Source organism: Lingula anatina, chromosome 5, assembly GCF_051362555.1.
Source record: "Lingula anatina isolate TDL-2025a chromosome 5, LinAna3.0, whole genome shotgun sequence".
NCBI classification, from domain to species: domain Eukaryota; kingdom Metazoa; phylum Brachiopoda; class Lingulata; order Lingulida; family Lingulidae; genus Lingula; species Lingula anatina.
This window is the reverse complement of record NC_141771.1, coordinates 13,221,080-13,285,320: the sequence shown is the minus strand read 5'-3', so window position 1 is coordinate 13,285,320 and position 64,241 is coordinate 13,221,080. Positions and strand designations below refer to the sequence as shown.

The following is a 64,241-nucleotide window of genomic DNA, read 5'->3' as shown; positions in this document are numbered from 1 at the left end:
GTGAAAAACGGAAAACATGTTTAGATTTGTTTAATATATTAAACACTGGGTCTGAGAATAGTGCATTTTTATAGCACATGCAAATGGAAAAGAATAAAAAGAAATGTAAAAGCTGATATTATTTGGTCTTCCCTTTTCCCGTCATTTCTTCCACGTGATTGTTATTGACGCTATTTTTATCCCGTGAGCTACCATATACATTTAAATATCTCGGTGTTTAATTTGAAATCAAGTATTGGGTATGTCTGTGATGCATTTACCCTTTATGTTTGCATGAGCTCACGTTTTTCGTCACCAACACTTCAATGCTGCTGTACCCCTCTATCTTAAAGGGATAATAACTCTTCGTATGAGATCTATATTTCACAATAAAAACCTTGTGAATAACTCATAGAAATATAATATATTCTGTTTTACCACAAAAACAGCAGTTATAGCTATTGTTCTGATATCTGAACTTGTCTCTAGACCACGTGACCTCCACTGATGTCTGTACTCTGTTAAAATCTCTTAAGAGATTTTAACAAAAAACCAAACTTTTTAGAAAAAAACCAGGGACTAACTTTGAATGTAAAAATGGATTCATTAACCATTGGTAAGTATGGGAAAATTTTTGTTTACTCCAGGAAAAATTCATTTTTTGGCCGAAACGAAGAGTTATTATTGCTTTAATGGTGGTAGAAAACGGATCTATTTTTTTAACTAAATAATACTGGGAACCCTAAACAACATCAACCATTGTTCAACTGAACCCTCTACAGATACTTAATCCATCAGCACGAACCCCTATTGAAGGAACTGATGACTCAAAAACGGTTTTTTAATTGAAGGTTTGTTTCCATTATAAGATTTGGTCATTGCTGGAGTCGACGTTGATATTTCATGATCTTTGTACTTTGCTGTGAATATATATATTTACACCATATTTAACTATAACCAAAGTACCTTGCAGTACGGTTCGGTAACAAAAACTAAACAATGACGTTTGTAGAGCTCTTTTATATGCGTTTTATCCTCCATTTATTGCGTAGTGATTAGAGATATCATTTTGAAAATCTCAAGGTAAATAGCCCAGTTAGTGTTCTATCTAAAAAAATCAGTCATCACAATGAGTACAACCAAAATCTTGATTCCCCAGCCAAAATAACGAGTTAACAATAATGATTTATCCACCTTTCCAATAATACTTTTCATCTTTGAAAAGCAAAATATGTTTTTTATAAACATAAGTTTGTAAAGGTCTGATGATTTTTTCTTTTCTCATGGACATTGAGACTCCTGCTCGAAAGCCTTTTCTATAATATTCTTCTTTCTTCCATTTCTGTCTAAGCAACAAAAATATCTGTCAAATTTAAACACTTCACTGTACAAATGTAATTGTTTCCCTCCCCCCTTAAAATTGTTGAATCAATCCAAAGTTATCACAATTCAGGTATCCTTGTTGCTACAGGTAGATTCACATAAAGTATGGTACTTACACCATTACTATAGGTGTTACAAAATGCTTTCTACCCATCCGATAAACATTCTTTCTAACGGTACCCTATATAGCCGTTCGGTCCAGAACATGTTGCCGTCTTCCAATGGATGGATGCCCTGGCTAGTCATCACATTATTAAAATAATAAATAAATACATAAGTAAGATTGACTAAAATGTCAAGTAGTTGTTCATCAGTGAGAATAAGTGTTACAAAAGATAAAGCATGACATAACGTTAATAAAATATTTAGAAGAATATGTGGTATGTATCACTGCCGTCTTCAACTTATTAGCATCTCATTCCTGTAAAGTTATAGACTTAAAACATATCATTTGAAAATAAACTGTGAATCAATGAAAATGAGTGAACTGTAAAGTGACTGTTCACTGAGAGGAAATAAAAACTACATGTGAAAAACAAATGAAAATTGATCAAACAACCATGGATAGGAACATTCCACCACGCACCCCCCCCCCCCCCCTCCAAAATAAAAAAAAGGTGTGGGGAACAAATCCTAAATCTAAAAATTGTTGGGTTAAGAAAAGTGCCGCGACACATTTCCCACAGCCTACTTCAAGCCAATAAGCTTACCCCACTAGCTAGATGGGAATTCCCCAGGTTTGTTAGCCCCGAGGAAATAAGCAGTCACACAAAGGTTTACGCAAAGCTCTTTCAAACATCTGACAAGGTCACATAATGCTTTCTTTTCTATACTTGTCAACAAGATACACAAAAAGAAGACGTTCCTAGACACAATAAAGAGTATTCTGGTAGTGTCATTATACCACGAATTTTACGATATTTTTATAATGGATAAGGAAGTGACTCAACGGAAATTTTGCGACTATAAAATTTGTAAATTAAAAGGTTCTCATGCGTCTAGGGTTCCGCATTCTTCATGTGCGTCTGAGATGTTTTATCTGTCGAAAATGTAGAGATGTATTTTTACAAATGTAAGAAATTATATATGTAGATCGAAGCAAAGGGAGGTTACGACTAAATTATCAATTAGAGTCGATTCCTTAAAGTGAAAGGGACACCACGACAATGCAGGCAGTGAAAAAAACAACTCTGTTCCTTGTGGGACTTTGGTGGAGCTTGAGCAACACTTTGGCTGCGACTGTGAACCAAACGCTGAATACGTGCCCATCACTTTGTCGGTGTCAATATATTCCGGAAAAGCAGTTAATTGTGAATTGCTCAGGTAGCTCGATCGCCGATTCATTTCTTGCTTTGCCACAAAATACAACGAATTTAGATCTACGGCATGCCGGATTGAACGAAATACGACCTTACGCCTTAAGTCAACTGAAAAGACTCAAAGTTCTTTATGTGGGAGGGAATAACATAAAAGCGTTCAGTGAGTATAGTTTCGCTGGTTTGGAGACCCTGGAATACTTAGATTTGTCCCCTATCCCCTATGATGTGAACCTCGATTATACTCTGTTACCACCTGGCCTCTTCCAGGACTTGATCAGCTTGAAAATTCTTAAACTTAATGATATGAACCGATTTCAGCTCATTCAGCAGGATTACATAGACCGTACAATGGCTCCATTACGGCAGCTGGAACAGCTTTTTCTTCCATATGTTCCACTAGGTGACCTGTCACTTGGTCCTGGTTACAGTAATCTTACTTCGCTGAAAACTTTGGTTTTTAACGAAACTTTTTACTTTGCCTTTGCTACCGACTTGCAGTTAAAAGGACGTGCGTTTATGTCACTGAAAGACTGTCCAATAGAAAGGCTTGCATTCATTAACTGTGCCTTTAGCTCTGTGGAGCGTGACGTCATGTCATCTTTTCCAAATCTCAAAATACTAGACGTTGAGGGAAGTATTTTTACTTCAACAGAAAAGTTGCAAGATTTTATATGTGATCTGAATAATACCATGATCGAGACGCTGCGTATGAATGATATGGTTGATATGCATACAAAATCTCCGTTCGAATTTAGTATTTCGGCATCTACATTTGAGTGTTTAAAACATAAAACAGTCAGAAGTTTGGAGCTAATCAATAATGATATCGTTGAAGTAAAAGAAAACATTTTTCAAAATCTCAAACACTTAGAATACCTCGACTTGAGCTACAACAACATATTGTATCATCCCAAAAATCATCATCCTTGGGTCGTTTCATTAATGGCAAAAATTAGCATAACAAATTTGAAATTCGTGAAGATCGACAACAATGTAATCCACAATAGATCTCCAAAACCAAAATGCGAAATAACTCATTCCTTCTGGGACGGACATCCTGAGATTTTGCTAACAACCACGAAAACCACGGATCAATCAGACACACCTATCGCTGAAGAACTGTCTGCAAACATAACCATACCCTTACCTGTAATCAAGATGACTTTACCTAAACAACTGGAATATTTATCACTAAATTGGTGGGCGACTATTAAATATGGCCCATTTAACTGCGATACTGTCAATGGGAGCTTGTACTTCTACTCAAACAATCTGCGTTCATTGAGTGCCGTCGGTCTAAGGCTTCCATATGCTTGTTACACTCCGTATGGACTACATCGTTTGGAATTCGTAGATCTGTCTCATAATGTCTTGTATTATGTACCAAAGACTTTATTTCATGATTTACCGGCATTGAGAGAACTTTATCTTAAAGACAATAAAATGGGATCTCTCATAGGTAAAGGTGGGCTTGACCCCTTGGACCTCCCTCGACTCCAATACCTTGATTTGTCACAGAACTCCATCAGACTGATACCAAAACATTTCTTTGTCAATCTCATTTCCTTGAAATGGCTTGACCTGAGCAACAATGACATAACGACTGTATCTTTCAGTTGGATGAACTTTGCATTTATTGAGTACATGAACCTCAGTAACAACAAGCTGCACGCACTCTCCCCAGCAGAATTGAAATTCACTGACAGGGTAAACAAAAGCTCCAATTTAGTATTCAATATGTCGAACAATCCCGTAGACTGCGCCAGTTGCGATGGTGAAGAATTCACTCGCTGGGTTATCGATTCAAATATAACAGTATCTTTCTCTAACAACTCGACATGTCATGCGAATGGCACCAATTCAACCCTTAATATGACATTGCAAAGACTCGAGAGGGAATGTGACGTCATTCCAAAATCGGTCACAACCCTGAATCACTGGCTTTCTCTTGGGATATCTCTGACCATTACGGCCAGCGTGACCTGTGGGGTTGTACTAGCGTATATATATCGCTGGACAATTCAGTGAGTATCATACTTGTTGACTCATTTTAAACTCTCACTATTTTCTGTTGCAAATACACTGTACTTGGCAATATCTATAAGCCTGTATGAATTTTGTGAAAGATGTTTATTAATTGTGTGCTCCTAACAAACCACACTAGCAAAATGAGTACGCTCTCACGTATTGTTCAAAATACATTTTTTTGTTTTTCAATACTCATTTATTTAAAATAGATTTTCACAGGTCACTGTTCTATTCTATTGTAAATATTTGGCAATATCTATACGTATATATGCATTTTTGAAAGATGTCTTATTAGATGCAGTATTCTCCTATTTAACTAACACTACCAAAATGAGTACGCTCTGGCGTATTGTAAGTTCAAAATACATTTGGGGCTTTTTTTTTCTCATATCCGATATTGTTCAATCGTGAATTTTCATGGTCAAATGTTTGGCTACGTTTTTGTTTGGATAGCTTTCTTTTAATCTTTTAGATATCGCTTTTACCTTCTGCGCCGCCGGTTACGAAGACACGGGTTCGTCAAACCGCCACCTGGCCACGTGTACCTCTCATACGATGACGGTAATTACCAGTGGGTAATGAATGAACTTTTACGTCATCTAGAAGAGAACGAGCTTGACGTCATCATAGATGAGAGGGATTTCATTGGTGGAGCATCTCTTGCTGAAGCTATCGTCGAAGCTGTAGATAACAGCAGGAAGACAGTTCTCGTTCTATCAGAAAACTTCGTGCTAAACTCGTGGTGTGAATTTGAGTTTGAAATGTCATTGGCTCGTGGTTACAACACAGTGATACCAGTCATGTTTGAAACGGTGCCATTTGGTGATATGACGAAATCGCTTCGGAAATTCATTAAGGCAAAAGGCTATATAAAGTGGACAGGCAGTCAAGAAGGACAGCGTTTGTTTTGGAAACGTCTCATGGATGCCATTTTTGATGTAAATAACCAATATGTGCATGATGCTGAAAATGACGACGTCGAAATGGAATAACAGCTAAAAATTCAGTAATTTGCGGGAAAAAAAGAAACCATATGTTGCTTTGTTTGACATATAGAAATATTTTATACCTAGGAATGCTTAGACTATACATTTACCGGTATATTATGTCTGATGGACGCCATTTTAGAATTGGGTTATTGGGTGTCGTAGATGTTGATTACTTCGACATTTGGGATTAGTATATCTTCTAAATATATATTAAACATAGGGAGTGTTCCCATAATCCGTACTAGCTGGTTCGATCTAACTTTGGGGGGACTCTCGATAAATTGCATACGCGGCTTAAATGTCTGGCACGGCTACCCAAGCTCCGAGAGGGTAATTAATGATAGTCTATTGCCCTCTTGGGGGTATGCCAGACAATTAAGTTGATTACACTGATAGCACTTTAGCGGGAAGCCCCGCAGAATTAAATCGATCTGATTTATAGACTATAAACTTTATACCTTTTCAATACCAATTCGTGGTAGAGGTGAAAATGAGCTGTAAGCTCATTGTTTAGAGAGTTTAAAATTACATTTGAAGAGGGCACGGATTTCCCCATATCTCATATGAAACACTTCATATGAACCACTTCTACTAGTTTCTTATACTACTCAAAGTGAACTTGTATTAATCACTCTCTCAACCATTAAAGAGCTGTAAAATTGCACCTTTTTCAAAATTTTGGTCTTAAATAGACCTACATGTACTTGCCTGTCCATCCAGTTCGAGAAAGTCCCCCAAAATGCATTAGTAGGGTGCATTACTGCTGCATGTGCAGTTAATTAAATGGGCTACCAAAACGACCAACGAGGTCAACCTGGCTGTCTTTGGCTTTTTTTTAGCCTGAAAATTGTACAAAATGTCAATTAAGCTGATAAATGAGTCAAACATTAGGATTTATTATGTCGTATGTTTTATGTTTATTATTATTGAAGATTACAATAAAAACCCAAAGGTCTTTTAATGTACGCTATGCTCTAATCATTATTGAAGAATTTCTATTTTACGAGATTGAAAATTGTATCGTAATTGTTTGATAGCCCTTGCCTCGCTTTCGAAAAATTAGAGCTGGTGGCTAAAATACGGAAGTAGAAGTTAAAATTTTTACATTGGCCAATTTCGCCCACTCATAAGAATTTCCTCACAGCATTACCAGCAATTAACCTTCATACAATTTTCAACGTATTCTTGCACTTTTATTTTCATTCTCCCACATCATTATTTTCTTTATCAAGAGTGGGGGAGGGGTGGGAAATTCCTTTGGGTCCACACATAACACTATAAATACAAAGGAATTCCCCGTGCAACAAAGGCAAAATAAATATTATGTTAACAAATCCCGATGGACTTACCTTTGAATAAATACAATCAACTTAATATTTCCAATATACCTTCTCAAAACGACATCAGAAAGCAAATTAAGTAAAATCAACCAAAACGGTGCAGCAGGCTTTGCAAATTTCACTATTTTGATTTATTTCAAATCGTGCCAGGGGCGAAGGGCCGTCTTCAGGATCTTTCTGTGCGAAGACGGTCAAAAATGGAGGAATAATCAACAAAAAAATAAAATAAATAAATAAATAAATAAATAAAAATAATAATAATAATAATAATAATAATAATAATAATAATTATTATTATTATTATTATTATTATTATTATTATTATTATTATCAAATTTGCATCCCGAGGGTTGGATAAATACATTCTTGAATAGGAAATATACGATTAAAAAACACTCATTTTTCTCTTTTTTTATGACTGTCACTTCTGACTGTCCAACATATTTTCAACGTCAACGTTATTCTTCCCATGTTACTACAGCAACCTGTAGTAAAATTCAACAATCTTCAAAACTGGCAAAATTGTAATTCCTAAATTAAGTTCCAGTTGAGGTAGGTTACTCAGTCTCCTGCCGCTTGTTGGTTTTGCAGTAGAGGGATCTGTGATACATCTTTTTTCCTCTTTCAGCCAAGCTTGCTGCAGTATGTAACTTATTTGTGGATTTTTTCGACATTTAATGAGCAGAGTGTCGATACAACCGCTATGATGGCACGAGTCAGTGCGTTCTGAAAACAATCTTTGGCAAGTCCGCATTTGTGATAAGCACTGGTCAGCTAGAAAAAATGAAATGAAGACAAAATCATCTGACTTATATTGTGATATACATGTACATGTAGCTGAGAGGAAAAGAGGCGAGAGTTTTACTGGAAAACACGTGTGACAGTGCACTAACTACAGTGACTACAGACGACAGATTTCACAGATATTCACAGATATGTCTCTAGATAAATAGAAAGTCATTTGCTCTGTTTGGATTTTTCCGTTTTCCCCTATATAATCTGCCACCCTAGTAGAGGGTAGTTATACTCACCACCGTAGGGATCGACAGTGTATGACCTTGACCTAGTCGACCCAAAACATTTCTTCTCCATGCGAGTCCACACTTGAGTAAGCTGGATCTTAATTTGCGAATAGTGAACGCAGTGGAACAATAAAATTTCAATACAATCTCTGTACTGGCACGAGTCTCGTGTGAACCGGTGTGTGGTGCGACAACGAACGCTTTGAGTGATGCAATTATCCTCTGAAAAAAATTTAAATGGCTACTTTTAATAATGAACATATGACTATGTAGAATCATGTTGCGCTCGCACATCACAACTTTTTCCTAGTTAGGCCTACTATCCTGGGGACATTTTAGGCGACTCTCTCTCGCCACAGTATTTCTTTTATTGGTCAAAGCGAAATTGTACATTTATAAAGTGCCTCTTTCTGTGAAAGACTTGAAAAAGAAAATAAGGCTAATAATGGGTTAGAATTAAAAATGACAAAAAGGCCTCCAAATCACCCCAATATAACACGTTTCCAAGCCCAAATTTTAGAACTCGGTGAAAATAAATTTTTGGGTCCGGTCAAAAGCTATTTCGGCGATTTTGTTTATAAGGCTAATAACAAATGTTATAGTTCTGGTGTTTAAACGGGAATTCAGCGATAAAATGAATAAACTGTCTTACCTATTTATGTTTCATTTCAAATCGCTTTATGTAAATTATTGTCTATCAATTTAAGTATTGGATATATCAGAGATGACACTTTAGGGGCAAGACACTTACCTGAGAAGAATTCGTTCGCGACGCTTTGTTGAAACGAAATGATAAACACAAGGGCAACCATAACCAGAATCATCTGAAAATGAGGGAAAGAAGAATAAATCCATAGAAAATATTCACAGTTTTGCTTTTACATCTAGCTCTCTTTCCCTCTCTCTCCCCCCTCTCTCTCTTTACACACACACACACACACACACACACACACACACAGTATATATATTTTCACCAATCATTCGTTCCAATAATAACAGCCCTGTTGTCATATTCATATGCCGACATAATTCACCTGACTAATATTGTGATGAAGCTGAGAGGGAAACAGCTAGGCGGGCGTTTTACTTAAGAACACACTTGAAGGTGTGACAGTGCGTTACCTTCTACAGAAATAGCCGAAAAATATGAAGAAATTAGCCTGGTAATGTTTGCCGTGCTTCTAAAATGAGAGGTAGAGTGCAACAGGCAATGTTTACCTCTGTCTTTTATTATCTACGTTAATATTCATTTTGTGAAGGCTAAAAGCATGGGACGTATACCGAATATCACGTAAACTGAAGAAAAAAAAAACTACTTTTCAACATGGGTAGCTATTGAATATCTCTGCACAATTTCTAATGTTTAAAGTACATCATAGAGTTTTAAGAACATCATTGAGTTTAAAGAACATACAATCATTGAGTTCTCATCAATTGACTAGTTTATATAACAGATGTCGTATTAAGTATAATCCAATATTACAGTTTTCACCATGACATAAACTTCGATTTTGGTTTCTTATGGTTGAAGTTTTAATTGATAACCCATTTCATTCACCATGTGTCAAAATAATGGTAATTAAAAAAGAAAACTTACAGATCCACTTCCGACATGTGTACAGAATAAAAAATGCCTTTGTAGTTATAAAATTTATCTCTACATGTATAATTCGCAACCTTGCCCGATAGGCTACGAGATTTTCTCACTAAGTCAATTTTTTACATGGAGCAGATCAACTTTTACCTTGCATGGCCTGGGCCTCGATTGGATATTCTCCATATCTGGTCGCTCTGTTTTTTTTTTTTTTTTTTTTTTTTTTTTTTGTTTTTTTTTTTTTTTTTTTTTTCATAAAATATAAACAACCCCAATGTTTTGTTTTGATAACTATCCTACGTCGTGAAATCCCAGTGTTGTGAAGCCACTGCTTGTCCATTCTAAATGGACTCACGGAAAGACACAAAGGTCTGCTTCCCAGGTTCCATTTGTTTCAGAAAAATTGGACGTCAATCTGTCATCATTTTCGCGTCTTTGTCCGTGTAGGTGACACATCTTTTTTGACATCCCATATGATTAAAGTTTTATCGCCGCCGCGCTCATCGCGAAACACAGACAAGAAAGTCTCCAAGCCACTTGCAATTAGGTCGCTTATTTTGAACATTGTAGTTGAGAAGTGTTATATATATATGATATACGATACTACATGTGTATGCCTTTGTTCGTTTAGAAACCATGTGTTATTTATTACGGTCAGTAGACCTACTCTCTAGAACAAACCCCCTTTAATTATTGTTTTTTAACCAAATTTTCCTTTGATCGTAAGATAAAAATTAACTATATTTTGTAGTTTTGATTGTTTCTTTACAGAATAAAACATGGCACTTTTTCTCCCCAAAATATGAAATTAAATAGGAAATACAATTCCAAACCCATAGGCCCTATATAGGGCCTAGTAGGCCTATAGGCCTATAGATAGGCCCTACTCCCTCCGTAACGTTCATTTAAAATATTTATTTGACACATAAATTCACTCCTAAATCTTAAATGGAGAAACAGAATGATAATGTCTTTTTTAAGACAGCATGAATTTCATAGCTGAATTTTTCCTTAGGGCCTATTAAAGTTTTCTCTCCTGCTCTCCGTGCGCTTTAATTCTTTACTTTTTTTCTGTCAAAAGTCTGGTTCATTTGAAAAAGAACGGAAAGCATCACATACTGCTTTAATTGTTGATTTATCTGTTCATCTAATTACCTTCAAATATTAATTCCTATTAACCTACAAACAATCCCTTTTTGCAGTTTTATTTGGTGGAGGGGGGGGGGGGGGGGGGGGAGGGGTGATATTCAATCATTTATGTCTTCAAGACGCATGCGCGACATCATTTTCTAAAAGTGGGTCAAGCGGAACTTGAACGCATTTACAACACAAATAGGTGCGAGGCAAGTGTCAGCTGAGAGGGATGAGTAAACCGGCCATTACTCCTATATTGTGGCGTATCCTGTTCTTGTAAACATATTTAGGAGTAAAGAAGGTTTAAAATACACCGCGAATATGGCTGGGAAGGAGAAATATACTGCTGTTCAGGTAACGTAGCTCAAACATTAAATGGGGCTTTCAAATTTATCGTAAAGCCTATTGATTCACGCGAAGGTCACAAAGGCGTATTTTTCAACGTTATATAGACCCATATAGTATTTAAGTGGATCCTTAGTATTTTATTCTGTATCGGTATCGGCATACCGTAGGCCTGTATTCATGTATCATTCCCATTCTCCGAGACAAGATGTAGGCCTACGTGTTTTTGACGTCCTTTCCCTCCCTCACCCCCCCCCCCCCAACCCGGTCCCCCAACCGGTTGGTCTCTTACACGCGCTGTATCGATATGGGGTTTTGATATCTACCAAAATACTATTGCATTTTTATGTACAGACACAGATGTGTCTGTACATATTGCCATCACCTGCGTCTGTCGTCGCCGATGCCGATGGCGATGGCGATGCCGATGCCGATGCCGTGCACTTTCCTTGTAAACAGGATAAGTGGAGGGCAGTTTTACTTTTTGGCTTTATATTTACAGAGCTGGTGAATATTCATAAAACGCAGGTCAAGTTCGAAAATCAGCATGATCGGGCCATTATTGTAGAAGTTATGCTGTTTTTTCACTTTTCAGCATGTTTTTCACATTTCCTCAGATTCAATTCTTAGGCATGTTAACAGTCTCATTATTAAACTAATAAGATACGTAAAAGTTTTTGTTTGACATTTCCTGCATCTTTACAACATTGTTAGTTGATTTTGGAAAAATGATGGTAAACTTGTTATCGTGTATTGTGTAATAAAGTTTCAAAAATGGAAATAAACTCATATCATTGCATTTTGTCAGATTCAATCATTCACTATGTTCAGAATCTCAGAATGGAAGAAATTGGACATTTAACACTGCTTTATTGATATTTTTCCCATCTCATCAATTTTCTTAGTTGATCATATAAAAATGGCAGTAAACTGTTAATTTTGTTTTATGTTAAAAATTGTTAAAAATGGGAAAAAAAACATTTCAGAACAGTGCTGTCTTATTTACATTTTGGCATTTTCAAGTTGTGACTTTGAAGTTCCATGGGCCTGAAGACCTTTGCTAGTCACATTTTCTGAATATCCATGATACTAATATTTTATTATTAAAAATTGATGGTCATTATGCTGTTAAACATTATGTAATATTGCATCCAAATTTGAAAAAAACCTATTTTGGGCACTGCTCCCATGATGACCATTTAAGAAAAACCATGTCACTTACTGTTCTCAAACAGTACAGTAAATATATATATAGATGTGTCTGTACATATTGCCATCACTTGCGTCTGTCGTCGCCGTCATCGCCAGCCCCGACGCCGTGCACTTTCATTGTAAACACGATAAGTGGAAGGCAGTTTTACTTTTTGGCTTTATATTTACAGAGCTGATGAATATTCATAAAACACAGGTCAAGTTCGAAAATCAGCATGATCGGGCCATTATTGTAGAAGTTATGCTTTTTTTTCACTTTTCAGCATATATGCAACCCTGTAAACACATATTAAGGAAAACCGATAGGCCTGTTGTCATGAAACTCACAGGAGTAATCAATCTTACTACAACGCAGGTCAAGTTCGAAAATCGGCATGATCGGGCCACTATTTTAGTAGTTATGCTGTTTTTTCACTTTTTAGCATATATGCAACACTGTAAACACAATATAAGAAAAACAGATATTGACATTAAACTCACAGGAGTGGTCAATCTTACTAAAATGCAGGTTGAGTTTGAAAATGAGTATAATCGGGCCATTGTTTTAGAAGTCATGCTGTTTTTTCACATTTCCTCAAATTCAATTCTTAGGCATGTTAACAGTCTTATTATTTAATTAATAAGACACATAAAAGTATTTGTTTGACATTTCCTGCATCTTTACAACATTTTTAGTTGATTATGTAGAAATGATGGTAAACTTGTTATCGTGTATTGTGTAATAAAGTGTCAAAAATGGAAAAAAACTCATTTTGTCAGATTCAATCATTCACTATGTTCAGAATGTCAGAATGGAGGAAATTGGACATTTGCCACAGTTCTATTGATATTTGTCCCATGTCATCAATTTTCTTAGTTGATCATATAAAAATGGCAGTAAACTGTTTATTTCATTTTATATTAAAAAGTGTTAAAAATGGAAATAAACCCATTTCAGAACAGTGCTGTCTAGTTTTTATTTTGGCATATTCAAGGTGTCACTTTGAAGTTCCATGGGCATGAAGACCTTTGCTAGTCACATTTTCTGAAAATCCATGATACCTTTATTTTATTATTAAAAATTGATTGTCATTATGCTGTTAACCATTATGTAATATTGCATCAGAATAGAAGAACACACAATTTTGGGTGCTGCTGCCATGAAAACCATTATGGGAAAACCATGTTACTTATGATTGCCAAACTTTCAAAAAAGAAATACAGGACTAAAATGCAGCCTGAGTTGGAAAAGCAGTCTAATTGACTTCTTTTTCTGGAAGTTATACATTTTCAGAGTGTGAACTTGAACTCCTATGGGGCTGAAGCCTTATGCTTGTTACACATTTTACTTACATTGGAATTACCTGTTGAGCATAATTAAAATTTGATGTTGAATTTGCAGTTTAACATAATATACTTTTGCGTCAGAATTGACAGTACCCTATTTTGTTTTTTCCTGCTTTTTGTCTGTACATTTGACAGCTTTGCTGCCTTGTTTCAGCATATATACAGCACCGATAACACCATAAATGGAAAACCATTTTACCTTTTGGCTTGAAACTTACCGAACTGATGAATATTCATAATACGCAGGTCAAGTTTGAAAATCAGCATGATTGGGTCATTTTTACTGAATTTAGGCTATTTTTTCACTTTTTTCAGCATATATGCAACACTGATAACACGATAAGTGAAAAACAGATAGGCCAATTGTCATAATACTCTTAGGAGTGGCCAATCTTACTAAAAGGAAGGTTGAGTTGGAAAATCAGCATAATCGGTCCATTATTTTAGAAGTTATGCTGTTTTTTCACATTTCCTCACATTCAATTCTTAGGCATGTTAACAGTCTCATTATTTAACTAATAAGATACGTAAAAGTGTTTGTTTGGCATTTCCTGCATCTTTACAACATTGTTAGTTGATTTTGTAAAAATGATAGTAAACCTGTTATCGTGTATTGTGTAATAAAGTGTCAAAAATGGAAAAAAAAAAATATCTTTACAGTTTGTCAGATTCAACCATTCACTATGTTCAGAATTTCAGAATGGAGCAAGTTGGACATTTATAATTGTTCTATTGATATTTTTGCTTTGACAACATATTTTTGATTGATCATATAAAAATGACAGTAAATTGATTATTTTGCTTTATGTAAAAAAGGTGTTGAAAATGGAAATAAACTCTTTCAATACAGTTTTCTCTTGTTTACATTTTGGGATTTTCAAAGTATGACTCTGAACTCTATAGGCTAGTCACATTTTCTGAATATCTATGATACTTTTATTTTATTATAAAAAAAATTATGGTTATTATGCTGTTAAGCATTGTGTAATATTGCATCAAAATTGAACAAAACCCTATTCTGGGCACTGCCTCTGTAGTGGCGGTGAAAGGAAAACCATGTCACTCGCTCTTCTCACACTTACAGGAAAGAAACATAGGACTGAAATACAGCTTCAGTTGAAAAATTGTCTCATTAGTTAATTGTTTGGAAGTAATACAGGTTTTTTTGTGAAAATTTTTATCTTTCACATGTTGCAATTTTCAATGTGGGACTTAGAGCTCCCTTGGGCATGAAGCCCAGTGGTAATCAAATTTTCTTAATGTCCTTGTTTTTAATAGTAGATATTTTAAAATTGGTGGTATTTAATTAGTTAATCATTATGTAATGTTGCATCAAAATTGACAAAAAACCTACTTTGTGCTCTGCCACCATTAATATTATGTAAAGTAAAGTGTTACTTTCTATTTTTTAACTATTCTTACAAAAATGATTCTTAGGATTGACATACAGCTCATATTAGAGAACCAGCTCTATTGGATTATTATTTTTATTAAATTTATGAATTTTTTGTGAAATTTTCATTTTTCTCACTCTGGCACTTTCTAATTGTAAACTTGAACTCTGATGGGCCTGGAGCCTGCTTTTAATTTCATCAGTGTTACCTGTACGTTGTGCATAATTAAAATTTGATTTTGACTGTGCAGTTAAACATAATGTATTATTGCGTCAGAATTGGCAGTCTCCTGTTTTATTTTGTACATTATTGTTTTCTGCTTTTCTTAAGGTGTGACTTATGGGCCTGAAGACCTTTGATAGACAAATTTGTGTGGTCAGTCTGTAAATTCCCCTTGGGTATTCACTAGGCTATAAACTCATTTGCCTAATTAAGCGGCCATTAAATGAAATTTCATATAGCACACCTGTTGATATTTCCCTGTAAACTCCCAAAGGTTAAGCTCTCTGCTAGATAACATAGTGTCCATAATAAGGAAGCAGTGAATAGCAGCTTCATTGGAATTATATTTTTGTTGTTTTCTTTTTAATTTTTTCTCCAACACTGGCATTTTTAAGATGTGATTTTTAACTCCCATCCACCTGAGGCTCTGCACATTTTCAGTATTTCCACATAAGCAGTTGTATTGGTATTTATGTCTTTAAACACGCTGTAATATTATTTTATGCACTGTCATCATTTTTCATATATTGGGACTTTCATCATGTGAATTTTAACTCTCATGGTCCTGAAACTGTAATCTTATTGAAGGGGTGGATTGAAACCATTTTCTGGGTCTCCTGGAAGACAGTCAGATTTTAAAGTTAATATTTACGGGTTTCTGTTGGAAGACCATCAAAATGGAGGATGGATCAACAAAGATACTTTGGAATACTGTCAGAAAATATCTTTGGATCTGCTCCTGTTATTGACCATGTTACCTGTTGTGCATGATTAAAAATCAGTGTTGACTGACTGTGCTATTATAAGCATATATTATTGCATCAAAATTGACAAAATGACCTATTTTGCATCTTTTTTTTCCTGTTTTTTGTCTGTACATTTGACAGCTTTGCTGCCTTGTTAGAATCGGAAGTACTCATCTGCTGAAATCTAAGGTCAGACAGTTTACGAAATCTACGGTATATGGGGAATATTGCCTATAATCGAGTTTAGCCTTCCTGTGTGTTGAATAATCGATCCTAGAGCAGTCTATTTTCAGCATTCATATTATAATGAGGAACTGGTATATACTAGTATATGATCTCCCCTTTTGTTCATTCATATGACTCTGTGTTCGTAGTGGAATACAGTCCGTTCAGTAGGCTGTGAAATTGCTCGAAATACTGATTCTGCGTTTTCAGAGCTTTTCAAGTATTTTGGAATTATTAACAAGATAGAAGTTGGCCTATTGTAGTCAAATTTGAAGGTGCTGATCTGATTAGGAGAATGAACATTAGGCTACCAGAAATGTACCTCTAAATATGAGTCTTAAGCAGCATAAATCTAAAAAAAAGTGCATTAAAGAGTTTTCTTATAATATTTCTAGAATTCATGTTCCCTGACACATGAACACCCTGCAAAATCTTATTGGTCACTTCATATGAAGCTTAAACTGGTTGAGAAGGCATGGCTTAATTAATTTATTAATGACTTGTACTTAAGGTGGAACTGTAGGCCTACGTTAGTGCATGTTACATAGGTATAGGCTATTTATAAACACATCAAGAATCGGGCAGCTTCATGCACAGTTCATCATGCCAGCTAAATGCTCATGTTAACCCATACTGCAGTGCCATTAATTGAACTCATAGACTTAAATTGGCATCATTATACTTATTTCCACGTGAAGGCTCTTCCATCAAAATGCAAAAATGCAATGGGTGGTTGACCAGAAATAATACTGAATGCAAGGCCTTTAAAAGAACTGGAGATGGGGAAGTTCGGGGGGGGGGGGGGGGGGGGGGTTAGTTAGGCATTCCTTACTTGACTCCTTCAAACAGATAAGAGTTTGTTTTTAAATAATGTTTTTCAACCCATAGCCTTCCAGGATAAAAATTGCTTTTGTTAAGATTAATTTATAACTTGTGATTGTGAAGGACCATTATTTTCGTGGATTACTGATAGGATAAATCATTACTTTATGGAATCATACAGCAGGTATTATCACAGATATTACCTTGGCAAGCCATGGGTTTGAACAGTGTAGGCCTACTGTACATTCCCAGTATATATATTTTACCACAATCTGTTATCTGTTTGGTCCTGTATCATTAGGTTACACACACACACACAGACACACACACACACACACACACACACAGTCTCTCTCTCTCTCTCTCGTGTAACAGAATGCTATGTACTTGTAACACAAGAAATTTGTGCTGAAGTGTGGAAAATTATATATTTGGTGAACAGTTTAGTTGTACATGTAAATAACCATGTACAGCCCGCAGTGACGTTAATTTTGGTCCGGTGTAACAGGAGTGGTAGTCCGCTAGAAACCGTGGTCCACTTCCCATTACTTTGTACAGGTGACATCCGTCCCATATACTAACCCCGATACTCTGACTAACCCTGTCAGGTACTAATTAAGGGATACCGGATTTCTATTTGTAGGACTACCATTCCTGTCACACTGGTTCAAAGTTAACTGATAAATATTCTGGTCACAGTACAGGTACATCTGGCAGTGTGTGTATAGAAATGGAAATCATCAATTTTATTTTCGGAGAATTCCACGCAATGGCAAGTTTTGCGTTGATAAAACACATGTTGCGGTGAATAATAATACATAAACAATACAGACTACATTTTAACAAAAGTGAGTCATTGTGATGGATAATTTACCTGGACGGTGATGACCTGAATGACGCAGAAATAGCTATATAAATTAGTCCGTAGCGGCCTCTGATAGTTCATTTCAGTTTCATATACATGTATGTATATAATGTGTAATACGAGTAATGTCATCCTTTACTATAAATAGTAAATAACACGCAGCATCCGCCGTGACATCTCAGTTTTTACGTCAGTTGGGGAGCAAGTTAAAGGGATAATAACTCTTCGTTTCGGCCAAAAAATGAATTTTCCTGGAGTAAACAACAATTTTCCCATACTTACCAATGGTTTATGAGTCCATTTTTACATTCAAAGTTAGTCCCTGGTTTTTTTCTAAAAAGTTTGGTTTTTTGTTAAAATCTCTTAAGAGATTTTAACAGAGTATAGCCATCAATGGAGGTCACGTGGTCTAAAGACAAGCTCTGACATCAGAATAATAGCTATAACTGCCGGTTTTTGTGGTTAAACAGAATATATTATATTTCTATGAGTTATTCACAATGTTTTTATTGTGAAATATAGATCTCATTCGAAGAGTTATTATCCCTTTAACTGTTTTTTTTACAATGGTCAATGAAGCTGTAGGCCTACTCTTGGAATGGAGTACAGTTTAACAAGAACCCGTATGTCTTATGTGCCAAAAGACATTGCAGGCCTCTGAGCGTTCGTTTTGTTCATACTATTACGTTCATTATATGGGTAGAGTCTCGCTTATTTAACAATAACAACACCGTGTTTATATTATTTGGAACACTGAGTGTATTATTTGGCCTAGCAGTGCACGGAGTATATTGTGGAGGTATTTGTCTGAATGCTTCTGACGGTGTTTAAACATGCGTGCTCTTTTAACAAGATCTTTGATTGGTTACTGGGTTTTTCCTTAATTTGACTTCCCTATGCCTCAGATATAAATTCTGTACCGAAGGATACTTTTCTATAAATATTTACATTTAAAAATACATATTTTGAGGTCTTCGAAGATATTTATCGCTAACGACCAAGACAATATGATGAAAATCAAGATAATGTGTACATCTTAAGGTTCCTTTTTTTCTCAATCTGATCTATTGAATTTACTTTTTCAGCTGTTAATAACAGGAGTAGTGTTTGTCGCCATTTTGAGAGGGAGTTTCGCTGAACTGCTGTCGGGTAAGCATTGCAGGCAGGTGGTGATGTTATATAACAAATATAGGAATGGTGACTCAGTTTATATTAAGTGCAGTGTAGTGTTAAAAATAAACGAACAAATATAAAGAGAGAGAGGAGGAACCTAATGGTGATTATAGTTGCACCATTTTGAAGTTCCCTTATTTATGTTATGTTATTTTATTTTATTTATTTATTTATTTTTTAGGGGGGCAGTTTTCAGGTTAATTACCAAGTTTCCACAGAATTCACGTTCTTAATTTCCTTTTCCAGCCGAAGACTGTACCATAAATCTAGTCGCCCAGTGCACCACTCCATACAACAGAAACAATGACCCGTGTCAGTACAGAGACTGTGTGGCTGACCTGCTGACGAAGTGCAGCCAGCACGAGTACGTACGACTCGAAATGAACCAAGTCTGGAACACCATGGAGAGAAAATGCTTCGAGGCGACAGGTCTGACGTCAGCAAGGACGACTACGGTACCGACGACGACCTCCACGACAAGGTCGACCTCTACCGTCAGCACCACTGTCACCAGTAGCACCACTGTCGGCGACGTGAATGGTGCTACGTCGGTGACGTCTTTGGCGTTTTTCCCTTGTATCCTACTGGCGTGCCTGTCTACGATTCTCACTTAGTTTACTCAAGCGAACTTACGTTAAGTTTTTTTTCTTGCTCTTTTGGCAAGATTGTTATGTAGATATATCATATACCAGTACAATATATAGTAAAATATATGGGCAGTTACTGGAAAGTTTACTGCACGGGCCAAACCTTGCTTCTGTTGCGAACAAAATTAAGCATTACTCGTATACAGTGTATTTCGTATGATTTTTTTTTTCTCAGATTGAAAATCGGTCTAGTCGAAAGTGCTTTGATTGATCAAATGTGCAATTTACTTGGTGCTGTGAAGTAAAGGGAGCACTGCCGTATTATAAAAGTATACATATGGGATATGGTTATTATTTATAATCCAAACTATCGTTTACAGTAGTTGTACCGCTTTGTCATCATTAATGCACGGGTATAGCAGTGTAAGAAGTACCTGCTTTCCAAATTTAGATATTTCATACATCGTTTTTTTTTGTTTTTTCCAAGTCATCTCTAATAAAAGTCAATGTATTCCGTTATCTTTTGCGTTAGATAAATGTGTGTCAGCCAAGTTTAATGTTGTACGCGAATTGCAGTGAGCAGTGGACTCAGTCTCACTCAGCCAGCCGTGTGTAGAAAGGATGGGAAGCGCCTTGAATTTATTTTTGCTTGCTGAGGACCACATCTTTAAAATCGGCCTTCAAATCCCGTGAAATTTCTGACTGTCGGGCTTCGTTTGGCGGGGAGGGGAGTTCACCCAATACAAACGTCAACCACAAACCACGGTTTATTTTATTTCTTTGCATCTGGCAGACAACCCCAAATTATAGGAAAGAGGTACGGGGAATATAGAATTATGCATTTATTTATAAACAATTTGATTAAAACTAATAAACAATTAATTTTAGTTGTCTCAGAAACCACGCCCGATGAGAACGGCATTATTAATGTCTGTTCTTCAGATCTAGGATTTGCTTACTCTTGAGAAAGAATTTAAAAAATGATAATAACATTAATGACACAACCAATCTAACAATAATTAGATTGTTTACTAAGCTAGCACGGGATATTTTTTAATTAATTGTGCCTTAAGGCCTCTCATGGTCGGTCCATACCTCGGTAAACTGAAGGGTGTTTTAAAGGCAGAAAATCTAGGTGAGGGTTACTTTCGCGTGCGGCTTGATAAAATAACAGTGCACGCTGATAGAAGTGACCATGTAGATGCAGACACTATTTATAACGCTATAAGATGGCACAGGTGAATAGTTTGGATTAAAATGAAAAGGTTGCCTGGCCAATTATCTTTCAGGCCAAAATTTCGTTCACTTTCGAATCGGAATCTATCAACAAAAGCCATCTTAAGTACGTCTTAAAAGACCTACTTAGGCCTACTGGTTTAAGTTGTATTTTGTATGTCATTAAATTGTCTTATGTTGCGTTTCTTTCAACTTGACGTCTACTGCTTCAGCTTGGGTCCAAGAACACGAATTCTTTGGATTTGGAAGTTTTGACCAATTTACATATGAAATTATTTTTGAGACTTAAAACAGCTCCCACAAATCGAGGGAGTATGGAGAACCAGTGGAATAGCACAGATGCGACCAGTCACAATTGCACCTGTCGCAACTGCTGCAATCCACTACCACGTGACGTGTATCACTTCGATACGCGGAAATCCCAGGCACGGGAAATTCCCATTCAAACCCAGTCGAATTCACCGTGGAACACGCCATATTTTTCACCAGTATATTTATCTTTATATAACATCCACAGGCGTTTTAACCCAGGTGAACTCAGATATAAAGGTAAGATATTAGACCGGTGATATTAACACTTGGGTCTTGGTAGGGGGGGGGAGTAAGGAAGGTTGGCTGACTCTTACTCTGATCACTTGACTACACTCGGCGAGAATTCCGCCGTCGTATTTCAAGAAAACATAATGATTCTTATGAAATAAGAAAACTAGGACTGAACAGACTGCTAGCCTAGAACGAGTATGTGGCTGTGTAGCATCTGAAGAGATACATCGTGGAGAGAGAGAGAGAGAGAGAGAGAGAGAGAGATTCGGGTGTGGATTTGCCTTGGTATCATTCCTTATCTGAAAGCGAAACCTCTCTGCCCTCATTTAGAGTGGCCTATCTACAGGTTGCACCTCAGTAAATAGGAAGTAATGTATGATGGTTACAGAATGTGTGTGAAGTGGGTGTGTGTGTGTGTGTGTGTGTGTGGGGGGGGGGGGGGTAGGAGTCCCAAATTAATTAAGGTTGGTAAAAATTACCCATTTTGATATAACGTTCAGCATTTATGGCAGAAAAAAATTGGTTCACATTCGGCAAGAAAATGATGGAGAATGTGTTTTTCCCCTGAAGTCCCAGTCTATCTACATGTACGTGAGTACAAAGCGATTGTTAAAGAAGAATTTCATCAGCTGTGTTAAGTTGTAAGAATGATGTGATTTTTTCTTCACACAACAGCTAATATTGAGATAGACATCGAAATATTGGAGGTAAACCTTATCTCAATATTAGCTGTTGTGTGAAGAAAAAATCACATCATTCTGATTGTTAAAGAAGGATTAAAACTTAACTTTCTAATGTCTAAATATTAGGCCTACTAAAAGCATTATGATTAGGCTATGACGTTCTGGTGTGATGAAAATACTGGAGTAAATGTTCATGCTTAGCTATATAAAGGAGTTGTACTGTCTATATGGATTTTAGAGTTTTCATTTATTTTATTCTATCATATTTTTATTAACTATTTATGTTATTATTTTATTGTTATTGTCTTTTTTTTGGGGGGGGGGGTTGTAAGCGTAGATTCATTGTCATGCGAAGAACAGCAAAAAGCGTGCTAGACAACAGTGACGTCAGTATACGGTTTCGGTTTTACTTTAAATAGGGAATCACTAATTTTCTAACGGCTGTCACTGCTATGTCTTACCAAAAAATGACAAATGAATAACTCATTTGAATCGAGCATTAGTGAAAAATATCTAGGTAGGGGTTGCAGAATTTTATAAACTTCGTTACCCTAACTCTAAAACACGATTGAAAAATTGACAAGCTGGCTGTGGTTGCTGTTTTCGGTTAAATCACCTTCTGCAACCTTTCAGTCGAGCGGTTGGTTCATTCTCTGCATAATAATGAGACCAAATACGAGAAAATAACACCCTGGACGCCGTACGAAGCTTCTGGAAAAATGGCTCAAAACGCGCAGGTTGAGCAAGATTTGTAAATAGTAGGAACCAAACGAGGAAGTGAAATCACTAGCGGTTTCTCACGGTATTTGCGCGGCTGGAGGCTTACAACGGAGAAATAATACATTGTTACACATGTTGTTAGAAAGTCTTATTCAATGTACTTTTTAAATATATTTTCATAATTATCATCGGACGAAAATATTGGAAGTTATGATGGGGAAAAAACAAACAGCGAGGTTAAGTTTTTTCCCGTTTTGGTCATAAACCTCCTGGTTTGATCAAGTGGAAGCCCCGTGGCTTAATAGCCGAATTCGAGCACTCATTGGCTGAAACCAGGAAGGTTCTATGGAAAACAGGCTTCAGCAACTCTCTAGATCTGTTACTCCAGGGGCGGATTTAGGCCGTCTTCTGGGTCTTCCAGAAGACGGTCAGATTTTCAAGTTCAAGGCAGTGCACTTGTACTGAACCCCCAATAAATAAAACAACTTTCGTACACTTTTATAGATAAACTAAATCGTTTTCGTATATTTGGATGTAGCATAAATTAATGGCGAATTACATGCTACAAGTAGTTTGTTTTACAGTGCGTTATTAATGCGCATACAATGTTTTGATAGAAGCGGTAAAATAGATGCAACTTAGTTGTGGTGCGAAAACACTTGACGCGTATTGGAGACTTCAGTTTAAATTGTAATTGAAAACAATAGGAGAGACAGAACAATTTAAATGAAACACGCTGTGAAATTTAAAGTCCTGTCGCAGTTTACTTATAATCATTGGTGATAAACAAAAACATTCAGAAAACATAAGCCCGGATGACCAGCGGAGAATAACAAAAACACACGAAGGTCAATTTTACACTGCAGACAGAGAAAGGGAAGACGAGGGCTATGACAGGGTTACGTGTGTTTGGCTGATCAATAAATGATGATCAACAGAATTGATAAATAACTTTATTTCAGTGTTTTTTTTTTTTTTTTTTTTTTTTTTTTTTTTTTTTTTTTTTTTGAGAGCAGATCATTTTCTTATAATATATTCTAACCAAATGCGGTATCTGCAATACTTCCTCTGTTTTCAAAAGGTGCTATAATGAGAAGTATGAATATATCTATTTCTGATTCCTTTTTGGGAATTTTGCTTAATCCGAAAAGACATCGTTCTCTTTCTCTCGGCAGGGAGAGTCGTCTTGTGTTTGATATTTTACAATTTTAAAAACAAAATATAAAAGCTATAATTGTGATTTTATTTTTACAAATTGTAAACCCTAAATTGTAAAATCAGAGATGGAAAGCGCCTTGAAAGCTGTGGCATGTGGTTTCTCAGAACAATGATGAAAATTTCGGGGACAGACAGTCGAATAAAAGATTACAACGAGCGGCAGCAAAGAAAGTTTCATCACAGAAATAAGAAAATGCCTGTTGAGATTTCTGGAGCACGCAACATTAACGAATTGCTGGCATGGGGAAGCTGGGGCCAACAGGAAAAGTGGACGGAAAGAGAAGTAGAGGAAAACAACGGGCACTTTGGATGGCAATTCTAAATGAATAGATTCAAAAGAAGGGTATGTTCACATGAAAGAATGTTAAAAAAACTAGAATCAAAGAATTGTGGAAAACCATGAAGGTCAACGGCGTTCCATATAACACTTAATAAACAAAATAAATAAATACATCAAAACTCAAACTAAAAACCGAAATGTTGAACTTTATGTATGGTGATGAGTTACAAAACGGACTCGGTTAAGATTTAAGAAATATTTTCTAAAGAATGATATTGATTTTATAGGCTAGTGGTCGGCCACATTTGTCCTTTGTCTCTCTTCCCTATATCAATTTTCTCAGGGAGCTTTTGAAAGAAGAAACATACTTGCCATCTCTCGTCTATATGCCAGTTTTCCCGAAAAAGAGAAACAAAAAATGATGGCAACATGAAATGTGACTCTATTAGTGTTCTTGCTTTTTCCTAGAAAGTCCAGCCAGCGCATTTATTTTTCTAACATCGTCTGGGCTCATTTTTCCACGAAGTTAATTGTGTATTATTGTTACGCGATATCTGCTGATTAGTAGGGATCATATCCAGACCGCAATGATGAGTCTCTCATTCTTGGAAGCGTGACATACATTCATAAAGGGAAGAAAAGGCGATCATGTTCTCGTAGCAACTGGTATCCTCTAACAGGCCTGTTGACTGAAATAGAAATAATAAAAAAACTGAAAAAAAGCGATTAACCCTATTCATAGTAAACGACGCGTGTTTGTTATCTTAATTTCTTATATATTATTTTTCCATGAAATTTCATGAATTTGTCACATTTTTATCCGCTTCCAGGAGATATGTCCGCAGCTTTGGTATCATCTATGGTTATCGTACTGGAAATAATTTAGGCTGCGGTCGTTTAATATATATTTTGCTGGGTTCCTAAAGGACTCACTTGATTTACGGTAGTTATACACAACATTTTCTAAGATGAAAACAAAAGCAAAATAATGATATATTTGAGGAAATAAAGATACCGATAAATTTTAGAGTAGAATAGTTCAACAGATGTGAATGACTTTGGTGCATCAGACTGATGTTGAAGAAGACGGGGTGACACTGAGAGTGCAAGTGATTACGTTTCAGAGGTTGAACATCAAGAATGTCAACAACTTTTTGTAACCAAATGGAGTAAATTTGTCAAATGAGAGACAGAAGTCATGGCAAGCTTGGGGTCCTAGAAGAGGCTGTGTAGGAGGTGTGACAGGGACTTGGTAATGAATGACCTCGGTCAGTCAGTTAGAATCAATCAATCAAATACAAGCCCATAGCAGTGACCCTTTTACGACCGAGAGCAACTAAATGGTAAAACTGAATATTTTGGAGTAAAGGCCACCTAGCCTAGCTGCAGGGGCGGATCCAGAGATATTTTCTGACAGATTTTCAAATTATTTTTGTTGATCCATTTTCCATTCCATCCAACAGAATTATTAGTTGCCCATCGGTGTAGACTTGAAAAATTCTGATTGTCTTCAAGAAGACCCAGAAGACGGCCTCAATCCGCCCTTGCTAGCACCGGGTGGAAACCAACAAAACTTTTTCTAAAGCAGGCTGCTTATTCCTACAGCCACTCAGTTTCATAGGGAAGCAGCTTTGTCAGATTCTGCACGCAGATGATGGCATCTTTGTGAACATCTTTGTGGCATCTTTGGCAAAAAAAGTCACCACAACTCTCCCTCTAATTGATGGTTCTATACTTAAGGCCAGCGTAGTGATGACATTAATTCCACATTATTTTTTCCACTGGACACAAGAGAAAGGTGCAAAGAGTTAGCATGATGCATATCTGTAAAAACTGAGCAAAAAAAAAAAAACATATTTGGCCCTTGTAGAGGGTATGCTCAGTGACCAGTTTGTTCCTGTTCACGTCGAACGAGTTTTTTTTCTTTTTCATATTAATGCATTATCTGAAGTCATGAAATTTTACATCAGTTACAAATCTTGTACCCCCCCCCAACCCCCTTCTGGCAAGAGAAAGGTAGGCAGACTACTAGGGCGATAGAAGGACTATGTCAACGATACCATTGTAGCCTGTGGTGTTACAGGTTAATAGTTGGCAAGATATTTGCAAAATACTGGAGCGCCTGGCGTCTGTTTATCAGCAAGGAGGTATTATCATTCGAGTAGAGAATTATGACAACAAAAGACCCAGGGGAAGGGGCTGTCCCGGAGGAACACAACACGTAACATTATAAATACGTACTGTCTCATACGGAGAGTGGGCAGAGATTTTACGTCACATTTTGGGCTCGATTGCACCTACACCACTTGCCCACCTTTGTCGCTGAAGTCTTCTAAAATCGCAAACGTCGCCTACCGCACGACATCTATGAATCACTTTTACCTAGAAACAGGGCCACGAAGACGTGGCTTGATTAATTTCCAAGTAGATGAAAATAAGTCGATATGATTAGTAAGCGAAAAATAAAGTTAGAAAAGGAGAGAGAAAAAAAATTAAATGAAATGCAGATGGGTTTTGAACGAAGAGAGAAAAAGAGGAGGTAGACAGTAGTGTCTTCACTATATAAATATATTTAATATATTGTTTCCAGAAGATGTCCTTGATGTACATTATATCCCGGATACAGGATGGTCACATTGACCCCAACCCTAAGTGGGGTGTTCCAGAGGAGGAGGTGGTCAGTAACAGGTGGGTGACTTGTGCATAGGTGGGGGGCATATACATAGTTTATTATTATTATTATTATTATTATTATTATTATTATTATTGTATTTCGTTAATTGTTTACAATATTAACATGTTATGTTTAATTTTCATTTTATTTACGATATTTTCATGTAAGACTAAAAACTTTGGCTTCGTTCACATGGAAAGTCTATTTTCTAAAAATCTATTTTCTATTCGCGGTATCTTGTGATCACTCCGAGCACAGCCGAGAATTAATTACAGCTTTGGAAGTAACTGGCTCGCGCTGCCAGTAATTACGCCGCGGGATATTCAGGCCACAGACCGTGATCATAAGATACCGCGAATAGAAAATAGATTTTTAGAAAATAGACTTTCCATGTGAACGATGCCTTTAATGAATCACCGGTCAGATAATCAGTAATTGAATCAATTGTTTTATCTTTTTTTTATGCAATATGTGCGATTGTGCGTGCTACTCTGCCTGGCGGTATATTAAGCTGTCTATAGTGCCACCTTATCATTTAAAAGTATGAATTAACTCATTCAAGCTATTAATACTTCTCTTTATTTCCACATTAGCACTTTGTTCTTATTTCAGTTCATATACACATTTTTTTTTCAAATATTGCTTAGGTACATGTTTTTTTCTATTTTTCGAAACATTCTTTCGAGCGAGTAGGTTGGTCACTTCCTAGCACTTCAAATAAACACTTTCTCATATTCAGAACCAAATTGATGTCCAGTCGCGGCCTGAAAAACTTTGTGCGCATGCGTGCTGTCCATGGCAACGAAGTTCACGTGATTACGGGGGGAAACCGCGCGCAATGGGAAAATAAGTTAATGGGCGGTCCCGTTGGCGACGCCTTGGTTACCAAACTCCTGAATATTGGACTTGAATGCGACCCAGGCGACTGCGCCATGTATATCTTCTTCCACGGCCCCTCAGGCACCGTGGGCCTCGCTCACTCGGGACGGGAAGGATCTATTAGGAAAGTAGCCGTGAAGACCGTTGAGGTAATGGCCTCCTACAACGGCTGTTCTCTCGAACAATACGTCGGCGATGTTCGGATTATCCAAGCCCCCGCTATATGTGCCGAACATTACCGAATGGATTATCTCGACGTTCCGCGTGACGATGTAGAGGACTGGCGACCACATCTTCAGGGAGCCTTCGATGTAGAAAGCACGGATAAAGAAAACTACGTCCGCTTGAGGGGGAGAGATGGGCCAATGGGTATAGACTTCGTAGGTTATAATGCATCCCAGCTTTGTAAGATCGGCATCAAGAAAGAACACCTTCAGTTGTCGTCCGTGTGTACATACGAGTCCGAGGATTACCCGTCTCACCACAAAGCGGAAGTAGAGGGCGCTAAAAACGGGAGGTTTATGGTGATGGCGTGGATGAGTGATAACTGATATGGAATATAGCGTGAAGGAAAGTTTCAACAACTCATGTACTGCAGTTGAAAACTAGCCACACACGTACGAATGTCTGATTAGAATAAGACTTCTGAAGTCTTGAAATTGAACTAAAGAGAGTACAGAACAAATCGAAAGAAATATTGCACTTGCTAGCGTAGATTTGGAAAATGAAGCTTGTGGACTTCATTTGAAAACCTTCTATAGTACTTTTTCATATTAATTAATGAATTAATTACTTTAATATTTATTTATTTATTTATTTATTTATTTATTTGCAGTAAAACGATTGAAAGTTTACCTGCATGGGACTTAAAATACATTTGGTAAACGTTGTGTGTAATTTTAACTGGATAATTATAATTTTATCTCTAAGCATATTTAATATTGTATAATGAATGTCATTTGAAAAATAAATTACAGAAAATATATACATATGATTCCTAATTAACTGCATTCAGAAAAAAGGAGCCGTTCATATCGAGAAAAATTATGTGCTTGAAGTTGAACTTCGTATCGTGTCCGACATAGGGACCATTCCCACAGATATTTGGATCGATCTATCTCCCTGAGGAGTCTCACTAAATTGCTATCAAGCTTACCGGTTTAAATGTCTGTCACACCTAGTAAAGCTGTTAGCTGATTCGGTAGACATTTAAGCCGGTTAAGTTAACAGTATTTAGTGAGACTCCCCAGTAAGATAGATCGATCCAAACATGTAATTATGTGTACTTTACGTAATCTTTGTAAATATTGTAAATATTATTAGAGTGAAGGTCTCCAACATTAGTAATGAAACAAAAGTTTCCGACATAGATCTCTTTTGAAGTCATATGACGTAATGTGTTGTAGTACAATATCTCTTGAGCAATGCGGCGGCCTCTTTGTATAACGCCGAAGTAAAGAAATTAACTTTACAATTAAAAATAATTAGAGTTAACGTACAATAGTTCAGCTTTCGATCCACGTAAGATAACATATTAGTATATATTTAACGAGGAGAACTGATACCTTGGGACCCAGAGAGGAGACGGGAGAAGAAACGGAGACTGGAAACGACGGAGTACGGAGACGTTGTTTAGAGCTAGAAGTTGGAGACTTCACGTAGAACATGTAGCTACGGAGCGTCAACGAAGAAATCATTTAACTGGTCATTATGTGGAATTGGGTTTTCTTTGCGCGACCTTACGTAAATCTGACACGAACCGTGGAATCTTTAGATTGTGTTATCCATTAAGTAAGACGAAAACGTACCATGTCCTCTTTCGAGCCCACGCTTGAATTAAGCGTACAAAAATTATACAAGTTTAGGACATGCATTCCATATGTATGAAAAGGTTCATTACATTCGGTTGGCTTGGATCTCGGCCCGCTACGTATTATCCTAACAACTCGTTCATATAAAGAGTAGTACAGAACTCCGTCTATAGCCCTCACAAAAGCAAGGAATTGTATTTCATTAACCTCCTTGCTTCAGGTGTTCAGTATTGACTTAGTTGACTGTGTGTGGGTGTCTGAACTATTCATGGGCCAAACGTCAATTCCGGTTCGTGACGTGAAAAGTAACAAACACTAATAAGTCCGGGAATTAGTAGAGTTCTGAGAATACCGCGAAGTCCCACTTTCACATTCATGTAAATAGTAAAAAAAAGGGTATGTCGGGGGAGGAGGGGGGGGGGGGGGGTCCCCTATGCCTATACATTGTAAATGAGAAGTCTTATCATAACCCGCACTCCAGTGTGGCTTACAATGGATGAAAAGGAGGGGGAGAGAACAGGAAGGACCGATATCTATGTACCCAGAAAAAGGGATGTTACGTAAACGTTCTCCCGCTCCTCAAGGATCTCCGGTCGGGGCACATGCATTTTAGCACAGAACTGAAGTTAAGTCTACTTGTTTGATTTTCAGTCTCAAAGAAGTGCAAAATTAAATGTGTGTGTGTATGTGTGTGTATGTGTGTGTATGTGTGTGTCAACAGCTAAATTGAAAACCCACTAGAGACAAGTGAGGTGGGGGGGGGGGGGGGTGAAGGTACGTCGTGGTATAAAGCCTATGATTAATAAACTGTGTTGGGGCTCGGCGCTTAATGTATCCCGTCAGTGAATTTTATTTTTTTTTAATTCTAAATATTATGATAACGTAACCTTACTTTTCTCAATTGTCTCTCCATAGAAAACGAGTTTGCCAGAAATTTTAAGAATTGCATCGAAATACACTACACCGATAATATAATAAAATGAATGGAAACCAAGATAATTTTGCTAATTTATACACGTTAATTGATCTCTGGCACGATATGTCCTTACAACCTACTCGATTCATTTCTATTTTCTTCCATCTGTTTTTCTCCTACCCTCTACCAGGGCCACAGATTCATTTATGATTTTTCACTTGATATCCACAGATATGGGTCTCCGGCTAATTCCGGGCACATTTCTGTGACTGTGTGTGTGTGCGAGGTATCAGTGCAAACAGAGAGGCATGTTCTGCTTGAATGCCTCGTGACTAAACAACTAAATGAGGAGTTTGGACCCAACTTTAACAGCGTAATATGAGCTACGTGAAGGTCCCGTGCATGTTGTTGTAGATACATGTATTGTGTGCGTATTCCCTGTATTTACTTGTATAATTTATTCATCAGCATCACTGTGTTATGAGCTCTGTGTACGTTTGTGTTCTTTTTATTGTGTATTACTTTTTGTTATTAATGTATCCACAACACAGAAATAAACTACTACTACTGCTCCTGCTCAGAGTACAGGCGGCTACCCATGCCTATTAGTGTCACCAATACTTCTATGGTGTCACGTACTGTCCTAGAAACAATCTAACCGCAAAACGTCCTTCAACAGTACTCACGGATCAATTTGATAGCTCAGTGCATTAGACTCAGTGGCGTGATTTGTATTCGATCCCTGACTAAAATACATCCGCCTTGAAACCGTGTTTTACAACATGTTCCGTGGTCGTTGACGTGTCCGACGCTATTTAAAATGTGAGTTTGATTGGTCAGCGAACACGTTAAAACCTGGGATAGCAAGGACTGTGGAACATTGTCTTAAAGGGGAATATTTTGCTCTTACCTTTTAAAGGCGACATACTAATAGGGTGGTAAAATTCAAGTATACACAGATTGAAGAGAAAAAGACGCGTGCCACGACACTTTTGTATTCACATAACAAAGAGCAAGAAACACGTCTTAATTTACCAGGACTCCTTTTCGTTTCGTGCCTTTCTCGGACGCTGTTAACAAACTGGAGGAAATTATCACTCACACTGAAGGTATGCTTAATGAAGGTTGCTATTTGAAATGATGAATTTAAAAAATAATTCAAAGAATTTTTCTCTCGAAAAAAAAATTTGCAAAGGTGGCGAAAAAAAAAAAAACACTCGGTAGTACAGCCGGTTATCGTTTATGCGTCGCACAGAGCCTCATAGTGTCAAGTTTTTGTTTACCGTCATTGAAATAGGATATCAGGATGCATTTCACCAGAACTTGTCGAAACAATTTTATTCAATGGCGTGATTTGTATTTGGTCCCCTACTTAAAGCCACGCCCCATATGCTTGCTTACGTGTCCAATTCTATTCTAAACATGCGTTTGATTGGTCAATGTAAAAAAATGCTTATAAAATGCGTATACAAACGTATAAAAATGCTAGGGCCTGGGACAGCAAGGACTCTGGAACGTTGTCTTAAATGGGGATATTTTTCTCCAACCTTCTAATTTAGTGAAGACAACATAGGGTGGCTAAATTCAAGTGTACTCAGATTGAAGAGAAAAAGACGAAGACGCGTGCTACGATACCTTCGTACATATTTACGTAGCAGTGATCAAGAAACACGTCTGAATCACCAGTTTTAGTCGTGCCCTTCTCGGACGCTGGTCGAAATTAATACTCCAACTGAAGGTATGCTACTTGAAATGATATAATAGTAAAAAAAAACTATTAAATTTCTTTTTAAGGATAGACTTACGTTTCTCAGAAATATTTGCGTTGCCTCTCCAGGTACTAAAATGTATACGTAGGACTTCTTTGTTTTATAATTTCTTTAAAATCCATGGAGAGGGAGAGAGATAGAGAAAAAGAGAGAGAGAGAAGAGGGTAAGACTGACACGTTAAGGAGAGCATATAATGCTAGAAGCGATTTGCCTCGTTTTTTTTCTTTGAATAATAACCTCAGCTCTTTAAAAAATGGCACACTGGAGTAGGGTGATGTAAAAAACAGCAGATTATTCTCGTAAAAGCTGATACTTTTAGGGCGTATACATGTAGAAGTGATGTTGCTTGGCTTCATCTGTTAACGCTCGTTATTTATTTATTTATTTATTTATTGATTTATTTATTTACCTAATAAGTGAAGGGAAGAAAGGCCTGCTTTACGTGGAAAATAAAATAAAACTTATATTACTCCTGCCGCGGTCGACCCTGTTCCATAGGCTACCTGGGCGATGACGTCTTTCACTAATATGTCCTGTAAAGTTTTGTCCATTAAGAAAGTTTTAACCATTAAAATGGTGCACCGTCGCAGAAGAGAGCCATATTAAGGGGGTCATTCCATTTTTCATCATCGTTTTCACATGTCATATATAGAAGAGGTCAGGCAAAGCAATATGTCTAGTCGGGTCACGCCAGGTCAGCCTTCCTGCTACTGGTATCCTGTCCTCTAAACTAACGCAACCTGTTTCTGGGTCAGGATGGGGGCAACTAAACCGTCAACTCCAACTTCCTCGCTGGAGGAGGGTGTAAGGGCACTGGCTAGACACCCTGATGAAACGAAATTTAAAATTCATCTCATTTATGTGTTCCAAGCCAGTCTTCCCAAGGAGAACTGGACGTAAGGTTTGTTTCGTGTGCCCAATGAGCTATGCGCCGGTACCTAGAGCAGAAATCTTTTTGCTGCTGCTTCTGTATGACGGTAAAAATGGCCAGCAGCCTTCAATCTGCGGTCTCTTATTTCAGAGGCGACTTTCGGTATTTCGCCATAAAGTTCCAAGTTTGGCACTTTGTCCGATATTCCAATGATAATCAGTGCAGCTTTAAGTAATCTTGTGTAGAACCCATCAATAATTTTTGTTAAGGTTGTTTTGTTAAGGTCCATGTTTCAGAACCGTAAAGAAGTACTGGCTCTACCAATGTTTGAAATATGTTGATTTTTAAGTTGTCGAGGTATATCAGATTTCCATATCTTTTGTACCTTGTTGACGGATGTCCAGGCGAATAATTAATTAAAGCAATGGCCCACTCATCTGCTATATAAAATCCCCCCTCCTTAAAAAAAAAAAAAAAAAAGAAAAAAAAAACTCTCTTGTCCGTAGTAATATCAAATTTTGTCAGTTTAAGTATTAAAACGGGTTTAATGTTCGTAGTTAAAGTTATCTTAATTATTTCAGACATATAACGAATAAAACAGTATAATACTAATAAATACCAACAAGCATATATATTGTCTATAAATCTATATTGTAACAGTTTTAAAATGAGAAATGTTATGTTTTATTTTTTTGTTGTGATTTTTTTAATCCATTATTCTCATGGTGTATCGCTCTTGCAGCAGTGGGCTCGTTTTCGAAAGTCCTTAGACCTATCCATAATGTTGATAGATAAAACGCATTTTGGTTTCAATGATAAAGGTGGAACTAAGGCCCACGCATTATATATCTTGTCGCGTCACGTATTGTCAGTAGGGATAGCATCTTAAAGGGAAGTATTTAACTCATGCCTTCTTAAGACAACATAGATTGGTAAAATTCAAGTATACTGAGATTAAAAAAAAGTGAGTCACGACACCTATGTATTAATATATATCGGGATAGATGATACACATAGTACCAGGGAGCCTATATAACGAGGAGCTAGGTTGCTGTGACGTGGCACCCTCATCCGACGCCGTTGATAACCTGGTCATTTTTACATGTGCCACCCCAGCTAAAGGTATGCTTTGTAAGATGCTATTTGAAATACTAATTTTTATCATCATACAAAACTTCTGTAAGTCAGTAATATAATCATTGGTGATCCTGATGTGAAAAATACGTACGTATCATTTTCTTTTAATTTATAACTTCAAATTCATGGAAAGAGAGAGAGAGAGAGAGCGCAAGTGGGAGAACAGGTTTTGGCTTACGGGGAAAGTTGGTAACTGAAGTGCCTCAGAAGCTACAGGCAAATATATTTTATATTAGTTTTAATCGATGCTCAGCAAAATACTGAATGTTGCGTAATTATAACCCCTAATAAGTGCTAGTGCAAATGATGGAGACGCACTAGCATAACAATAGGGAGGAATATGATTAAAATGATTTATTTCTTGAAACCGCTCACAAGACCCTCAACGCTGTTACATGTACAACTATTATCACATATATAAAAGGCATTTCCACTTAGATTTCTATAATAAATGTGAATAAAGGTTTTAATAAACAGAAAACTAGCAGTAGGATATTAAGATAAAATGTATTTAAAATTCTCTTGACGCAGTTATCGTTAAAACAGACGTTTGGCTTGTTGAAAAAATTTGAACGTAAATGAATACACACGTATATATTTTAGAGAGTTTTTTTCTTTTCGTTATAGCAGAGTTTTATTTATTGGTTAGAAAAAAATCATTTAAAAATAAAAATGGAATATAGTCGCTATAATCAAACTCAACTTTATTCTTAAAATTAAAATACTACTTCATAAAATAACGTCTAAATAAATAAATAAATAAATAAATAAATGAAATACCACTTCTAGTAATGGTCTGAACTGCTTTTCAACATTTAATAGTCCCTTTTGGTGCCAAAGTAAGAAATTAATTTTAATTTAGGCAATTTAAGCAGAATATGATTAATCGGTTAAAAAAACATTTAAAAATGAAATACTAGCCGCTATATTTCAACTCAACTTTATTTAATATTGCTTCATAAAATAACATCTGCCCCAGCCTACTTTATAAATAAATAAATAAATAAATAAATAAATAAATAAATAAATAAATAAATGAACAAATAAATAAATAAATGGAATACCACTTCTAGTAATGGGCCTGAGCTGCTCTATAAAATTTAACGGTCGCTTTTGGTGCCTAAGTTAGAAATTAAAGGGATAATAACTCTTTGTATGAGATCTATATTTCACAATAAAAACATTGTGAATAACTCATAGAAATATAATATATTCTGTTTTACCACAAAAACGGGAGTTAAAGCTATTATTCTGATATCTGAGCTTGTCTTTAGACCATGTTACCTCCATTGATGGCTATACTCTGTTAAAATCTCTTAAGAGATTTTAACTAAAAACTAAACTTTTTAGAAAAAAACCAGGGACTAAATTTGAATGTATAAATGGATTCATTAACCATTGGTAAGTATGGGAAAATTGTCGTTTACTCCAGGAAAATTCATTTTTTGACCGAAACGAAGAGTTATTATCCTTTTAATTTTAATTTCGGCACGTACATATAAGTAGCCTCTCCGGTGGATGTAAATTGCACACAGAACCTGACCCCACATGTAGTAATTCGTCATAATATATATACATGTCAACAAATGTTGTTTTGGAGGCTAGGTTGTCCCCTTGTTACCTGTAGTTTGTCCTTGCTGACCATCCACCCTTATCGCCCTCTCAAATGTTTATTTACATTTAAGATATCATTGTACGTTTGGTCAAATCGCGGTGTGTTGACCTAAACCTTGACCTTGGTTACCCTCTGTTACCGCAAGGACCGTTCACAATGGCTTTAGTCGACCTAACTCATGCGCACGAACTCCACATGGCCCATAGCTGAATGCGATCAGATTAACAGATATAAACACGCCTTCTCCTTGCTTTGACTAGAAAACAGGGAAGCTGGCATTTACACGAGTACGTTGGAAAGAAGAGGAGGCGTTACTGATTGCATTCAGCGAGAATCTCCGTGGAATTCGTCCGCATTAGCTAGTTTAGCAAAATTGATTGTTAACGGGCCCTAACATAATATAAAAATTCGGATACTGTATATAGCGTGACCTAGTAACCCAACCTGTCCTCATAAAAGTGCATAAGGCGCATGATAACATTGGTCAACATTAACAGGGAACCTTGTTTAATAACAGCATCGGTTAAGCCTTTGAGGTTTGAACATCTTTTATTTTATTTCATTTCATCGTTTTGTTTCGCCTTAGGTGTTCGTGGATAGCTAGAAAAGAAGAAAAGACATTCAACGATGCCGCCGTATTTGCCCATGCCGGGTCAGGTAGCAAGAAACCCGTCTTTACTGGAAGGACTCCGTGTTTTACTCGTCTCGAATGCTGTTAACAGCTTGACCAATAGAGTTAAGATGACCTTACAAAGAATGAAGGTAAGTAAAGCAAGTGTCGACACAACCAAGGCATATATGTTTTGCTTGAGGAGTTTTAATTTATTTTTTCATTAAAATGAACAAGGGCGTCATCAGAATATTATATCCATAAAGCTAATTATTGCTTGATGTTCTTTTTCAGCTGAGTAGCCTTCTGACAGTTTATTTATTTATATAATTTCGTGGCACAGCCGAATTTTAGCACGTTTCTAAAGGTAGTCGATCTAAGTTCAGGCCCAAGTGCACAATTTTCTAAAGTAGCCGCGACCAAGAAATGTATGTTTATGATAACTGCAGAATAAAATGAATCTTAATTTGCTTAAATTTATCTTAGAAGGGACACCAAAGTAATGATTCGACGTTCAAAACAAACATTTGAGAGCTATGATGACTTAACATACATGATTTTGATGGGATTTTTTTCTCTGTCGCAACGACAGACCGCTTATTTGGCAAGAGTAATATTCAAACAATCCACCGATCACATGCCACATGCCACGTGCTCTTTCCTTTTTTCACTGTCCCGTAACTTGCTTTGTGGGTTTCGAGCTAGGTCAATGTGTCCCCTTAAACTCTTCATTTTGGCCGAAAAGTGCCATTAACGGATATTTCCTGGGGCAAACGTCGGTTACCCGTACTTACTAAGGCCTAATGAATCCGTTTAGACATTAAAATTTAGTCGAATGTGTTTTTGTAACAATCTATTAAGAGATATTTAAGCAGTGGCGGATTAAGGGGGGTGACAGGGGGGGGCACTGACCACCCCTTCGGTTTCTGGAAAAAAATCACACCAATATTCCCCTCTTGATATTAGAATTTTGAATAGGTGAATCATAGTGCTAAACTGCTAAAAAGAAAAAAAATGGACCCCCTTCAGATAATCCTGGATTCGCCCCTGTTTACGGAGGTTGGCCATCTATAATATTCATACCACCAACTATTGTTTTCAATTAAACAGCATTGAATTTCATGAACATTAGTACAATGCCACCTTTGTGCTCTGACAGTTTATGGGGCCATATAAATTTGTGGCACAGGCGAATTTCGGCATGTTTTTCTACAGAGGTCACCTGACGACGTGAGATTCGGGGACACGTGTCCTGAAAAAATATGTACAATCAACCAATCAATCAAATAATAGTCGACCATCAACATCGTAACGATGAGTTGTTTGTTTTTGGCTGATTAACCCCACGGGCACCACTCTATCTTGCGGCGTTGCTGGAAATCCGTTAATTGGCTTTATCTAGAAAGAGAGAGATGGATTTTATTTTTCGTTTCATAGGGTGTCTAACCACCCTCCACACTTACCTACAGAGAGGAGGGTGGTGTTGACCGTTTACTCGCCCACATCTTGACCATTTAACAGGTTATACTGCTTTACTGGGTACATCTGTACTAGTAACAGGTGGGTGACCTGACCTGACTTGTAGTACAGTGTGTTGCTAAAATAGCCGCGTCCTGGATGTGTTTGCTTACGATAATTGCAGAGTGATTGAATCTTTCTTTGTTCAATTTATTACAGAACGGACACAAAAGTAATGCTTTGACTTTAAAAACAAACATTTGAGAGCTATGATGACCTAAAAGACATAATTTTGATGGCATTTGTACACTGTACAAACGCATGAAACGGCTGTTTCCAGATCGCTAATTTGGCAAACGTGTAGTTCATACAGTGAATAGTTCACATGCCACGTGATGGCAAGCTCAGATTTTAGAAAACAGTGTCGATAACCTTAGCTTGGACGTTAAAATGGAATTACTTATATTTCTATGGGCTGTTAACTGTGTATTAATTGTGAATTTTTGAGTCTCACATGGAGTGTTGTTCTCACTTAAAGTGTATATGTTGTTTACATTTCTCTCTGCAGCCTTCTATCTGCAAGTTGGTAGAGGGCATGTTGGTTCCTGATCTTAATCTTGTCTTGCGTGCAGACAGCCGGTTATATTAAAAGCCTCCCTCAAAAAAAAAAATAAATAAATAAATAAATAATAAAAAAATAAATACATAAAATAAAATAAATAATTAAAAAATAATAAATAAATAAATAAATAAATAAATAAATAAATAAAATAAAATAGAAAAAATGAAATTAAATAATAAAAATATTAATGGTAATATAATTTTAAAACTTTAAATAAAGAAATGCAAATAGAAAAATAAAGGTTTTGCCTTATGATTTGCCAGTGGTGGATCCAGAAGGGTGTGGGGAGCAGGTGTTTAGAGAATTTATCCACTGGTTTGGCTTTTGTATGGTTAGTGCATAACGTCCTTTCTAAAACTGAGCCCTGTTTTTTTTAGAATGATAATAATAAATAAATAAATAGAAAAACATCACGACAGCTTGTCAACGGGTTAACTTATTTTAACAAATCTTCCGGGTTTCTCGCCTTTTATAACACTGGGCTGCACACTGTTTTTATGTTTATGGCGTAAACAACTGATCATGAATTGGTGTAGTTTTTGGTGTTGGTTTTTAAAGTCAGTTTGTCATGTATATTCACGCTGTTAAACTTCCCACATGTTTTTCTTAGTTTTATGAACGAAAGCATATATTGCCATTTTCTTTAAACTATTAAATCCCAACTCTAAATTTTTTATTGCCATTTTAATCTCCAATGATCACAAAACACATCATCTACTACCTGAGGTAAATAAAAGTGCCTTATGCTCTGCGTCCAACTAAAAAATATACCGTATAAAACTGAGAACTATCAGATCTTCAGAGACATTCATACCACATGGGCACTGAGTACTTTGAAAAACTGAATAACTTTTCGAGTGCGTTTAAATGACTTATTATGTATATTTTAAATATATATTTAAAAATATCCTCGGACTACCAAATCATAATCATAAACGATCACAAAGTATGATATAAGTTCATTAGTGAGAACTGGGAAATATGAAATGAATTGTTGGTAGCATAAACGAATTAATGCCCTGTAATACATGTACATGTAGCTACCCATGGTTAAAATCAGCCTTAAAATACCTTCAGATTTTGATATACATATACATGTCTTTATTGCCGCATTGAGGTATCACTGAGTGCAAAATTGCCGGTAAATGAAATGGGGAGAACACATTAACAGATATAAATGTGTAAAAAAAAGTAAAAAGGGAATAAAGCATCCAGTGAGTCTTAAAATTTCCATATAATTGAAATAAAAAAGCACATACTTAAAAATACTACATCTGGAGGGGTTTTCACAGATATGCTATCCGCAATATTTTTCTATTTATACATATTCAACACAAACTAGTAGTCTTTACCAATTCTGACTTTAGATACGATAAAAACACATTCAGAAATGCCAGGTATCGATATTTCCTTCTGAAACGTACAGGAAAACCTGGTGGTCTCCGTGAAATATTAAAAAAGAAGAAAACTCACAAAGCGAATGCTAGAGGATTTTGAGAACTGTTTGGGAAGAAAATATCATGATCATACTCCAACACCACGGGGAACCGCTTAAAAGTGTTTTTCTATATCCATCTAAGGATAGCGCCCTTTATTTGCGTATACGTGACTGCTAGTAATAGTATGCATTTTTATTCCTATTTATCATCCAGGTTATTACTCATGTCGTACCGTGTGATAGTGGAAGTGGCATGGAAAATGCGGTAACACTTTACCAACCCGACGTCATCATCTGCCCATACCTTACAAAATACATCCCAGAAACAATTTGGAAGACGACCGAGCGGCCATGTTTGGTTTTTCATCCGGGTATTGCAGGTGACCGGGGACCTAATTCCATTGATTGGGCCATACGACAAGACAAGAAGGAATGGGGTGCGACGCTGCTGCAAGCTAGCCCGGTTATGGACGGAGGCGACATCTGGAGTACGGCGACATTCCCATTAAAAGCAAACGCCACGAAAACAGGAGTGTACGGTGGGGAAATCAGTGACTTGGCCGCTGAGCTGGTCGTTGACGGGCTTACGAGGTATTTCAATTCAATTAGACTGCACTTTGTTTCAGTGATTAATTGCAGGTTAATTAATTAAATAATAAATAAATAAATAATAATAATAATGGTTGTCTTCCCCAGAGGAAGCATGTAGCTCCTTTTTAGTCTCTGTCGACTGTTTTAAAGTGCGGTAACACGTTGCGTTTTAATTCAATTATATACCATTCCATCATGTCCACAAGGTATCAACTTGGGGTGACGCCAACACCACTTGATTACAATCGATCAGAAATAAAAGGCTGCCTGTTGCCCTCAATGAAAAAGTCCGACAGGGAGATCGACTGGTCTGCTTCAGCTGAAGATATATGCCGAATCATTCGCAGTTCCGATACACAGCCAGGCGCCCTTGCTGATATCACATTTCTCGACAACAAAACAGAGCTAACCGAAACGTATAGGGTATACGGTGCCCACATAGAGCAAGACCGTGGCGGAGTTTTGGGACAAATGCTGAGTGCCCACAAACCTGGCTCTGTAGTTGGAAAGAAGCAAGGGTCCATTTTGGTTAAAAGCGGAGACAATCGGGGAGTTTGGATAACTTGCCTGAAGGTGAGTGTGTTTTCTTTTCATTTTTCCAAACCTATTTTTTATTTGTCTCAACTGTCGCATCAGGAGACATTCGTGAATAGTAGTTGACAGGTGACGAGTGTTTACTACAGAAAGTATGCTTTTGTGGATCTCAGAATGTTTCTCCTCTCTCTTCTAGAGTGAGTAACATGTTTAATTAGCCCCACGCTCGGCTGTCACCTTGATTGGATAGTAAACGGTTGTCGTAAAATCGCTAAATGATATTAAAACCCGGTGCATAAACTTGAAAACCACCTAGGACAACCTTAGACTGCCACATTAATCCAATACAATGCAAAAATAAACTATAACAAGTGGTTAAAGCCTTCAAACCGAATGTCGTAAAGTCCTCTCTACAATCCAATTCAGGAAATGACGTAACCGCAGAGGTCGCATTGTCCAATGGCATGGCTTCTTTTTCGTAATGGTAGGTTAGAGAGGACCAATTTAAACATCAGAGGTGCAATTTGGATATACGGTTTGATTGAGCGTATGCCATGCACGGAATTTACAAACGAGCGGCGGGATGATGTAGCCTGTAGTATTTGCGGTAAGCGTGCCAAGTTTTAGGCCGCTCCGATGCCCGGCAGTATTTTATTTCGATTATTATGTTTAAGTTGGTTTATTTTTGTTTCACAAGCTGACTCTATTTTATTGTCTCTATGGAGGTATATGGGGATTTACGACATTCGGTTTGAAGGCTTTAACCACTTGTTATAGTTTATTTTTGCATTGTATTGGATTAATGTGGCAGTCTAAGGTTGTCCTAGGTGGTTTTCTAGTTTATGCACCCGGTTTTAATATTATTTAGCGATTTTACGACAACCGTTTACTATCCAATCAAGGTGACAGCCGAGCGCGATTAGCCCCTCTGCTTTGAAAATTAGAGGGGCTCATTTGATGAGCTTTTTTCTAATACCTACCCTGAGCGTCAGAGCAACGTAAAAGCTAGCTTGCTAAATAAATCTTGTGGTGGAGTCGCTTTTACTAACTCTGAAGACCAGCGGCCATGAAAGTTTTCCATCAATCAAATAGAACTGCTCCGCAGTGAAAATGCAGTTGAATGTCATCAGACCAAAATAAAACGTAAAACAAATTTAATTCTGCTTTATTTAATTTTATTTGCTGTATTTAAGATGTAAAGTGAAAAAATAAATAATATTCGTCGGAAAGAAAAGATATATCCAATGTTTTTCAAGGACAAAAAGAAGTTGTCTGTCAAGCTACCAGCAGTGTCTGCAGTTTCACCAACGCTAGCCTCGGGAATTGCAGATTTGAGCAATTTGTCTTCATATAGTCAAGTTTGGTTGAGCCATTCCGAACAAGTGTGCTACGTTCACTTTGATTTTTACAATGGTGCCATGGACTGCAACCAAGCGGATCATTTGAAAGAGGTCCTCAGTCAAGTTGCCAAGATGAGCCACATCCGAGTTGTTGTGTTGATGGGCGGAGAGCGTTTCTTTTCGACAGGTGAGATCTTGATGTACACAGATGTTCAAACAATTCTGGCTGAAAAAAGTTTTACTATACTTCCGGTATAATATATATTTGCTTTTTAATTGTTTTTATAAAACAACGACATTTTATCACTAAACCTATTGAAACTATTTAAGAAATGATGTTTAGCAATAATGAGTAGATATATTTTAAAGAAAGTGCCTAGGGTTAATTTTTGAAACAAGCTTAAAACTCAGAGAATAATTTCATAAGCTGTGTTATGTTATAAGAATGAAATAATTTTTCTTCAGTCAACAGCTCAATAATTTTACCTTCAATATCTCGATGTCTAGCAGTACTTTAAAACTATTTCAATATAAAGCTGTTGACTAAAGAAAAATTACTTCATTCTTATCAGCTTAAAACTAAACTTAATTAACTAGATTAAAAATGTACTTAAAACTGACAAGATAGAAAAAGATGTTTCTCAAAAATTTTTTAAAATATAATATTTTTGTAAAATCAGGAATCCATCTCTGCCATATAGAAGCTAGCAGCGACCCAGTATTGGAAGCCTGGCATAATATAAATAAAATCGATGATGTCATCCTGGAAATGAGCAAGATGACTGATAAGTTGGTGGTTGCTGCTCTTCAGGGGAACGCTGGGGCCGGGGGAGCGATGCTTGCGGCAGCGGCCGACGTTGTCGTGTCACATCCAGTATGTATAATAATACTATTGTTTATATATATATATATATATATATATATATATTGGTTTTAGCATTGCAACATATTTGTTATCATATTCCTCTATTTATTGGCTTTATGCCTTTTGAATTTATTTGCCTTTAATGTATTGTTCTTTTTATTTATTTATTGACTGGTTCATTTATTTATTTATTGTTTTAGTTTTTTATCGTGGTGGCTGGCATATCCTGTGCACACCTTTTTGCCAAATGATTATTGTGTATGTTTTTTATCTTTAGGGTGTACTGCTGACTCCTTCTTATCAAAACATGAGCTTATATGGCTCGGAATACTGGACATACTTCTTCCCGAAGAGAGTTGGTAAAGAAAAGGCAGATGAAATAATGTATTCGCACCCAGAGCCTATCCTCGCTGAGCATGCGCAAGATTTGGGCATTGTGGACAACGTGATTGGAAAGTAAGACATGTTACATGTGATTGGTGGCATCAGTGCACATATTTGTCCATTGTTGCTTTCCTTTCTTTTCTGCGATCCTCTCTTTCCTGCTGTGGTACTCTCTTCTTTCCACCATATTAATATACAAAGCTATTCCCAGTTGTGTGCTCTGCATTTTATTTTATTTTATTATTATTATTATTATTTTTTTTTGCCAAGGGAGGTAAAACCTTTTTCTTGCCTCCACCCCCTTAACAAAACTTTGTAGCCACCAATCTACTGGTATATGTATATGCATATCGTAACCGTAGTTGGCTGTCCTCTCTTAGGTAAATGTAAATGTGTTCTATTACAAATGGAGTTTATTATGACAATATCACAATATGTTTCATGATGTGAGGAGAGGCAAGAGATCTAGTAGAATTGGACATTTGGTGACTCATTGTGGTACAGTTGAGTGTATATGTACAATGTACAATATGTACCGGTATAAGAAGTAGTGTATACATGTACATGTATAGTGTATATGTGTACAGCTCTATATGTACAGTGTATAAATTGACATTTTATTTTCATTTTACAGGAACAAGATGGACTTTTATGAAAAGCTCCCGAACTTCATTGACGATTTAGCCAGGGACAAAGCTACGGGAGAAATGATCACGGCCAAAAAACGCACACGTAACGAAGAGTGGTTCCGAGTTCTTTCCAGCCACCGGGATAAAGAGCTTAAGTTGATGTGGCAATGTTTTAATTCGGCTTTCTTCCACAGAGAGAGACAAAAGTTTGTATGCAAACTTACTGACAAGGAATACGACGAACTGAACATGAAGCCACGTTTGTTCAGGGAAATTCAAGGAAGCGGCAAGGAAGCATTTGTTCACTCATAGTCTCGCATAATCTCGCGTGATGCAGGGACGGGTCAGGACAATTTCTTTCCGCACAGAGAAGTAAAATCTTTCAAATTTCAAACTTTTATTGTGACTTTTGCGAATTTTTGTGATAACTGTTATACTGGGGAAATACTAGTAGTGTCCATTGTCATGACAACAACAAAAAGACTAACAGCTTATATATTTTTGCTTACCTTCATTACAATTGGAGAACGGTTTTCATGGAATTTACTTTGTTTCTTTTTTGTTTATATCTTGATATTTACATACGTGGTAAGCGGTGAATCAATGACTATTGAAGGGTATTTATTGAAGGAAGTTATAAAAATATATAATAAAATATAATTATTACAGCAAATACGTGTAGTTCCCTCTTGGAATATGCTGAAAGTGCTGCTGTGAGAGCCATCCTGAAGTATTTAACTCTACTTAATAAAATTTGCAATCATATCTTACCTACTTTCATGTTTTTAAAAATTACCATATCTTATTGTAATTTGATTTGATTGGTCTTTTACATAGTAGAGCGATAGATAAAGGCCCCCTATCGTTGATTTCAACATGAACAGATAGCACATAAATATTCCAGTTGCACAAGGCACTACATTTGCAATCAAACGGGAGAAATCTGATATTGTCACTAATAACTCATGTTAGTGTATCATACACAGGGGTGGATTGAAGCCGTCTTCTGGATCTTCCGGAAGACGGTCAGATTTTCAAGTTAAAATTGACGGGTATCTAATTTTTCTCTGTCGGAAGACGGTCAAAAATGGATGGATCTGGAAGACTGTCAGAAATTATCTCTGAATCCTCCCCTGCTGTACTGGATATGATGGGGCATGATGGACAAGTACAGCAGTAAGCCCCCTTTACACTGGACGGCGTCCTTTCTGCGTCCAGCAGTACGGCCCCATTTGAGAGTTAAAGAAATTATAATACTTTACATCCCGACAACTTGCCGATCATTGAGCATTCATTCTGATACAAAATCAATGCTCGTGCCTCCTTATTAAGACCACAGAGATGCCAAATTTATGGTCGCAGAAAGGACGCAGAAAGGACGCCGTCCAGTGTAAAGGGGGTATTATACATGTATATCATTAGGAAAATACCTGTACTCCGTTCACAACATTCCACTTTACCACGTGGCAAGCATCACACGAGGACTTGCTGTTCCAAAAAGTTCTACCAAGTTTAAATCTTACACAAAGTGCCCTTCGCGTGTACAGGTTGTTATGGGGCAAAAACACAAAACACATTCCCCTGTTTAAAATTCACCACATATGCATTTCCGAACTACAATGTTCAAGACGGTTAGAGGCGGATAACCTAAGACAAAATACGGTAATGAAATAACACAAAATAAAGCATTTTCAAATCGAACGGCTAAATTGATTCTGTTTTTATACCAAGTTCTCTGTCAGCTTGCACCAAATACATACAACTGTAGGTATGGGGGCAGGCTAGCGTGGTGACTACAGGGTCAGGCTCGGTCAGTGTATTATGGTTGGGGGTGGGGGGTGGGCAGACAAAGCGATTTCTATTTCGCCAGAAAAGGACAAATCGGTCGTTTTTCATATTCTGGCGAAATGGCAACCACTCTGCCCCTCCACCCCCTCCCCACCTCTCCCACCCCCACCCCCCAATACACGGACCAAGCTCCTCACCTACAAGCCTCAATGAGACCAAACTGTAAACTGTGCCACTTAGGGTGCATTCCCACAGATTTAGATCGATCCAGAGATTAAGATTTAGATCGACCTAACTCCCTGGGGGTTCACGCTAAATTGCAGTCAGCCGAGCGCGCACCATAGTTAATTACCCCCTTACAGCTCAGTAGGCGGGACAGACGCTTAAGTGAGACTCCCCACAGGGATAGATCGATCTAAAATCTATGGAAACGGGGTCTTAAATTTCTCTTTAGGCTGTCTATATAAATAATGCGACATGCAAACTTCTTGTTATTCAATTTTTCTTACGTAATGGTAGTTTGCCTGGCCAGTACACTCACACTGAATGTGGTTGACACCATTTTGCTGGTGGACCGATGAAGGCTAGATATAGAATCTGTTATATAATTTTTTTCATTTGCATAATGTCAAGTACAAACCGGCGCTATAGAAGAGCCCAGCTATACTCACATTTGTGTGATCGACACATATACACATATACCGAACTCGGTGCTTAATTAATTAATTAATTAATTATTCCGATAAGCAGTAAAATATTATTTAAGTATTAAAAAAGGAGAAGACAAGCGGCAGTGCAACTACATCAACTAGGTTATTCAGGGTACGTATGTAAATTTCGTGGGACGCGAATCGGCATTTGGTTTATAATAGTTTCTAATAAGTCCGTCATATTTAGCACACGTCTTTGTCACTCCTATTGTTTGCGGTTTAAAATGGGATGAATATATTGTGATCTCCAAACTTGTAAAAATGATTTTACGTCCTTTTATTCAACCTGGGCAAAAAAGGCTAGAATGTTTTGCGTCGCCGTGCACCTCACTCGAAACCTTGCGCACGTGGTATTTTTTTTCCAAATTTTGACATAGTCTTAGTCCGTAGTCGTGATATTGATGATATTGTATCGAGAGTTGAATGAAGAAATCTCATGATACAGGCAAACCAAGATGTACATTGATTTCATACACTGAATTGCTGTCACAGAATAGAAAATAAGTAGATAATTTCTTAATGCTAACAACTGACTGCCCAATATCAGCGTGCGGTCGTGCCTTAAGTCCGGTCAAGAAGAGTCGTGTCCCAGACTTCACGCAAGGTCGCACACAGGTGTTATGCAAGTCTTTGGTTTAAGACCGCGATCAGGTTCACACGCCGTACTTGCTGGGTCGGTCCAACTCTGCGGGGGGTTCTCGCTTAAGTGCAATCAGTGGAATCAGCTTAATTGTCTGACACCCCTCCTCGAGCAGCTAGCGGGTAATTTACTATCGCGTGCTAAATACCTACGATTTGAAAATATATTATTTAATATTGTTTCATATCGTTATTTTGTTTTGCCTTATTAGTTGTTCGTGGATAGCTAGACAGAAAGAAAAAGACATTCAACTATGCCGCCGTATTTGCCTATGCCAGGTCAGGTAGCAAGAAACCCGTCTTTACTGGAAGGACTCCGTATTTTACTCGTCTCGAATGCTGTTAACAGCTTGACCAATAGAGTTAAAATGACCTTACAAAGAATGAAGGTAAGTGACATTCTGCAAGTATCGATATCGATACAACCAACGTGATTGTATTGATTGAGGCTTCTTTTTTACCCAAATAGTCCACATATATAGGTGAAAAGTCGGTAGTGTCACAATTAACATTATATCATAGTTTTCAATTATATATAGCATTCATAGGTATAGGTATAATGCCTCTTTTGTGTTCTATCAGTTAATGTGGGCCTGTTTACACATTTTAATGGCACAGCTTCCATTGAGGTCTTTATAGTTCAGTAGGTCACTGTGTTGTTGTCCATGTTTGCCACAGCCCACTGTTGATAGTATTCTAACCCGTGATTTTGTACTGGGGCATGTAAATCGACGTACATGTACGTGATTGGAAAGTAAGCCAAGTTACATGTGATAGGGGGCAACAATGTGCATCCATTGTAGAGCTAGTGATCCTTTCTCTTATATTGTCCCTCCTAAAAAATAGTAATATAAACAACTGAACGAGACAAAATTAAACATGTTCTAATACAAGTAGTGTGCCCTGCTTTCATATATTTGATATATTTGCCGACAGAGGTAAAATCTTTTATTCTAGCCCTTTCCTCTTGACCAAATTCTGAATTCACCAGTCTGAACATGCAGACTTAACATTTAATATGGAATATTTTTTTCCAAATCATTTTCATCAGTTTTTTTCCTATTTTACTGACTGGTCAATGAAAGTGAGAATTAAAATCGTGTTTTAAAAACTGTTCATAATATCTTTGATGGCATTCTGACATCATGCAGTTCATTAATTGAGTTCGCAATTCAAACAAAAATACATTGCCCATTCTAAGTCATATGACAACAATTAAAAGCGACATTTAGGATCTCCATATTTTCCAAATTATCGTCTGTAAAATAGTTACACGCCTCACAAAAGACCCTCATGTCAGTGTCTAGTCACTGCAACGGTCGCTGATACGCCTGACCTACAGGTAGCTAGTTGAGGTCTTTAACTAGTTCAGTAGGGCACCGTGTTGTTGTCCATGTTTCCACAGCCCACTGTTGATATAATCAAGGTTATTATGTCGTCGGGGCATATGAATCGACGTACATTTATGTGATTTGAAAGTTATCTTACATGTGATTAGAGGCTACGATGTAATCCATTAATTGTAGAGCCAGAGATCCTTTTTTTTCCTGCTGTGGTAATCTAGCTCTTCCCACACATGAAAAAAATAATAATATAAACAACTTAACGAGAGAAAATCAAATATGTTCCAGTCGTGTGCTCTGCTTATATATATATATATATATATATATATATATATATATATATATATATATATATATATATATATATATATATATATATATGCCCAAGGAGGTAAAAGCTTTCTGTATATTCTTGCTCTACCCCCTATTTTGGATCCACCAGTCTGCACATACCGATGCAACGGTAGTTGGCTGTCCTGGACCTCGTAACTCGAAAGCATCGAGCATTACGACCGAGCGCAATCGTCTCGATTCCATATTTCGGGATTTACTCGCCCCATATAGGCCCTAATAGCCTAAAAACATGGACAACAATGATGTGATCAATTCTTTTACCCCACAGTTACTTTGTCATAAATTGATGGGGGGCCAACTTAACCCGGGGTCCAACTAGCCCCGGTCTTCCCTACATTGTGCATGTGGTACTAAAAGCGTATTAATTTATTCATATTTATCACCCAGGTGATTACTCATGCCGTACCATGTGATAGTGGAAGTGCCATGGAAAATGCGGTAACACTTTACCAACCCGACGTCATCATCTGCCCGTACCTTACAAAATACATCCCAGAAACAATTTGGAAGACGACCGAGCGGCCATGTTTGGTTTTTCATCCTGGTATTGCAGGTGACCGGGGACCTAATTCCATCGATTGGGCGATACGGCAAGCAAAGAGGGAATGGGGTGCGACGCTGCTGCAAGCTAGCCCGGTTATGGACGGAGGCGACATCTGGAGCACGGGGACATTTCCATTAAAAGCAAACGCCACGAAAACAGGAGTGTACGGTGGGGAAATCAGTGACTTGGCGGCCGAGCTGGTCGTTGACGGGCTTACGAGGTATTTCACTTCAATTAGACTGCACTTTGTTTGAATGAATAATTGTAGGTTAATCATTTAATTAATAAATAATAATGATAATAATAATAATAATAATTGTTGTCTTCTCCATAGGAACCAGGTAGCTCCTTTTTAATCTCTGTAGACTGTTTTAAAGTGCGTTGCGTTAATTCATTAATATATACCATTTAATCTTATTCACAGGTATCAACTTGGAGTGACGCCAACGCCACTTGATTACAATCGATCAGAAATAAAAGGCTGCCTGTTGCCCTCAATGAAAAAGTCCGACAGGGAGATCGACTGGTCTGCTTCAGCTGAAGATATATGCCGAATCATTCGAAGTTCCGATACACAGCCAGGCGCCCTTGCTAATATCACATTTCTGGACAACAACATACAGCTAACCGAAACGTATAGGGTATACGGTGCCCTCATAGAGCAAGACCGTAGTGGAGTTTTGGGACAAATGTTGAGTGCCTACAAACCTGGTTCCGTAATTGGAAAGAAGCAGGGGGCACTTTTGGTTAAAAGCGGAGACAATGGGGGAGTATGGATAACTTGCCTGAAGGTGAGAGTGTTTTTATTATTTTCAAGACTTTTTTGTCTCATCTGTCGCATCAGGAGGAATGCAGTAATGACAACTTCATCTTTCACTGCCTTATCCAGGATATTTCAAAGCGTGTATTAAAGAAATTCAAGTGGGAAAATGTAATGTCGGCCGGTGTCAATTTGCAGTTCGTTCTACAATAGGAATCCCTTGGTGGATCTCAGAATGTTTTTTATTATCACTCTTTTAGATGAGAATCGCATGTAATGTATTAGTCTTCCTGCTTTGAAAATTGGAGGGGTCCGTTTAATAAGCATTTTTCTAATAAACTGAAAGCTTTTGCATAGATTTCTACTTGCTTTCAAGAACAAAAAGAAGTTGTCCATCAAACTGCCAGCAGTGTCTGCAATTTCACCAACGCTGGCCTCAGAGATTGCAGATTTAGGCAGTTTGTCTTCATATAGCCAAGTTTGGTTGAGACATTCCGGACAAGTGTGCTACGTTCACTTTGATTTTTACAATGGTGCCATGGACTGCAACCAAGCGGATCATTTGAAAGAGGTCCTTAGTCAAGTTGCCAAGATGAGCCACGTCCGCGTTGTTGTGTTGATGGGCGGAGAGCGTTTCTTTTCGACAGGTGGGATCTCGATATACAGATGTTCAAACAATTCTGCCTGAGAATTTTTTTACTGTATTTCCTGTATAAGTACTCGGTACATTCGTTATATTTGATTATAAAAAACAACGGCAATTTTCACTTAAACTATTAAAGCTATTAAAGTATTATAGGAATAATGAATTGCAATAGTGTGAGGATATTTTTAAAGGAAGTGCTTGGGCTTAAATCCTCAAACAAGCTTAAAACTGATCTAAATAAACCAGATCAGAAATGAACTGAAAACCGACAAGAAAAAATAGAAATGAAACATGTTTTTTGGAGTTTACAATATTGAATTTTTGTAAAATCAGGAATCCATCTCTGTCGGATTGAAGCCAGCAGCGACCCAGTATTGGAAGCTTGGCATAATATAAATAAAATCGACGACGTCATACTGGAAATGAGCAAGATGACTGATAAGTTGGTGGTTGCTGCTCTTCAGGGGAACGCTGGGGCCGGGGGAGCGATGCTTGCGGCAGCGGCCGACATTGTCGTATCACATCCAGTATGTATAATACTCAGTAATATTATTGTTTTAAAAGGTGGCTTTAGCATTGCAACATTTCGTTCTGTTATCATTGAACTGTTCCTCTGCTTATTGATTTTATGTCTTTTGTCATTGTTTTCTTGCTAATGTATTTTCCTTATTGATTATTTATTTATTTATTTATTTATTATTACATGTTTTAGCTTTTGTTTATCGTGGTACTGGGATCAGTTTTTACTTTTCATTTTCACTTAGTTAGAATTGTTGTGCTTAAACGACTTTTTCTGACAATGAACTAACGATTATATATGGTAATGCCAATATTATAAACTATGGAATGCGGCGTATATCTGCTCTTTCAGTATATATCGATGGCGACCTGAACGGTAGGTGTTGATGCTTTGGCTGACGGTCACCAGGTGGCTGGCATGTCTTGCAACTTTCTGCCAATGAATTCGTTTATTTTTTATCTTCAGGGTGTACTGCTGACTCCTTCTTATCAAAACATGAACTTGTATGGCTCGGAATACTGGACATACTTCTTCCCGAAGAGAGTTGGTAAAGAAAAGGCAGATGAAATAATGTATTCTAACCCAGAGCCTATCCTTGCTGAGCATGCGCAAGAGTTGGGCATTGTGGACCACGTGATTGGAAAGTAAGATAAGTTACGAGTACGTGATTGGTGGCAACAGAACGCATGGAATCCTATTGTAGAGCCAGAGGTCAGCTCTGTTCTGCTGTGGAACGCTCTTCTTCTTTCGACCAAAAATGATATAAAGACCTAAACGAGAGAAAAAAAAAATCCATTCGTGTGCCATGCTTTCATATATAAGCCCAGGGATGTCAAATATTTTATTCGGACCCCCACCCCTTTAAACAAAATTCCAGATCCACCAGTTTATGTGCGTACCGATGCCGCCGTAGTTGGCTGTCCTCTCCTGAATGTGTTCATTTAGAAATGCAGTGCGATAAAGAGTGTTATTCGGCACTTTAATATCAGTAATGTACAATATGTTCCATGGTGCGAGGAAATTCAATCGAAGTATGTGGACATTTTGGTAAATTGAAGTGTACATGTACCAGAATATACATTGTACCGGAATATTAAGAACTATACTGTTTGCAGGTATATGTGCCGTGATTCCGTGTGTGAATTGACGCAAATTGCTTTTAATTTTCATTTTACAGGAACAAGATGGACTTTTATGAAAAACTACCGAACTTCATTGACGATTTGACCACGGACAGAACTACGGAAGATATCATCACGACCAAAAAACACACACGTAACAAAGATTGGTTCCAAGTAATTTCTAGTCACCGGGATAAAGAGCTTAAGCTGATGTGGCGGTGTTTTAATTCGCCCTTCTTCCACAGAGAGAGACAAAAGTTTGTATGCAAACTTACGGACAAGGAATACGACGAACTGAACATGAAGCCACCTGCCCTTAGCAAAATTTAAGGCTTCTTGCAAACAGTTGCTGCAAATTTGCAACAAATTTGCAAGAGGAAATTTACCATGTAAATTAAGTCTCTTGCAAATTTGCTGCAAACTCCCCACAAACTTAATCAGCATGACAAAAGGGAATCTGTCACAGGTTTCTTGCAAATTTGCTGCAAACTCTCAAGAACCATTCATGCGAATTTGCTGCAAACTCTCCACTACAGTTCTTGCGAATTTGCTGCAAACTCTCCAGAACTGTTCTTGCGAATTTTCTGCAAATTCACTAGAAGTTCTTGCAAATTTGCTGCAAACCCTTCAGAACTGTTCTTGCGAATGCTCTGCAAACTCATAAGAAATCCTTCTTGCAAATTTGCTGCAAAATCTCCAGAACTGTTCTCGCGAATTTTTCCGGAACCCTCCCCCCCCCCAAAAAAAAAAAAAAAAAAACAAACAAATCGAAAAAACATTCTTCTGCAGTACCACTATTGCAGTAGACTGACAACTAATATTTAACCCAGTGATTATGCTTTTATTTATGCCAGTTTTCTTTTTAAATTAAATCTCAATCATGTATGCCATATTTGAAATCATGGAGTAGCAAAATTTTATTACTGTATTTTAGCCATATAGTGCAGCTGGCAGAACACATACAGAAAATTATCAAATGAATGAAAAAATAGCACACACAGAATATCAGTAAGAAACACCATAAACATTTTTCAATATTTTATTTTAGAAACTTGCACATTTAAATCAAATTAAATCAACATTTGGTAAAGATTGTTCAGATGTCTCTGATATAATGATACAACGTGAATCTGCTTATGCATTTTATTCATTGGAAAGAACAGTAACCAAGCTATAAAGGATGCTTTAATCTTTAAGAGGATTCAACAACTTTATTTACATCCAAGTTTAAAGAAGTCCGAGTTTAATTATAGAGTTCTTAGTAATATGTCTTAATTCTGTTGACTGGCTTCAATATCTCAATCCTGTTAATGATTCACTGTAATGTATTTTGTGTGTATAAGTATATAAGGAGTAGAACTTAGTATAAGAGCTCAGAGTGAGTTTGGTCAGTTGAACTGATAGCTAGATAGTCCCTGCTGTCCTAGGAGACTCCAAATCTGTCAGCCAGAGAAATAAACGTAAAGATCAGGCAGGTTGTAGTTGATCTCTGGAAAACATATCACCGCTGTTGTTTCACTCGCTAGAGAAGTCAGACCAAATTTTGACTGGGATACAAGCACCATATCACATCTGAAAGACAAGAAAAATAAAACTTGACATTTCTTGTAAAATTTGTTGCACTCACAGGTAGTTTGTCAAGTAAGCTTCTAGTAGTTTCCATTAATAAAAACACCTATATATATATATATATATATATATATATATATATATATATATGATTTATGTTGTTAAGTAAAACTAAAATAAATTTAGCAGGCATGGTATAACCTAATCACAGTTAAAAATACTTTTCCTACCTTTTTTAAGGCCCTCTTTGCAGTGAATTTTTGCACTCATAGTGTGCTTAATTGCTGGCCCATCCATTTTCAAGTTGTTAATAACATACACTGAAAGAAAGAGAATTTAAACAATAAATAAAGAAAGCATGACTTCATTTAAAAAACTAAATGAGACAGATGGGGGGGGGGGGGATGGATATGGAGGGCACATGGTATGCGTGTGGGGAGTTATGGAGGGCACAGGGTTGGATATGGTATGGGTGTGGGGAGATATGGAGGGCACAGGGTTGGAGATGGTGGGAGTAAGACGGGGGACAAATGATGCACGAGGCACTGAAACACTTTCTTCAACTGCTGCATTACAAGCTGGCTCTGATTTTTTTCCTTGAATAACACAGGGAAAGCTTTATTAAATTTGAATTCATGTGTGTAAAATGTACTTATTATTTGAAAGAGGAAATTACAATTTTTTCAGCATTTAGTGGAAAAGATATGCAACAGCAATTGCAGGTCAATTAACAATATACTTACACAACTACCATTGCTCTGGTTGTCCTTTTTATCTAAAAAAGTTAAAACATAAAATGTTATTCTACCAAAAAAGTGATGCATTAAGAATATATATTTATATATATGAACAGTTCATCATAGGTTGCATGGTTGTTTTGAACTAAAAAAAAGTGGGGTTCCTGTTATTCAGAAGCAAGGCAACACTGAAACATTTTGGATTCTGTGTTACTATTAAAAAAAAAAAAAACAACAATAATTATGGAATTATCAGACATATTAGTTTCACAAAGAAGAGATAAGTCAGTATGAGGGTGATACACTTAAATTCTTAGATTTGTTCAGAAGTCTTTGACACTCACTGAAAATACATTTACTCACCTTTCACATATGCCTTCTTTTCCTTCTGACATGCATTTCTGTAATCTAAAATAAAAGGAGAATAGGTTTCAAAGCATTCTTTTAAAACACATGTATTTGCACTTTGATATTTCTCCTTTCTGTGGAAATGACCAAAACTGACTTTTAAAACCATCAAGACTATTAAAACTATAATTTTTTCCTGTGGCAGATATGATTGAATGTGCAAGTTTTTTTTTCAAGATTAAAAGTAATTTCAAGGGGCTAAGTTTAAAGGTGCATATGAAGTAAATTTTGGCCATGCACATAAGCCAACAAAATGCCAGCATATAGTTTCAAGTAGTATAACTTAGAGGATTACCAAAAGGCATAGTTTAATTAACTCCCCTCCAAAAAAAAAAAAAAAAAAAAAAAGAAAAGAAAAAATATTTGAACAGATTTTTCTGCTAGCACTCTATGCTGTATATCAATGGGCCAAAAAATAAATAATAGGGTCAAAACACGGTATTTGAAATGTCTCTGACGGGACATTTTAGAGACAATTTTAAAAATTACAGTTGGTAAACGATCCACATGGTTACTTTTAAATACATTTTTATTTAGCTAGACCATAAAGGATTATGTAAAACAAGCAGCTAATTTGTATTGAAATTAATGTGGGAATGACAATCACTTAAAGGTCTGTCTCTGACGGGACATTTTTGACCCCTGTATTTTTTTACTAAAACTCCAATGCAAAATTCTCTTTGAAATTTCATTTAATCAAGACTTTTGTGATTCATATTGCAAGGTACAAGTCTTGGGAAGCAGTTAATGCACAAACAGGCCAGTTTTGTTTACTTTCCTTGGCAGCATAGGCTGTTAAGTGTAAAAAGTCACTGTCTCTGACGGGACGTCTCTGACGGGACACTTTTGGGCACTATTGAAAAATCTTAGAAAAGAGGTTTAAAAAGCCACATTTTTGTATCCAATGAATCTTACTTGATGGTTATTGCAAAATAGCATTTCTGTACATTAGAAAAATCACCAGATGCAATATGTTTAGAACATTAATTAATTATCATGACACAGCGATAAGGCACAGTATAATTTCTCAATATCAATCAACATTGTCCATGATAGTTCACATAATAATTCCTGTTTTTTAATTAGTCTTAGAACACATATCTTTTCTGCACTTTAGAGATTTTTTCAACCAGTCACCTTAACAGGTGATGGAAACAAGTTAAGTCCACGAGTGTCTATGCTAGGCATTGGAAGGACTTCCTTTGCATCTTTTATGGGAATCCATGCTTTGTCTTCTGTGGCAGGGTACACAAAGTTTCTTTTGCCAGAACCTTCAGTACGTAAGAAACTGACTTTCACTTTGCCGTCTTTAGTGTCATGGATGACCTGACCTAAGAATTGTTTTACTCCTTTCCTGGCAGCAAACTCCGCAATGACAAAATCTCCCTGGTGAGACTGAGCTGTGCCTTGACCGACATTGTCATAGTGCGGATGTGCAGGCAAATCTAAGTCCACAGTCATATGAATAAGTTTAGCATATTAAGAGGGTTGCTGGTACAAAGAATTGGTTGACACAAGAACATGTCCACGGGTCTGGGGCTGGGGCTGAAGCTGTTGGAAGTGTTGAATTCCTGGAACAGATGGACAGTTTTCCCAGCGACTGCTGATGGGCGCGGTAGCTGCTACAATATCTGCTGCAGACTGGTGCATTATGTTGACATTGGGGCATAATTCTTTGCCAGCCAAATAGAATTGATAAGGTGTGTCTACAACCATTTTTCTCTGGAGCACTGCTCTCCAAACCTGATGTTTCATTTCCCCTTCGATCCCATCCACTGGTCCTTTGCCATGGGCAGTGGTATAAAAAGTACCAGAGCTTCCATACTAAAATCTCCCTCATGATAGTACCATGTTTAGACAGTAAAAACCAACTTTTGAATTGACTGGGGGCTCGGGCTCCGTCTGACCAGTAATGGACTTTGCTGAATGAATGCTGGTGTTGGAGGTCTTCAAGAATGGCCTTATTACAAGTGAAGGCAGGCTGTTTGTTATGATGCAGTTCATCAGATACCATAAAATATGGTTGGAGCTGGAGGTCTCCTTCAGACTCTGTTCTAAATCATGCACATGCAGTGAACAGAATGACCTGCTCACAGTTCTAGTGCTCTGACATGATCTCTGACGGCACATGTCAACACCTAATCACTGACAGTCAACCTAGCTAATAATCAGTAATGGTTAATGAATTACCCAGTAATGATCGGTTGCAAAAGAAAAATAAGAAATGTAACACACCAGAACACTTGAAAATGATTCAATTGAAGATGTAAAACCTCGTGTTTCACATCTGTCAAAAAATGTCCCGTCAGAGACAGAAAATGTCCCATCAGAGACAATGATAAAATGTGGCAATAAATTCACTGTAAATTGTTTTAATTTTGTAATTTTTAGCTATAATCATTACTTATCATTATTTAAAAGAGGATTTTAAGTTTCATTTATACAACCTACCAGATGTGGAAAATATGAAAACTTTTCGAAGTCAAATGTCTCTGACGGGACACACCACTCCTAGTGCTAAATAATTTTTTACTTAAAATAAGTGATAGGTGGCAGTTTTCTATGTTAAACTATTACTTCTGATTAGTTTAACATATTTGGGTGATAAAAACTTGAAAAAACAACCTAATATCTGACTCAGGCCAATATGACCATGTGTCCCGTCAGAGACAATTTTTTTTTTCCTTTATGTTTCCCAGTGGCTCACAGAAAAAGTACTGGGAGTATATCAATGAAACTTACATTATCTGAAAATTTGATTTGTTTTCTACAAAAATGTAAAAATTTTAAATTTCAATGAAACAAAAAAAAATTTGACACCCATGGCACCGTTACCGTGTTTTGACCCAATAATAATAAATAAATAAAAAAAAAAATAATAATAATAGGTCATGAAAAAAGGCTAAATTTCTGGCCAAAAATTTAAAGAAAGGAGCAGTCTAAAGCTCTTTAATGACCAATCTGGTGACTTATTCAGTTTACCCCTTGTCATGTTAAATTTATTTGAGTAATTAGGAAATTTGAAGAAGTAGTTTATATGTGTTACTGGAAATCCATGTTACAGCGATGCTCTGTAAATATGTACCTTAAGTGCCGTATGAACCCTTCTGCCCTTTGAATTTATTTCACCTAAGCAAACTATACTAATTGAGAATACACTTACCACTAAATGTAAATCACTTTTGCCAAATACATGCAACCATCCCAAGGAGCCATGAGTGTCTCTCCAACAGTAGGGACTTCCCCTTCTTACTCTTCCTCCCTCTCAAACTTCGAAACGTCTTCCACTGATACAACTCCATCCTTGTCAAAACCAATAGTAATCCACGTCTCTATAATTTAAAAAGAATATAGTTACACACTTATTCAACCGTTACAGAGAGAGAGAGAGAGAGAGAGAGAGAGAGAGAAAGGGGGGAAAAGAAGAGAGAGAGAAAGAGAGAGAGAGAGAGAGAGAGAGAGAGAGAGAGAGAGAGGAAAATAAGAAGAGAAAGAGAGAGAGAGAGAACGAGATGGCCTTCCCAACAAGTACCATACTAGCGCCCCCATACTAGAACTGTATTTAGAATCGGTTTACTTTCTACTTTCTACTCGCAGGCATGATGAGAATTCTCTGAGTGTAGTAAAATCCTATCTTGAATCAAACGTTCTGATTAACCTTTGCACTCACCTGGCTTTGCAATCAACGCATAATAATTTCTAACTGGTTACACCAACTTAAAATCAGCTGCCGGTAAATCTCAAACCGTCTTCTTCTTCAAAATTTCCCGTGATGCATCAGATGGCGCATCAACCTATCACGATTAGTCGTTTTCATGACCATTTCCGGTTGTCAGATAGTGGTTGCTCTGCTTGGTAACTCTTAGCATATCCCTTAAAATGTCAGTGTATGGTCCCACTGTTGTGAGAAGTGACTCGGCAGTGGGACTGAACATGGCACAATATTTATATCTGTGTAACTTATTTACTTATATGTCTTATGTAATTGTCATTAATCGTAATTATCAATGTCATCAAACAGCCATGTAAACAGCTATGTAACGGTGGTTTTAAGTTCTTTAAAAACATATTCTTTTTGTGTAACATGTTTATAGTATGTTTATGGTAAATTTATAATCACACCAAGGTTTATCTCAATGCTTAGATAGAATATTTTATGAGTAATTTTACTAGTACTTATCTTCATTATATAAAGATGGTAATACACTAACTGTATTGTATCATCATTTGTATATCATATTGTACAAGGTCATGACAATCTATGTACCAGTACAGAAATAAATTGAATTGAATTGAATAAATTGAATTGAATTGATAATCGCTGTTCATGAGAGCTCCGTGGACCAAGAATCTTAAATTTGATCTAACTATTAGAAAAGGTAGATTCTGCCAACACCACTACAGATCTGCTCCTGCATCCAGACCAACTATTGTTTACTGGGGTGGAATTGTTGAAAAGTCGTCAAGGCTGCGCGTGTCTTTATTTCGCGGAAGATGAATCCCAGCAATACTAGCAAACCATGCAGTGAAAGGTACGTAGCAGCTTATCTAGCAAGATAGTTATCAGATGATTGAAAATTATCATCGCAATATTTGAGTGGGTGTCAACAGAGACTTGAATGTAGGAGGTCTCTCAGGTGTCTCTTCAGAAAAAAATTAAAAACAGCACGAAACAGTTTGATACATTGTTTAAATAGTGAGTGTTAGTAAATATTACTTTTTTTTCTTTCCATTCCTAAGTTACCATCAGATTTATATTATGTTTACATTGTTTTATTAAAAGGAGCATTTGGTTTGTGTATTTTTTATGAATTGACATTGATAAAAGTTAAATAATTTTAATGTCTTAAAACTGATAAATGCCATATAAAATGCATTTTTACATTAAAAGCATCTTTTCTGCTTACATTTTAGCTTTGTGTCAAATAATGATGACATTTTAAATCAAGTCTATAACAATCCAGTGAAGTTAAATAGCCCAAATGTACTTATATGTCAGGTTACATTAAATTTTTGAGTTACAGTTAGATTAGGCTCTGCTGTGCTGTATTCTTCAAAGTGGAATTGTTTAGGAAAGCTTATTAAGAGACAGTTTGAGTCTTAGGAGATGGGGACTTGCTTGTCCTAAACAACAAATTATTATTCACTTTACAATAGTCCCCGAATCTTTGATACAGATCAGTGCTATAGTAATTAACAATCAGGTGTGAATAGGGCTCTTCCTTGCTAGCAGCACATCTTGTGGGCTGAGCATTTCAGATAGTTGTCGTCCAATTGAAAATTGTCACCTTTATAAGAGTGAGTGTCAACTAAGAATTTGGAAGGAGGATTCCCTTTAGTGTTTCTTAAGACATGACAGTTTGATACTTAACTGTGTATAAAATATTACCCTTGTCTACTGTCATTCCCTATTTAGTTTATTCTAGTTTAACAAAATCTAATAAAATTAGCTGTAGGTTTCTGTGTATATTACCATAGTTAAAGGTACATTTTGAACTGAGTGTGGTGAAACATGGATTCTCAGTAAATGCTTATTAACTACTTCTACTAGTTTGTTATACAACTAGAATAATTTATTAGACATGACAAGGAAAAATCACTTGATCAGCAGAAAGGAGCTTTTAACTGCTCCTTATTTTAAATTTTGGCTGAAAATTTAACATACAAGTACATATCTTACTTATCTGCCTGGATTATATCGGCATAGCAAGCTAGCAGAAAATATTGTTCAAATATCATTTTTCGGGCAGTATTGAATGATGTCTTGCGGTAATTATCTTAGTACTATTTAAAATTTTTACTAGCAATTGGTGAGCTTTTGTGGCAAAAATTTACCATTTATGCATCCTAAAATTGATAAAATTTTGATGTCTCTAGGTATATGCATAACAAAATGCAATTTTCCATTATTAGAACCCCTTCTACAGTCATTTGGGTTATTTGTCAGGAAGTGAAATGCTTTTAATTGAATCCATTATAATCCAGTGAAGCTAAATAGCTTAGGTAGTCCTAAAATATCTGTCAGATAATATAGAATTTAAAATTGAGTTGTAGTCACATTAAGCTTTGATGACCTGTAAATACTCTTAGAAGTGGAATTGTTCAGCTAAGCTTGTTGAAAGACAGTATGTACCTTAAGGGATAGATACTTGTTTGTTGTTAAATGCTTCTCTAATTAGCAAGTAGGAATTTTAAGGTCCATGATCTTTACCTAGATACAGATCAGTTATTAACAGTCAGGTGTGAACAGGTTTCATCCTTTCTCTCAGCATCTTGCAAGATAAGCATGTCAGAGACTTGAATGGGGGGGATGGTGGGGGAATCTGGCAGGTGTCTCTTAAAAAATAAGTTTAATACATTGCAAAAATTTGAAGGTCAAAAGTGAAAAAAAAGAACAAAAAACTACAAGAAAAGATTCAGAAAATAATAACAAGTGCCAAGGGAAATATAATTTTCTAGCATTAAGGACTATCAACATTTACTTGATAATTTTACAGTGCAATTCTATTCGAACAAGCCAATACCACAGACAAAAGGAATATATACATGTATTGCTATATGAAGACTATCAATGTACAAACTAGCAGAAGAAATTTAAAGGTATTCAGGCACTAATTAGAGTTTAAGAGCCTGTGAATTACATGATTTGAGTGACATCTAGGGTTTTATTCTTAAATGTCCATTCCACAGCATGCTTAAGCAGAAATACATTTTTACTATTAAGAATGTCGGATTGGGGAGGGGGGGTGTTAAAGTCGAGGAAAATTAGATAATCAATGCACAAATAACTGTAAATAAAACTTTATTCATACTTCACTAATTATGTAAGCTAAAAATCCTGAAAACCGAGGATCCAAGTATAATGATTACTTTTCAAGAAGGACAAATAATTGAAAAAAGGAATATATGCAACTTAACTTAATAAGCATGGGTTTGCTGTTTTTTTTTTTTTTTTTTTTTTTTTTTTTTTTTTTTTTTTTTTTTTTAAGTTTTAATAATTTGCATTTAATTCTTTCATTGTTTCATTCTGATGAACCACAGGGCTTAGAGATTTAACAAATTGAATTGAAAGACCTCTCAGATAAGAATCAGTGTGTAATATGTTGGTCTGCTTACACAGTTAATTATCTCTCAGGTGTGTAGTTTCCATAAAAGAACCAAACAGCCATTCTGCTGCACTGTAATTATCCATGAAAATTTGAAAGACCAGATGTGTCAAGGACACTGAATTTGAAGTTCCACCCTTACTAGTATGCATTTCAATTGAAGGACCACTGTTCTTTGCTTAGATAGAAATCAGTTTGTTTATGTAGGTGCTATATAATGAAATGAGAATCTTTCTGCTTTGAATACAATGCTACTTAGTAATCTATAGTAAATGGGGACTGAAAATGTACATCTTTTTTTAATCAATGAGACCTGTTATAATAAATTTGATCAATCTAGGCTTATTGTGACATATATTTTTCATAATTCTTTTTTCTTATTTTTTTTAGACAAGATGGCTGACCAACTTGGTAGAGTGAGACCCAAAAGATAAAGACCTTATCCTGAGAATGCCAAAGAGTTGGATGTACAGAATATTAAAGCAACAGCTATATGTGACATATCTGACACAATAACACAACTAAAAGAAGTTTGTGAAAATGACAATGGCAAAGAAAACTGTGGTCCTAACTTCTCTTATAGCGAAGAAGAGTTGAGTAATGAAGTGCACTGTGATGGTGATTTCAATGGAGATACCTGTGATGACCCATGTGACAAACCAATTTACCCTGATCATAACTTGACAGTGCACCTTAGTATTTTGCTCATTTTTCTGTATGCCACTGCCCATGCAATTACTGGGAGTCAATTAAGTGATCTTCACATGCTCATCAGTATACACTGGTTTGCAAACTCACCCTGGGCTAAAGAGTTTATTTGTTTTTAAGAAGTACTTCTCAGGAATGTCATCCCCTGTAGTGTTGATTTTTATGTTCATTGATAGTTGGTGGGTTACATCATAATTCAGTATTGCTCCAAATCTGCCTAAATCATGAAAACCCTATGAAATCTTAACATCATCCTGGTTACTCGGTATTATAAGCAGTAAATCAAAGTATTAATTTGATAATAATACATAAGAACTTAAATTATATCAAATACAAATGTTATTATGAATAAATAATCATTTATATAAACCTTTGGAACTATTTTTTTATGTGGGGTTATGTAAATAAATAAATTTGGCCAAAAAGTGGGCAAAATCCATAACTGAACATGAATTGTTTGTTTTTTTTTTTTTAGTACAATTTTGTTAGTTTGAGTAAGGATGGTTTCGAGAATGGAAAAGAAGTTTTCAAATGCCTAAATCTTGATTATTTCAAAAAAAAAAGTTAATTTCTATTTTTATAAGTTTTTTGCAAACTGTAAGCAAATAGCCAATTTTTTTTTTTTTTTTTTTTTTTTTTTTTTTTTTTTTTGCAAACTTCTTGCGAACTGTAAGTTAATTTCTAAGTTTCTTGCAAACTTATCGTGAACTGTAAGTAATTGTCTAAGTTTCTTGCAAACTTGTCGCGAACTGTAAGTAA

General features: G+C 36.6%; 6 protein-coding genes and 2 long non-coding RNA genes across 13 annotated transcripts; 6 read left to right on the top strand and 2 right to left on the bottom strand.

The window, feature by feature from the left end:
* The first annotated feature begins 2,335 nt into the window (after positions 1–2,335).
* Positions 2,336–6,861, top strand: LOC106171781 (toll-like receptor 4). The gene is made up of 2 exons (XM_024077281.2): positions 2,336–4,705; positions 5,182–6,861. Exons 1-2 carry the CDS (start codon positions 2,529–2,531, stop codon positions 5,699–5,701), a joined length of 2,697 nt encoding a protein of 898 aa, XP_023933049.2. The 5' UTR covers positions 2,336–2,528; the 3' UTR covers positions 5,702–6,861.
* Positions 6,862–7,386: 525 nt separating this feature from the next.
* Positions 7,387–8,881, bottom strand: LOC147761669 (uncharacterized). Its single transcript, XM_087014316.1, has 3 exons — positions 8,812–8,881; positions 8,070–8,282; positions 7,387–7,812 (listed from the first exon to the last, which is right to left on the bottom strand). Exons 1-3 carry the CDS (start codon positions 8,870–8,872, stop codon positions 7,514–7,516), a joined length of 573 nt encoding a protein of 190 aa, XP_086870442.1. The 5' UTR covers positions 8,873–8,881; the 3' UTR covers positions 7,387–7,513.
* Positions 8,882–10,961: 2,080 nt separating this feature from the next.
* On the top strand, positions 10,962–20,224 carry LOC106164304 (uncharacterized). The gene is made up of 3 exons (XM_013542185.2): positions 10,962–11,142; positions 19,031–19,094; positions 19,365–20,224. The coding sequence occupies exons 1-3, from the start codon at positions 11,110–11,112 to the stop codon at positions 19,730–19,732; spliced, it is 465 nt and encodes a 154-aa protein (XP_013397639.1). The 5' UTR covers positions 10,962–11,109; the 3' UTR covers positions 19,733–20,224.
* Positions 20,225–20,377: 153 nt separating this feature from the next.
* Positions 20,378–28,923, top strand: LOC106164276 (uncharacterized). 4 transcript variants are annotated; one of them, XM_087012757.1, is made up of 3 exons: positions 20,378–21,490; positions 26,979–27,073; positions 27,799–28,923. In XM_087012757.1, exons 1-3 carry the CDS (start codon positions 21,281–21,283, stop codon positions 28,487–28,489), a joined length of 996 nt encoding a protein of 331 aa, XP_086868883.1. In that variant the 5' UTR covers positions 20,378–21,280; the 3' UTR covers positions 28,490–28,923. The 4 variants fall into 4 exon arrangements, with proteins under 4 accessions (XP_086868883.1, XP_086868882.1, XP_086868885.1 ...); XM_087012756.1 differs by having other exon boundaries at positions 26,976–27,073; XM_087012759.1 differs by lacking the exon at positions 20,378–21,490 and adding an exon at positions 22,489–24,448.
* A 2,295-nt stretch (positions 28,924–31,218) lies between these two features.
* LOC106164295 (uncharacterized) lies at positions 31,219–45,299 on the top strand. 3 transcript variants are annotated; one of them, XM_013542172.3, is made up of 8 exons: positions 31,219–31,774; positions 36,645–36,820; positions 40,401–40,777; positions 40,984–41,350; positions 42,568–42,838; positions 43,332–43,525; positions 43,794–43,972; positions 44,535–45,299. In XM_013542172.3, the coding sequence occupies exons 2-8, from the start codon at positions 36,686–36,688 to the stop codon at positions 44,839–44,841; spliced, it is 1,830 nt and encodes a 609-aa protein (XP_013397626.1). In that variant the 5' UTR covers positions 31,219–31,774; positions 36,645–36,685; the 3' UTR covers positions 44,842–45,299. The 3 variants fall into 3 exon arrangements, with proteins under 3 accessions (XP_013397626.1, XP_013397627.1, XP_013397629.1); XM_013542173.2 differs by lacking the exon at positions 31,219–31,774 and adding an exon at positions 31,953–32,403; XM_013542175.2 differs by lacking the exon at positions 31,219–31,774 and adding an exon at positions 34,057–34,428.
* A 2,450-nt stretch (positions 45,300–47,749) lies between these two features.
* On the top strand, positions 47,750–54,455 carry LOC106164275 (uncharacterized). The gene is made up of 7 exons (XM_024077289.2): positions 47,750–48,055; positions 49,751–50,127; positions 50,332–50,698; positions 51,044–51,314; positions 51,647–51,840; positions 52,299–52,477; positions 53,011–54,455. Exons 1-7 carry the CDS (start codon positions 47,921–47,923, stop codon positions 53,282–53,284), a joined length of 1,797 nt encoding a protein of 598 aa, XP_023933057.2. The 5' UTR covers positions 47,750–47,920; the 3' UTR covers positions 53,285–54,455.
* On the bottom strand, positions 53,980–59,481 carry LOC147761668 (uncharacterized). The gene is made up of 6 exons (XR_015334519.1): positions 59,339–59,481; positions 58,832–59,000; positions 55,624–55,668; positions 55,267–55,298; positions 54,754–54,843; positions 53,980–54,526 (listed from the first exon to the last, which is right to left on the bottom strand). It is a non-coding gene; the product is annotated as an uncharacterized LOC147761668 (long non-coding RNA).
* Positions 59,482–59,493: 12 nt separating this feature from the next.
* On the top strand, positions 59,494–63,929 carry LOC147761667 (uncharacterized). Its single transcript, XR_015334520.1, has 2 exons — positions 59,494–60,200; positions 63,165–63,929. It is a non-coding gene; the product is annotated as an uncharacterized LOC147761667 (long non-coding RNA).
* Positions 63,930–64,241: the final 312 nt, after the last annotated feature.

What these genes read in the sequence shown, in the direction of transcription:
- LOC106164275 (XM_024077289.2), top strand. Translation starts at nt 47,921, where the DNA reads ATGCCGCCGTATTTGCCTATGCCAGGTCAGGTAGCAAGAAACCCGTCT. An exon ending in AGAGCGTTTCTTTTCGACAG is followed by an intron (nt 51,315 to 51,646) that starts GTGGGATCTCGA and finishes TTGTAAAATCAG; the next exon opens with GAATCCATCTCTGTCGGATT. An exon ending in GTGGACCACGTGATTGGAAA is followed by an intron (nt 52,478 to 53,010) that starts GTAAGATAAGTT and finishes TTCATTTTACAG; the next exon opens with GAACAAGATGGACTTTTATG.
- LOC106164295 (XM_013542172.3), top strand. Translation starts at nt 36,686, where the DNA reads ATGCCGCCGTATTTGCCCATGCCGGGTCAGGTAGCAAGAAACCCGTCT. An exon ending in TGACCTTACAAAGAATGAAG is followed by an intron (nt 36,821 to 40,400) that starts GTAAGTAAAGCA and finishes TTTATCATCCAG; the next exon opens with GTTATTACTCATGTCGTACC. An exon ending in ACGTTGTCGTGTCACATCCA is followed by an intron (nt 43,526 to 43,793) that starts GTATGTATAATA and finishes TTTTATCTTTAG; the next exon opens with GGTGTACTGCTGACTCCTTC.
- LOC106171781 (XM_024077281.2), top strand. Translation starts at nt 2,529, where the DNA reads ATGCAGGCAGTGAAAAAAACAACTCTGTTCCTTGTGGGACTTTGGTGG. An exon ending in ATATATCGCTGGACAATTCA is followed by an intron (nt 4,706 to 5,181) that starts GTGAGTATCATA and finishes TTAATCTTTTAG; the next exon opens with ATATCGCTTTTACCTTCTGC.
- LOC147761669 (XM_087014316.1), bottom strand. Translation starts at nt 8,872, where the DNA reads ATGGTTGCCCTTGTGTTTATCATTTCGTTTCAACAAAGCGTCGCGAAC. An exon ending in CGCGAACGAATTCTTCTCAG is followed by an intron (nt 8,283 to 8,811) that starts GTAAGTGTCTTG and finishes AATTTTTTTCAG; the next exon opens with AGGATAATTGCATCACTCAA. An exon ending in CACTGTCGATCCCTACGGTG is followed by an intron (nt 7,813 to 8,069) that starts GTGAGTATAACT and finishes CATTTTTTCTAG; the next exon opens with CTGACCAGTGCTTATCACAA.
- LOC106164276 (XM_087012756.1), top strand. Translation starts at nt 21,281, where the DNA reads ATGCGACCAGTCACAATTGCACCTGTCGCAACTGCTGCAATCCACTAC. An exon ending in AGGTGAACTCAGATATAAAG is followed by an intron (nt 21,491 to 26,975) that starts GTAAGATATTAG and finishes TATTGTTTCCAG; the next exon opens with AAGATGTCCTTGATGTACAT. An exon ending in GAGGAGGTGGTCAGTAACAG is followed by an intron (nt 27,074 to 27,798) that starts GTGGGTGACTTG and finishes TCTCATATTCAG; the next exon opens with AACCAAATTGATGTCCAGTC.
- LOC106164304 (XM_013542185.2), top strand. Translation starts at nt 11,110, where the DNA reads ATGGCTGGGAAGGAGAAATATACTGCTGTTCAG. An exon ending in AGAAATATACTGCTGTTCAG is followed by an intron (nt 11,143 to 19,030) that starts GTAACGTAGCTC and finishes TTACTTTTTCAG; the next exon opens with CTGTTAATAACAGGAGTAGT. An exon ending in TTTCGCTGAACTGCTGTCGG is followed by an intron (nt 19,095 to 19,364) that starts GTAAGCATTGCA and finishes TTCCTTTTCCAG; the next exon opens with CCGAAGACTGTACCATAAAT.